This window comes from Bidens hawaiensis, unplaced genomic scaffold, assembly GCF_021521415.1.
Source record: "Bidens hawaiensis isolate Kalapana, Puna unplaced genomic scaffold, B.hawaiensis_p1.1 tig00002617_1, whole genome shotgun sequence".
Taxonomy (NCBI): Eukaryota; Viridiplantae; Streptophyta; class Magnoliopsida; order Asterales; family Asteraceae; genus Bidens; species Bidens hawaiensis.
In genome coordinates, this window is record NW_027491142.1 from 344,905 (window position 1) to 416,993 (window position 72,089).

Below are 72,089 nucleotides of genomic sequence, written 5' to 3' on the forward strand. Positions count from 1 at the left end.
TTATTAATTCAAACTAAAGAAATATTGTTTGTTTTTAATACTATTACTACTTAGACGTACAGGCCGGTTTGTTGAATTCATTTCATCTTCTGGCTATGTTGGTCAATTGGTGTCAACTTCAAACATACATCATGTTACATCGATAAAGTCACAATTGACTTGTAATGTACCATAGTAAGATCAATAAAGTCATTACACTCATAACTGACTCGTGCTATATCAAAGATATATTAATACAAAGAAAGCCCAAAAATGCATCATGTTGTCTAGGGTGTTCGGTAACAGACATCATTTCTTGTCTGATGGTTTTGTTTATTGCACAACCTCTATTTGGTTATGTTTCAACATACTTTTCAACAGCTGGTTTCCTGTAAAACATTAACAACTCATTTTATAAAAAAAAGACCATTATGCCCTTCTTTTCATAAACCTGCATACCAAAATTGTACCCTCCAGACTTTGAAGAAGCCTTTGAACAAATAAAATTCAGTTTTGAAAAACCGCTTCCAAACTCAATGCCATCACCAAATGGCATTGAGTTTTGGAAAGGATTTTATCAAAATCTAAGATCTTTGGGAAGTTTAAGATCTGTGGAATCCTTAGATTTTTTTGCTTGGCCAAGTTTGGAATTCACATAACATATATAGAAGTATAATAAATTTCAATCACCAGTTTTATTGCAGTCATTAAAGTCTCTGTTGTTATATAGTTGGTTGTTGAGTGTATAACACACTATAACTGCATACTACCTGTCAAAATGGTTTCCACACGCTTTGGAAACGCACAGAAGCTAATTATTTTTGGAAATTAATTACATTTATACCTACTACCTATCCAAAATCTTGGAAAAATATTTATGTAATTATAGCCTAAATTCAAGTTAATTAAAATAAAAAAAACTAGTAAATCACACGCTTTGTACGCTTTTAATACCTGTCAAAAATCTTGAAAATATATTTATGTAATAATAGCCTACATTCAAGTTAATTAAAATAAAAAAACTAGTATATCTTACTAGATACGCTACAAATCAACTGAACTACAATAAATTACTGTCTCAACTACCAAAAATTAAATTTTAGGTCTATTTTGTTATTCAATCACACTAACATCTATTTTAAAGTTAACTAAAAAAAACTACATCCAATACGCTATACATACGCATAAACCAAAATATAATAATAACATTTACAGTTAGTAATTAATAACATTTACAATAATAACTCCTAGTTAATAATATCACGTTTTGAAAACGCTCAACGCTCTACAGTTAATAATAACATTTACAATAATAACATTCACATAATATAAGTGATTAGGTATTAAAAAAAACCAGTCATTAAATGTCAGCCACAAGTTATATATATTACGCTTTGGAAACGCTCCACGCTTTACAGTTAATAATAACACTTACAATAATAACATTCACATAATATAAGTGATTATGTATTAAAAAAAATTAATATGATTAATCAATTCACATAACATATTACAATAATTAGATATACATTAATATAGAAAACCAAAAATTACATAAAACTAACTAGCTCCTAGCATCCGACTCTGTCTCAGAATCTACATCGACATCCATCGTAGACCTCCCTGTAGATTCCGTATCCGAAAATCTACATCCGGATTCTCTTCTGGAGTATGAGAGGGCATGATCCTCTCGTACATGCCATCCGAGGTATAGGTGGAGTCCCTAAGCCTTTGGAGGCGAAGGTTCACCTGACTACGGAATGCCCCATAAACGGACACCGCCTTGAAGTGCTCCAAGTCGTTCAACTCGATGTAGGCCACCTCGATTCCCGGCACCACCATAACAATGCTGAAATAATCAGCATTTGTGTACCCAAGCCACCTAACCATTTGGTTAAGTTGTTGGTACGTGAAGGTGTGAGGGTGGACATAGTCCATATACCTCACCCTTCGATTCCTCCGGACAGCGCCGGAAGAAAAGTGGAATCGTATGGTGAAAAATGTGGGGTCGTAGTAGATGGGGGCATGAACACCCGGTGCACGTTCGACCCATGATGAAGCCATTATCCGAAATTATAATTGAAAGATAGGTGGATTGTGATTGTGATTGTGATTGTGGATTTTAATTATGGATTGTGATTGTGATTTGTGGATTGTGATTGTGATTGTGACTGGTATTTAAACACCATCGGAACCCGGCGGTACATCTCCCTGACAATTTGAAATTGGCGGCACAAGAAACTGTAAAGGCAATGATGACGTCGCCACTCGTCAGATCAACGTGTGGCCATTAATTACATTTTTGACACGCTTAAACATATTTTAGTGTGACCATTTATCAATTATAGCCACACATAATAAGTGTATATGTGACAATAAAAAACTTAGAAAAAATAAAACTAACATACTCTTTGGTCACACAACCTCTTATAAGTGGCCATTAATTACATTTGGACACACTTAAAAATATTTAAGTGTGACCATTTCTCATTTATAGCCACACATAATAAGTGTATATGTGACAATAAAAAACTTATAAAAAATAAAACTAAGATACTCTTTGGTCACACAACTAAGTGGCCATTAGTTACATTTGGACACACTTAAAAATATTTAAGTGTGACAACTTATCACTTATAGCCACACATAGTAAGTGTATCCGTGACAATAAAAAACTTAGGAAAAATAAAAGTGAACTACTCTTTGATCACACAACCTTCTATAAGTGGTCATTAATTACATTTAGACACACTTAAAAATATTTAAGTGTGTTATCACCTAAAGCCATACATAATAAGTGTATCCGTGACAATAAAAAACTTAGGAAAAATAAAAGTAAATTACTCTTTGGTCACACAATCTCGTATAAGTGGCCATATATTTTTGAAGCGTTTTAGCCACATTACTAATAAATACAATGGTTGTTCGTCATATTTCGCCACTTTATTAAAAATGTGGCTAGAAAATGTGACATTAGGTCACACAACGTAATTAAGTGGCTATATACTTTACCTTTTAGACACATCTCTTATCAATACAGTAGCCGTTTGTCACATTTGGCCACACTATTAAAACATGTGGCTAGTTAAATGTCATAGTTTGTGGCTAATGCATGTGTTTTTGGTCACATGTATCAAAGATCAAACAAACTATGACTGTAGGTCACATTTCGCCACACGTTTTTATAATGTGGCTAGTTTTTGTCACAGTTTTTTTCATAGTGTGGCGAAAAGTACCTGAGTAGGTATAGAATGGTCACATGAAGAATAATATATGTGGCCAAAACATTCTGGAAGGTTTTCAAATATGGTCAAAGACCTTTTAGCCACACATTTAAGCCGAAGTGTGGCAAATCGCCCAGACCACATGTGTGGCCGAAGGTCGATATTCACGTAGTGTTTGGAAGTTATACTATTAAGACAATGCAAATCTATTAACTTTTTGTTTATATGGTTAAGTGTTTGTTGACAATTTATAGTTATTTCACCCGCGTGTGACGCGGGTCTATACCCTAGTGTGACATTATTATTTTTGTAGTATCCTGTAAATAAATAAAATTTTACCGCTCATGGTCTCGATAACACTTATAGAACACGAATAACCCCTCCCCAAATCATGAATCGATAAAGTATACAAAATCAAGGTTACAATACTCGTCCAAACATGGGATATTAACTTATTTAGATATGTTGTTAGGACATAATTACATATCAATGAATTAACCTAATCTCCTCCTATATTGTCCTACACCCCTTAGCAATTGAGGCCAATATCAACTAAATTAGATATGCTTTTAATCCATATGAACAAATTAACCTTAATCTCCTCCCACTGTGATATAGTCTTTTGTTGTGTACTCAAATTAATATAACAAAGAGATAATCAACTGAGAAGTAATTAATGTGATCTGTTCATTCAATAGAGAGATTACAATGAGAAGTCAAATGATAACAAAGAAAGAGATGAGAAACAGATCGAGAAGGATAGATAAGAAAACCACAAATCCGTCATAATTTGTTGGGCCTTGCTAACAATATTCATTCATGCCCTAAACTTGATTAGCCTATTCTTTTTAATCTGTGATGGAACCTGAAATCCGTCATAACTTTTTAGGCCTTGCTAACTCTTGAACCCGTGGGCTGCTTACTTTGGTCCATTATGGTGTAATATATGTTAATTGGGCTTGGACCCATAACGTTCACAACATCTTTGCAACTGAGGATGATTTGCTATTAAATATTTTCTCATTAAGAGCTAGCCATGGAAACCATACCGTGGATAGAAAGATTGCATACACCAACCTCTCTTATGAGTTGAGTTGGAACATTTTTTTTTAATGTTTTGGTACTCGTTTAGTAAACTTTGCATGGCTTTGGGTTTATTATGAAACTTGTTTTGTCAATAGCTGATCCCGACTAGAAGATGTGTTGGTAACGTGGAGATCATTCAAAGTGGCTGTGTTGGTGTGGCAAACAAGGATGGTATCCACCAATATAGTAAGACTAGCTAGCATATCATGCGTTGATGACATGGCCATTGTTCCATCTAGCAATGGTGAGGTGACAAAAAGCGGTGAGAAGTGTTGCTTGGACTCACGGTTATCACAAGTTGCTTTTGCTTGTTTGGGACGTAAGCCAACAAACAAATCAAGTCCGTCCAAAGTAATTTTACGACTGATGGAGTTAATGAAATCACATCCACGGTTATCACAAATCGTCTAAGCGATATGCCGCTTGATATTCTAATCGTGTCTATATGTCTTTTCATTATAGACCGAGTCTCAAGAACAAATCATACATATAGAAATATTGTTTTAGTGTTTATGAACATGAATATTCCGAAAGCAAGTATTTTGCTTTATTAAAGACAAAGAATGTTAAAATTCTGTCATTTTTTTGCACGGTTCTACCAAAAAAAAAAACTATATGTCTATATGTGTTTTAAGTTTTAACATCTATATATCATAACTTTTTCTTTTTAAAATCAATTGACGATAGAAACAACCATGATATAACGACATATGTTAATGCGTGGCAAATAGAATTTATGAAAGCAAAATAATGACAACTGTCTTAAAACGAGAACCGAAATTAAAAAAAAAAATTACTAGTTTAAACCACTTAAGAATACAGAGATTTTGTAGCGCCGTTGGTAATCACCAAATTATTTTTCTACCACAATTATTAATTTATTTTTATCTTATATTATATTTTTGCGGGATATGTGAGAAATATGTTGGGGATCACGGATGGATTATTCTACTTTCAGTATGTCTGTAATCATTAAATTATACAAAAAGTGGCATGTAACTGGACTTTTGAGTATACCTATATGAGTATTTACAAAAAAATAAAAATTTGTTATGAGTCAAGAAAGTGAGATTTTTTTTATCCTAAGTGTATATATGTATCGTATCGTTCTCTTTTAACCACTCTTATTTTGTCATTGCATATGTAATTAAGGAGCTTACATTGTAAGAGAGGTGATTCACTAACAATAAAATAACCCATTTAGATAATTAACAATTGATAATTTCCTTCCTCATTTATCTAAAAAACAATAAGAAAAGTAAAAATGATGTATAATTTTACAAATTAAACCATAGCTTGAACCCAAAAGTCTTACTAAATTACGTACATAACAAACAGAACAACATTAAATAATTGATCAGAATATATTTAATTAAGACGTGATTCCAAAAATTGCCAAACACATAAACAAAGTGATAACGAGTAGAAATGAGATAATGAGTAATAATTAAATGAGCTCTGTAAACTTTTAAGACTAGAGAAATAAGAAACTTTAATAAGTTAGTTGATTAACTGTATGATCGAGTGCGACACAATCGATAACGTGGCTTTACAATTTTTATTTTAAATAAGTTGTCATCAAGTAAGATAATTTATCCCTATAAATACCCCAACATTTCTCTTCAAGAATGCATCCATATATCATTATTTTCAAATAATTTCAATGGCACAAAAGTGTGAAATGAAGCTTCTTGGGACTCATGGAAGTGTATTCGTGACGCGTGTTAGATTTGCACTTAAACTCAAGTGCACCGAGTATGAGTACATTCAGGAAGATTTGTGTAACAAAAGTGAGCTCCTGCTTACTTCGAACCCGGTTTTTAAGCAAGTCCCTGTGCTTTTTCATGCAAATGAACATTCCATAATCGAGTCTCTTGTCATACTTGAGTATCTTGATGAGATCCGACCTGACGTCCACCCTCTCCTCCCTTCCAACGCTTCGGATCGAGCTCAATGCCGGATCTTGGCTTACACATATGACACCCTGGTAATTTATAATCCATGTAATTTGAATTTTGTTAGTTTTTTGCATAATAAAAAATAATGACAAACACACATTTAGTTATAGAACTTTTTTCCTAGTTTTGGTGATTAGTTTAGGTTAAAATAACCAAAATAAGCATGCTAATTAAGGATGCAAATGAACGAAGCATGAGCTCAGCTAGAGCTCAACTTGTTTTAACTTATGAGAACTCGATTTTGGTCGGGTTTGACTCGTTTATCAGTTTTTAATTAATTAATTTGTATACAATATATATATATATGTATATATAAAAAAATGGTTAAAATAAAAATAAAAAGTTTCATAATAATTGTAAGAATGACAAAAAATTTAAAGTTAGGAAACTACTTGAGCCTATCTAGGAAACTATGTGACCTAAATTCTATATCTTATGAAACTCTATGGTATTTTGGAAACTACAAATCTCAACAATTAGATCATATATCCAATGGTCTACATCTATTTTTACTATTCTTAGAAAACTATCTGTTTTTATTTTAACCCACGCACACACACACACACACGACTGATGCTCGCACGATGTGGCGGGTGTTTGAACGCAAAACATGCTAATCACGTAACAATTATGAGTGTTCATGGTTCAGTTTAAAACTTTGAAGCTGTTTAAACCGGTCATCGGTTTGGTTTCACGGTTGATTTTTTTAATTTCGGTCGTTTCATATTTTTCAAAGCGTAGAGAACGGTTTGGCTCGTGGGTTATACCGGAAGTCGGCCGTATGAAACTTGACCATACTGTAAATGCTGAATGCATTTAATCATTACTGTTATTTAGTATTAGATATGTTTATATATATATATATATATATATATATATATACATATATTAGATATAGTTAAGATATAATTGAACAAAGTCTTAATGATACAAGCAAACTTGGCTATTACAACTTTAATTTAATCTAATCCAGTATGACTTTTTATAATCTTTTTTTTGTTATTGTTTCAATGTTATGTCTTTCATTAATGTTTACTACTAGGTTATTAATATGTGTATTACAAAGGCTGAAAAATATTATAATGTCAATAAAAAAATGTTAATGTATTCGATTCAAGTTATATGTAAAATCAAACATGAAGTATATGGCATAACATATTAAACTGTTATAATTATTTAAAAAAAATCCATAATTCCAAACAATTTAGTAAGGTCTAACAATTTCTCATAAATGATATTATACATTACACTAAATATAATAGTGACAAAGGATTAGAGCATAAATTGTATATAAAGGAAATAATTCAAAGGAAAAAGTTTCCATCGGGTTTGAAAGTACTAGTTGTTTCAATAAACTGGTTTTGAACCAAATATGAATAATGAATTTACTTTTAAGTTAGAAAATGTTATCCTTTAAATTAGCCCTTTTGACTCAAACTTATTCTGGTCATAACTCTTTTTTACCCGCCCATTTTGACAGGAACTAATTTGATACCGAAATTTATTTTACTCAAAAAACACACTGATCTAAACTTGTTATGAACCTAACACGAACCCGAACCGCCTGTTTAAATTAATATAAAACTAAAAATACATGAATGATGAATTTTATTTTTAAGTTGGAAAATACTATAATTTAAAACAACACGATTCGACCCGAAATTATTTGAATCATAACCCTTTTTGGCACACATTTTTTGACCGAACCAATTTGATATTATTTTAAAAAAAATCGTTTTGACCCATACACTTTCCGTTCATAACATGTTTCGAGCCGAACTAATTTTGCTAAAAAAAACCATTGACTTGAACTAAATATGAGTTTGACCCACCCGTTTAAATTAACATAAAACTAAAAAGACATGAATAATAAATTTATCTTTATGTTAATAATATGTAAGGCCCCGTTACCGGTAGCCATACTTTAAAGTTGGATTTACTCATAAACGCGGTTCTAAATATCAGAGTTAATAAAAACTTTCGCGGAATAATATAAAAGTCAACCATTCATTACAACATCCATAACGTGTCTTTCAAAAACATAACATAAAACATAGCATTTTAAACATCACGACAATCTCCAGATGCCAGCCTCTTCGGATCCTGCCATGTGTCTCCCTCAAGCCAACTGCCTTAGTCGATTAGCCTGCGTGCATACTAAAAGTCAGCTACGCTGAGTGAGTTCTAGTTAATTATACAACATACAATACATTCACATACTAGTATATGCACCCGGAGGTACATACATTCATATCTACACACTTACTTACATACATACTTTCATTCTTTCTTTCGTACTTACTTACACACTTTCATTCATACATATACGTTTTAAAGAGCATTCTGCCCTATAACCTTCGCCGTTATTATTAGGGTCGGTTCCCTACGTTCGCCGACATTATTAGGGTCGGTTCCCTACATTCGCCGATACTATTTGGGTCGGTTCCCTTCATTTTCCGACATTATTAGGGTCGGTTCCCTACATTCGCGCTACTATAACATACCTGTCATTTACATACTTTCCTTGACGATATGTGCAATCTCCGAAGAGCGTTCACATACCACCAATATTTCATACATATATTGTTCATATATCATACATATTCATACATACGTCATTCATACATCATACATATCAATCATACCTTTAACAAACACTTGACGGCACATGCAATATCTGAAGATCGTTCACGCACCGTCAAGCAATCGTCATACATAAATCATACAAGGCATACACTTACCACCTAAGGTAAGCGTATTGACTATCACATCGAGTATGCACACAGCACCGAAAACAAGGAAGTGGGGCTAGAAACTCACCTCAATGCGGTTGCGTTCACCGTTTATGGTTATTCCCTTCTTGAGCTGTGCACGACTAACTGTATAATAATTATACGTATCAATAAACTATCACTACACATATCATCTTTCTAGTTTAATTATTACTCTCAACGAATGGGGGTCCGGAGGCAGCGCCCCTGGCAGCGGGGTTCTAGGGGCGGCAGCTCCTAGCGGGGTCCAAGGGGCAGAGCCCCTGGCTGGGTTAAGCTGCCAGGTCATCTTGGAAAAATTTTATTTTCATTAACTGTCTTAACACATTTTCCATTAGGATTTTGAATCATTAAATAATTTTCTACTTAAAGTCCAAGGGCTTCTTTGTAATTAAATCATTCTTTTCTAAGTCCAGGGACTGTTATTGTCATTCTGATAAACTTCTAATTCGTTACATTTCTCTTAACGAACTGGTCATTAAGCGAACTGGATCTTATAACGAATCAGTCCATAACGAACCAGTCCTAGTAACGAATTGGTCCATCCAATTCGTTATCTTTTCTAACGAATGACTATAACGAATCCGTTATCTTTTCCTTAACGAATCTAGACGCGAACTAAGGCCAGTTCGTTATTCTTTCCTCAGCGAATCAACTTAACGAATTGAACACGAACTGTAGCTAGTTCGTTATGTTCCCATAGACGAACCAGCTAGCGAATCACCTTTAATTCGTTAAATTCCCGTAGCGAACTAGGGTTAGGTCAGGGAATGTCAGAACATTCCCTGACATCCTCGTATTAACTTTTCTGGCGCCGCCGCCGGAGGGCTACTGGAAAACCACGGATTGGCCGGAAAAACGAGTTTTAACTCGTTTTTCACCGTTTTTCGTCCCGTTCGATCCAGATCTGAGCTAGGGTGACCCCTAAGCTCATCTTAGGTTCGGTTTATACCCGATTCCACCCGGATCTCGTGACTTAAACGGTTTAACGATGTCGGCTCGTCGTTTCGTGACCATATCTAACGGATTTAAGCTCATACAACATAATACAATCATACCTTGGGTCGGGATCGGTTTTCTCTTCTATTTTTCGGCTAGAGAGAGGATTAGAGAGAGAGAGAGGGAGAGCTTAAGTGTGTGTTTTGGTGGTGTATGGAATATGTGTAAAATGAGGGAATTAATGATGATTATGGTTTATATATTTAGGGATCATGGGCTTAAGCCCATGGTCTTTCCTTCTTTCTTTCATACCCAAGTCTATAACCCATGTCCATTTAACCCAACACTAGCCCAACTCATTTTCTAGTTATCTAAACCGATAACGACCCAATATAAAATAGACGAATTTTATTTTATTATTATAACCAAAAGTAGGATGTTCCATAATATAATTTTAAGAAAGTCATAATTTGTTTAATGTAGGTAATTTATTATTATATAAATATTAATATAATTGTTATAACATTTAACATCAAAATTATTAAATTGAAGGAATGATAGCGAAAAATAGTTAATTAGGTGGAATACATATAAATGGAAATTAATTAGTTGACATCCTATGTGGATGGTATATTTGAAGGCCTTGTGGAAAATATGTGTTACTTTAATAGATTAGTTAGACTTTTGTGACTAAAATGATCATTTTTCATGTTATGATCCTCTCAAGTATCATATTTTATTGATAATTAGCTAAAACTGACTGCACTGTTAAATTAAAAATCATTAATTTTTTTTATCAAAGCTTAAACTGTGAAACCAAATCGTAATCAGACTATTAGTAACGATTCACTTTCAGTTTTAAATTGCTCGTTTTTGGTTTTGGACGACAAAAAATCGGAACTAACAGTTGGTCTCACAAGTTTAACTTAAAAACCATCAAAACCGGCATTGAACATTCCTACGTAACATATTAAGTTTTTTAAATTAAAAAAAAAAAGTATATGACAATATCATACTCAAATTAAAGAGAATAAAATGATCGTTTTTATGGTGTTAATTTTTTATAAAAGTATTCACTTATGAAAAAATTATGGTTATTAAAAAAACATGGGAGAGAAGTTGGTTTAAAATTGAAAATAAAAGCATAATATGGTTAAAATTGAGAGAACAAACTTGTAAGTTGAGTTAATTATGTTTAAAATACAATTTTATCCCTTTTTACACTTGTATTTTATACATTAATATTTGTAATATTCTCGTTTAGCTTTTCAAACCAGCTCGAGCTTTATAAGTGAAGCTCGAGCTTGTTTATTTAAAATTTATTTTAAAGCTCAAGTTTTGGCTCGAGCTCATTCGTAGCTCACTAGTCGACTCGTCTCGTTTATTTAACAATTTATCTTGTAGCTCACGATCCGACTTGACTCATTTTCTTCTCGATCTAATGTTAACCAAAAAAATTTAGTAGAGTAAGCTATACAACTATAGAAGAGCCGGCCATCCCACTAATGCTTTTTGCAGGGCTGACCCAAGCGTAGGGTGAGCCGGACAACAAGCCGAAGCCCTTAATTTCGGGGGCAAAAAAGTTTTTGCATATATTTTTAATTTATATATATATATAGGTATAAATTTAATTTATCTAACTATTTATTGGGTCCAATACTTTTCTTTTTTAATCCACAATTACGATCCTTGAATTAAAAATTTTCAGGCCCAATATTTCGTTAGTGAAGATCGACGATCGACCATAGGTGCAGTCACAGACACCTAACGACCTAGCCATCACCGTTGATGTTATTACTATAGTTTTTCTCTATTTAGTTAAAACGTTAATGCTGTTTAAAAAATTAGCTTATATATTTCATTACTCGTTAGGCTGTACAAGCCTTTTTATTTCGGCTTGGCCGATGTATTTAAATTATTGAAGATGAACTTGACTACATGAGAGCCGGTGAGTGGTGGCACACATACTCCGAAAATCTGGCTCCTTCACAACCCGCTTAAACAAATACAAACGCGAGCCACAAATATAAAAGCCCACAAAATTTTGTGAAAATTTTATGATCAACATGCCTATTTTGTGATTTTCTTTTAGTTATGACTTCTAAGTTCCGTACCAGTATAGGTGACTTGAACATCCTTTTGGAAACAATTTTACTTTTAACTCAGTTTTAACGTTTGGTCCAACTATCTAAGCTTAAATAATTCTTTTCTTTGTAGGTTAAACTATACATTAAAGTTTATAGTATTCTGTTTTTAAAGATGGAATCCCCCCCCCCCCCCCCCCCAATTTTTCACTGAGTATTACTGTATTTTAAAAATGAAATTAATTCTCTTATTGTTTATCGTTTTTGAGCTTTATATATTATCTTCATGAATTATATCGCCCTCAAAATTTAAGAAACCATAGATGTAATATTCATTTATTGTAATAACAAGAAAGTATCATCCGTGGACGAAAGAGTTTATGATAACACAAGACAAGAAGAGAAGAGAAGAATTAAAAACACTGCTCATCGAAGGATCGGTGATGTTAGAAGAGGCATTCGTGAAGTTGAGCAAGGGAAAGGCCTTTTTCGGTGGAGATGATATTGGTTATCTAGATGTTGCTCTTGGAAGTTTTCTGGGGTGGTTCAAGTTTAATGGATCAGTTTTCGGTTTGAATGTGATTGATGAAGCAAGAACCCCGAGACTTACAGAATGGGTAAAGTGTATGTGGTCACATGAAGTGGCTAGGAGTATGATTCCAAGTCACGAAATTCATATGGATTTCCTTAACATGCTCCAAAGCCAGTTGCCACCCATGCATGTTCCGGTTTCCACATAGTAAATCGTTGTTTTTATATGTATATGCTAAATAAATGCCATATACCAACACTATATATGGTTAGATTGGAAGTTTGTACCTAGGTGTTGATGTTAATGAAGATCACATAGTAGTGATCCTTTGTGTTTTACAAACTTAATTATGAAGTGAATGTTTTCGTTAGACTTCTATCTACTTATGCGAACTTATTATTTATATATCAATTATAAATATTTAAATCTTTTTCAGCCATGACATTAGTACAAAATAAAGTTTATTTTAAAACGCTTAAATGGGGTTTACATAACGGTTTCAAAACCGTTTTATACGCCGCGTTGCAAAATGCATTAAAACGATTTAGAAACCTGTGTAAAATGATGTGTAAAAACAATGCCTAAAAAACTGGTGTAAAATGGTACGCAAAAACAACACTTCAAATACCTTTGTAAATGGTATTAAGAAACAACACTTCAAACCCAAAAAAACCACGCTTCTTTGTAGTAAAAAATATTGAAAATACCGTTGCAAATTATTAAAAAAACAACGTTTTTACACATTTGGCTTTTTGTTAAAATTAAATTTTGTTTGCAGTAACAAAAACATTGTAGTAACCAAAACCAAAAGTTTCAATTTATATACATAAATAATCTTACATTTATACAAAACTAGTCTAACCTATAAATAAAGATGTAAACAATACAGACACACACACACACACACACACAATGTTATTTCTACTTCTCCGCATCTTTATAATCTTCAAAATCGCATATACATATTCTTCAACGGTTTTGAGCAAGAAACCCTATTTCATTCCCTTCTTCTAGTAACACTATGTTCATTTATGGTTCAGCTAAAGATAAAAACAACACATATCAATTCCACCAAACTTAAAAAAGATTAGAATATCCATTAAAATAAGGAAGTCAACTCTATAATATATATATGTTAAAATGGATCACTTAGTCGTTTACATGAGACTACAACTTTATTAAAGTAGGTTTTGGTTCAAGTATTATATCAAACAATTAGTGTGCATTATATGTTATATTTGAAACAAACATTAAACGAGTTTTAAGGTACATTATGAAGGAACATAATATATGAAAGTTACGATACATAATAAATTCAACTTTTCTATAACACAAATTAGTTTGTGTGAAAGATACTTTGTGTGGCTCAATAAATCATATTGTATTGGATTAGAAAAAAGAAACAGTTTTAACGTTGTGCAAAACAGACAATGTTGATCACTAGCATCTCCTTTACATGGTGTAACATTATATAACCTTATTTAAGCAATTTATCAAACACTTGGTGTGCATTATGTTTTTCTTTAGTTTTATGTTTATTTCATTATTAAATAACTCCAAAAACACTATATCACTCTTTTTTTTAAATATTAGTTATCCAAACAAAGAAAACTTCAAAAAGCGAAATAACGAGATACATACCTATAGTGAATAATTGCTGTAAAAGCTTCTTCCTCTAATCAACAAATTTATGTCTTGCGAATGAAGGCAATCACGTAATGGATATGTGACTACGTAACTAAATCAAAGAAATCAAACAATCAACAAGCTTACCATAACGATGACCCTAGACAGATGCAATATTCCGATCGGTTAACATAAGCACAAAATAAACAAATCCTAAAATGAAATTACAAAAAGTAAACTAAAATCTACGGCTTTAACATAATGAAATTAAGCCTCATGAACCTAACTAAAATTATAAACACAATCCACAAAGTATACCTTATTTTAAACAATACTTCAAAAAGATTCACAGGGGACAATATCATACCACTCGGGTAGATTCGTCTCTGAATCTCACCCCCAAATCATGAATTAATAAAGTATACAAAATCAAAGTTACACTACTCATCAAGGGTAATAAATTAGATCTGTTGTTAATCCATATGAACGAATTAACCTTGATCTCCTCCAACAACCTTGCAACTTAGGACGATTTGCTATTGAATATTTTCTCATTACGAGCTCGCTAAAGAAACCATTCCATAGATAGAAAGATTGCATAAACCAGCCTCTTATGAGTTGGAACATTTTTTTTGTTGGATCCAGTTAACTTGTTTATGAAATTTGTTTTGAAAATAGTTATGGAATAAAGAGGGAATGGTAGAAGTTTTGGTTAGGTTTGAAATTAAGATGCCACCTCTGTCAGATAACATCATATTTAATAATTTTTAACGCTCGCTAAAAAATATTTTAGGTTAAAGTTACTTTAGACTTCAGAGATTGGGTATATTGAACTCTGGACAACGTACTTTATCAGTGATTTGTGAACTAACTGTTCTATTTTTGTCAGACTAAAAGTCAGAAAAAAAGAGAAAAAAACCCTCCAAAGCTAATTGTTTGGATGTATATAAGTATATATAGGTAACACTTTATTGTATAGACGTAAGATGTTAGAGCCGTATGTATTGGGCGGCATTATTGGGCGAATTGTGGCGATAAAGGGCGCAAACACGTCCCCCCGGGCGATTTTAAGGGCGGGGGGGGGGGGGGGGGGGGGGCTATTGTTGCCGATGAATATTATTATTATTATATTAAAATTTGACCGTTGGGGTTTAAACAATCATTTATAAAAAAATAATTAAAACAATATATATACATACATATATATATATATATATATATATATATATATACACACACACACACCTTCTTCTCCAAACTCATATCTATTTCATACACTACACATAACCAAATTCTTCAAAAAAAAAACAAGAAAAATGAATCCTAGAAACAACCCGAACCACCGAACCAACCGAACCACCCATTCCCTCCTTTCGGTCAATTCCATGGTTCACAAAACCAACTGAACGTAAACATGCCATGAAACACGAGCACCCGAAACCAACCGAACCAAAACTATCAGTTTGATTTTGCCTACCTGAACCTAAACATGTATGCCAAGTGCCTCATGCCCCAAAACCTTATGCCGGCGTTCGCGTCTACCCAACCGGAGCCGGAGCCGGTGACGGTGTCGGAGACTCAAACGACACGACCTCCTGTTCAAGCCAAAAGCCAGCCCGTAAACAAAACAAAAAAAACTCGGGGAGCCGATGGTGCAATGTGATCCATACAAGCAATGCATCGATGAGGAGGAAGTAGCCCTCGCAAGGGCTTGGAGTGTCGCTTCGGAGGATCCCGACGTTGGTAAGCTTTTTAATATTAACCAATGCATCCAACTGGAACACTTTCATCTCTTTGTGTGCAGCAAATGCTAGAAACAGTTGAATTGCCTCCAGTCTGGCTACAGGAGCAAACACTTCGTTGTAATCAATCCCTTCCTGTTGATTGAACCCTTTAACTACCAATCTTGCCTTGTTGCGAATGATTATCCCTTTCTCATCTCTCTTACATTTGAAAACCCACTTTGTATCGATAGCGTTCACTTCTTGCGGTTTTTCAACTAACTGCCATACTTCCATCTTCTCAAACTGTGCCAGTTCTTCCTGCATGGCCTCAACCCACGAGCTATCCTTCAGTGCCATTTGATAATTCTTTGGTTCAATCTAGCTGATGAAGCAGGTGTACAAGCACTCGTTTATAATACCCGTGTCTTTGATGCTTGCATACACACATGTGTGTTCATCCAAACTTCTTCTAGTACGTACACCATCAGAAGGATTACCGATCACATTTTCCAAAGGATGGTTCTTGTGAATATTGGTGGTCTGTACCAGACCGACTTCTAGGTCATTCTCAAGATTTGAAGAAAGTTCATCACTGTGAGACTGAGGTTGAGTGTGAAATGGATTGTAGAATTCGTCTTCATTCGAGACAACAGGAGTTTCAACCGCACTTGACGAGGTTGGTTGATTTTCATCATATTGTGGACGTTGCACAATGGTCTCCTCTTCGTCATACAGTATCCGTGAGGCCATTTTCTCATCAATGTCTGCAAAATTCAAGTAGGGCATATTAAAAGATTTGAATAGCTTATCATAGTCGAAAGCCTCTGCCGGTCCCATGCTAGGCCTTGGTGATTTGTAACTAGTAATGTCAGTGTTACAGACCACCTCAACCTAGCTGTTTGATAGATTAAAGACTCTTCTGTTGGGTGTCCCAACAACATAGCCAACTAAGATACCTTCGTCAGCTTTCTTACCAAATTTAGAGTTAGTCTTTAATATCGAACAAGGGGACCCGAAAGGTTCAAGACCCTTCAAGTTTGGCTTTCTACCATGCATAAGTTCATAACATGTTTTATTTAATCTTTTAACAGTTAAAACACGATTAAGGATATAACAGGCTGTAGCAACAGCCTCAGCCCAGAACACCACGGGAAGTTTAGCATCTGCCAGCATGGTCTTGGCGCCTTCGATTAGAGTTCTATTCTTCCTTTCAGCTACTCCATTTTGCTGTGGAGTATATGGGGCACTGTACTGATGTTCTATCCCTTTCTGTAAACAAAACATCTCCATCTGATAGTTCTTGAATTCTGTACCATTATCACTCCTGATGTACTTAACTTTCCTCCCAACAATATTTTCCACCTTGGTAATCAAGTTGATTACCAACTGAACTGTCTCATCTTTTGCCTTCAGAAAAAATACCCAAGAGTATCGAGAGTAATTATCGGTTACAACCAAACAGTATGAAGTTCCTCCTAGACTCTTTACATTCACAGGACCAAAGAGATCCATGTGAAGTAGGTCTAAGGTGCTGACAATTGAGTTAACCTTCTTGGAGTGATGAGACTTTTTGTGTTGCTTTCCTTTCTTGCACGACATGCATTGATCTTCAAAGTTAAAATTCTTCAAGGGAACCCCAAGTACCAGCCCGTTCTTGACAATATAATTTATCTTGAGAAGATGAATATGACTCATTCTTCGATGCCACAACTCTGACTTAGACTCTGTTGCCTTTGATAGAAGACACGACTCTTCTGTTGTCATCTCAGTTGATCTCATATCCATTACATATGTGTTCTTTTCTCTTGGAGCTTTCATCACAACCCAGGCCTCTGGTATCTTGAAACCAGGATAAAGTACGAGTGCTTCATCTTTAGTAAAATGCACCGTGTATTCTTTGTCACAAATCTGAGATACACTCAACAAGTTATGCTTCAACTCTTCCACAAAATTCACCTTTTCCAACTTTATTCTTCCATTCGTCACAGTCCCAATACCACTAATTCTTCCTCCACTCTCTCCAGCGAAACTAACCCTTCCTCCTTGAACAGATTTCCAATCACGTAACAATTTCTTGTTACAAGTTGTAGGCTCCTGGACGGATCGTACACGGGATGTCGCTATCTGCGCAGGTGCGGAATCCCTGCGTAGGTAGATACGAGTGCAGAATATGTATAAATCAAACACACGAGCAATGAACGAACACGTTATATTGATAACCGAACCCGTGACTCGAGGTCACTATTACAGACTCTAAAACACGTAACTCACTGATACACGAAATGAACTAGCTCTCAAAACGCTCAACTGATCAATCCTAAACTGTTACGGCTGAACAGTTTAAATAAGCACGACAACTTCGCCTCAGGCGAAGTTGTCCATAACTTCGCTTGTTCAACAAGTTCGCCTGAGCGAACTTGTTGACAACTTCGCACATACAAAAACATAAACATAATCATAAACATAATTACATTACAGACTCGATTACAAATGGTAGACTATGAACTACTGACACACATGTACCAACAGACTCCCCCTTGGCAGTAGCTTCATATCTTGATCTTTAAATCTTGAGTCTTGTAATCTTGCATCTCTACGCGTGCGCTCCCTCTCTAACACACACCGACACCACCCGTTGATATTTCCTAGCTTGATCCTTCCAAGCAGGAATGTAGAAGATCTTCTTCTCGTTGAGCACCTTCAGATCAGCCTGCGATAGATTAACAAGATGCATCGGGTCGTAAACCCTAAGCACTTCTTGTTCATCCTCATCTTCCATTACCGCCTCCGCTGTCTCACAGTCCACGAACCACCATTTTAGATCTTTGAGCACGTCCTTGGGCATGAGCTTCATCGGTACTTCTTTAAGGCACCGGATCGGTTTATACTTCATAATCATCCAAGGTTTTCCATCAACTCTCAGACCCCTATCCTTGTCTTCGACAAGTTTCCCCTTTTGTGGTCTCATCAGCTCAAACTTCTTCTCCTTAATACACTCCTTCCACACGATCTTCCCGATGATTCTAGCCATGTTGTCTTCACTTCGGTTTATTAATCCCAATCTGGCTAAATCTTTTACCTCACATTCAGGCAGTGTGTTTAAAGATCTCAACGTTCTCCTGAAGTACTGAATTCCATCGTATCTTTTGATCACGAAGAGCCGCAGCTGCTCATCATATATCCAGCAGATAATACCTTTCTTTGCTTCTGCGTATCCCTTAATATTGTAACTCTTTTTGAGCATTTTAGGGATCGCCGGCTTCTTCGTCTTTATGAACCAGTGAGCACAACCTTCCTTCCAATTCGGTTGTTCCTCCCATTCAGTATCTTCCTCAACAGTCTTATCACCCATCTCTGGCATCTCAACCTCCGGAATCTCGTGTTCCACGGAGTCATCTACAATTTCCCCTTCCTCTATCACATTCTCAACAGTAATTTGCTCACCGATCTTCTCAATCTCATCAACCGGCAGCACATCTTCTTTCAGCATAAAATCATCATCATCCTCATCCAGCTCTTTTAATGCGTCGATTACTTCTTCGACATCATCATCATCATCAACCGCTACCACCTCGTCACCAGCTGCACTTGTAGACTCCCCCTCAGCTGTGGAAGCCCCAAGAGCCTGAGAGGTTCTTGGCAGCTCACCACCTGCACCTTCCGGTGCATTGGGATCATCGTCTTGATCTTCTCTCCGTTTTGTCCGCAACTCATCTCCCCTACAAGTCTTCTCCCCCTGAGATGCCAAGAATGCCTTGAAGGCATCTATTACTTTCCCGTGTTCGACCAGGAGGGAGGCTCAAGTTCAAGTTCAAGTTCAAGGCGAAGTTAAGCTCAAGTTCGCCTGATTCAACAACTTCGCCTATATTTTCAGAATCAACCCTTTAAGTTTGAACATTTTTCAATTAACATCTGAAACTTCCAAAAAGAGTTAAACAAAAATGATCAAGTCTAAGTAACCAGATATAAAATAATACAAAAAATAGAAAAACTTATAAAAATTTAACGAAATAAGGGATCAAATTTCAGTCTTGGTAGGGACAGCTATGTTTTAGAAAAGATCCTAACAGGAATCATACTAACTACGTGACTGTCACATAGATCCGTGTTTAGCTGTATTATGACATATAGAGACAGGTTGTAAGCAGGTAATATACTTAAGATGGTTTTCATCGTTTCTGTGATACGAGTTATGTTCAATTAATCCTTAAAATTTAAGTGGGCAACCACTCAGAAATATTGATGCCTCCTATCTATCCTCAAAGCGTATTTGGCTTTCCCCAAGTCACCCCGAATTGACTTCGACCCATAGTGTCTGATTAACTTGTATGTATTCTTCTTCTGTTTCCCGTTCTTCATCTTGCTCTAAGATAGAGAAGTCTTGAATTTATGATCACTAATATGTTACAATAACTCAATTTTTTTTTTTTTTTTTTTTTTTTTTTTAACATAGACTTCAAAGTAGAATTTTACTGCAAGTCCCGAATCTGGATCACTGCAGTGTCTTGAAACGCTTTCTTCACGGGAATCAGAACACACATGGGCTCGTGTATGACTGGGTAATCGCTTTTCTGCCTATCATTCGAAAAGATATATATGAAGACACGCAAAACTCTTAAGGAGTTTCCACGTAAAATCAAGTAAAATTAGTTTGTATCACATCTACTTTTACGCACCATAAAAAGTTACCATGACATACAATGATTGTCCTAAAGCCTTTTAAGCCTAATAACTTCACCAGTTAAGCACACACAATCAGTATATATATCATTTTCCAAGGTTAGATCAATTTTCTGTTAAACATAGCACATTTACTTCATACGAAGTAATAGACTTGAAAAGTAATTTCATTTCCCATTAACAAAACTTTTGACTTCAGTCACCCCGATCAAGTCAAAGTCTTCAGGTAAACGGCAATCCTGAAGATCCAATGGATCAACTGGACCGACCACATACAAGTATGTGTCCTTCTAACTATGTATGACCGACTAATTTTCAGCGACAGAAAGAAAACACCTCATAACTGCCCCGGTCACTTTCAGTCATCTGGTTAATGGCGACCCTCATTTTCTAAGTAGAAACGAGGACCAAAACATATCCGTGGATATGTCCATCAAACGGAGGTAACCGACTAATTTTAAGCAATAGTGACGTTTTTTTATTTTTTTATTATTTTTTTTTTAAATAAACACAAAAATATGGTTACTCGGGATTGATCATCCCGTTCAGCTCAATTAGGTTTTGAAATCTGGATTTATCAAACGCTTTTGTAAATAAATCAGCGAAATTTTCGAGCGTATCAACTTTTTCGATCTTAATCAGTTTCTTCTCAGCACAATCCCGTATGAAGTGATGACGAATGTCAATATGCTTAGTTTTACTATGCTTCACGGGATTGTTAATTACTGAGATGGCGGCAGTGTTATCAATTAAAATAGGAGTGAGTAAGAAATTCAGACCATAGTCGCGTAATTGTTGCTGAATCCACAAAACCTGTGAGCAGCAGTTGGATGCTGCCATATATTTAGCTTCGCATGTTGAAATTGCAACTGATGTCTGTTTCTTGCACTGCCAGGAAACTAATCTTCCTCCAAGAAACTGACAGCCTCCTGTTGTCGACTTCCGACTCTGATTGCATCCTCCATAATCAGAATCTGTATATGCAACCAGTTCCACGTCTCCTCCCTTCGGGTACCACAACCCCAGCTTCGGCTTGCCCTTGAGATACCATAGTATCCTCTTTGCACCTTTCAAATGAGATTCTTTCGGATTTGCCTGAAAACGTGCACAAAGACAAACAGCAAACATTATATCAGGCCTAGAAGCAGTTAAATACATTAATGAACCTATTATCGCCCGATACAGAGTTGGGTCCACATCTGCGTCACCATCTGGTTCAGCGCCCAATTTGTGATTGACGCAGATTGGAGTGTCATATGGAGAACTGTCCTCCATCTTGAATCTCTTGAGCACATCATGAACGTACTTCGTCTGATGAATGAACATCCCGTCCTTCGTCTGATGAATGAACATCCCGTTCACCCATAGCACTCATCTCGAACCTCTTTTTCATGACAGCCTCAAAATCCTGACACATGGATATTCTTGATGCAGCAAATATGATGTCATCCACGTAGACTTGAACTAGCAGGAAGTCACTTCCTTCTCTCTTCACAAACAAAGTACTGTCGATCAATCCTCTTTCAAAACCATTTTCGAGCAAGTAGTCCGATAACGTTGAATACCAGGCACGAGGTGCTTGATGTAAACCATACAGCGCCTTGCTCAACTTGTATACGTGATCAGGATAGTCTGGGTCAGGAAAACCCGGAGGTTGCTCAACATACACAACCTCATGAACTTTCCCATTTAGGAACGCGCTCTTCACATCCAACTGAAATACCTTCATCTTTTTAAAAGAAGCAAATGCCAGAAACAATCTAATCGCCTCCAACCGGGCTACAGGAGCGAACACCTCATTGTAATCAATACCCTCTTGCTGATTAAAACCTTTAACAACCAGCCTCGCCTTATTTCTTATGATAATCCCCTTATCATCTCTCTTGCACTTGAACACCCATTTTGTGCCTATAGGATGCACATTCTTTGGTTTTTCAACCAACGTCCAAACTTCCATTTTCTCGAACTGAGCCAACTCTTCTTGCATGGCTTCGACCCACGAGCTGTCCTTTAAAGCCATTTGATAATTCTTTGGTTCAATCTGGCTTATAAAGCAGGAGTACAAACATTCGTTCAGTATACCCGTTTCTTTAATGCTTGTATAAACACAGGTGTGCTCATTCAAGCTTCTTCTGGTTTGTACACCGGTGGACACATCACCTAGAACATTTTCCAAAGGGTGATCTTTGTGTATTCTCGTGGTCGGAACAGAACCGACATGCAAATTATCTTCCAAATTTGAAGAGATCTCATCAATGGTTGTTTCTGGCTGAGAGTGAAAAGGATTAATAAATTCATCTTTAGTTGAGGCCGCAGGGGTACCGATAGTGTTTGATGTGGAAGGTTGAGATTTCTCAATCAGCTGTCGTTGTAATAGATTCTCTTCCTCATCAAGTATCATCTTCGTCACAGCTCTTTCGTCTTCTTCAGAAATTTCCAAATCAGGTACGTTAAACGACTTAAAAAGCTTAACATAGTCGAAAAGCTCAGCAGGTCCATTGCTTGGTTTTGGCGATTGGTAACTAGTAATGTCGGTGTTACAAACCACCTCCACCTTGCAAGTCGAAGTATTGAAGACCCGTCTGTTGGGAGTCCCAACTACATAACCGACTAAGATTCCTTCATCGGCTACTTCACCAAATTTCGAATTAGTCTTCAAAATCGAACAAGGAGACCCAAATGGTTCAAGACCACACAAGTTGGGCTTCCTTCCATGCATAAGCTCGTAACAAGTTTTTCCAAGTCTCTTAACGGTTAACACCCTATTCAGAACATAGTAGGCTGTAGCAACTGCTTCAGCCCAGAACATCACAGGAAGCTTCGAGTCTGCCAGCATAGTTCTGGCTCCTTCAATTAACGTTCGGTTCTTCCTTTCAGCCACTCCATTCTGTTGCGGAGTATATGGAGCGCTGTATTGATGTTCAATTCCTTTCTGAAGACAGAAGATTTCCATTTCAAAGTTCTTGAACTCTGTCCCATTGTCACTTCTGATGTATTTAACTGATTTACTCATGACGTTCTCAACTTTTGTAATTAGATTCTTCACCATTTGAGCCGTCTCATCTTTCGTTTTCAGAAAATATACCCACGAATATCGCGAGTAGTCATCAGTGATCACCAAGCAGTAAGAGGTACCTCCTAGACTTTTTACATTCACGGGACCGAAGAGATCCATATGAAGTAGTTCTAGAGTACCGGCAATAGAGTTAATCTTCTTGGTGAGATGGGATTTCTTGTGTTGCTTTCCCTTCTTGCATGCTATACATTTGTCTTCAAAGTTAAAACTTTTTAAGGGAACGCCCATCACAAGCCCATTCTTGACAATGAAGTTCATCTTCCGAATATGAATATGTCCCATTCTCCTGTGCCACAATTCTGATTCTGATTCGCTTGCTTTTTTCATTAAACAAGATTCTCCGGTGGCCATTTCAGTAGACCTCATGTCCATCACATATGTATTCGTTTCACGTGGAGCTTTCATAACTATCCATTCGTCTGGTATCTGAAAACCAGGCTTTAATACGATCGCTTCGTTCTTCGTGAAATGGACAGTGTAATCTTTATCACAAATCTGCGACACACTCAGCAGATTGTGCTTTAATTCCTCCACAAAATTCACATTCTCAAGTGTCATCCTTCCATTTGACACTGTTCCTCTACCAGTAATCCTTCCTCCGCTCTCACCAGCAAAACTAACTCTTGCACCCTGAACAGGTTTTAAGTCTTGCAACAAGTGTTTGTTGCCCGTCATGTGCCGGGAACAGCCGCTATCTACAATCCAAAGACTGTTGGCAGCCCTGTTCAACTGTTCCTGCACAATAAAACAAGGAGTTAGAATCTTGGGACCCAAGACCAATTGGTCTTGGATCGATACGTCCCGTACCCTGGCTTTCTCAAGTTAGCATCAGGATAATTTCTGTAAGTCCTGTTAGGAAATCTCCTTGCAGATTGAGTGTAATGCCTCCCAAACCTATATGAATTGAAAGTGTTATATCTTGTGGTTTGGTTGAAAAACTGAGGTTTGTTTTTATAAAAACTTGAATTAGTTACATTTTGGCACTTTGAAAAGTTTTCATTTTTAGCAGTAACAAAATGACGCTTATTCTCAGTTTTATTTGGCCTCACACCTCTGAATCTCGGCTTCAGAGGGCAATCTGCAACTAGATGTCCTAATTTGTTACATCTAAAGCAACACCGACTCTCCTTTTTCTTGTCAAATGTTGGTTTGGATGTAGAGGCAGTGTTACCAGCTGTTCGTCTCACATAAGGTGGGATGTACGGATTAAGTGGAGAACTCTTTTTAGAAATTTTATTTTTATCTCCACCGGTGGGTAACCCTACCTTCTCTTTTGTCTGACCAGATTCAGACAACTTATCCGATTCCGATGAGACTGGACTCGAGACAGAAACTTTCACATTTGAAACAGGCGAACTCGTTTCGCCACAGCTAACACTTGGTTCTATATTTGTAACCTTGATGGGAGTTGTCTGAGTAACCTCGAAATCAACAGATTTCTGAACACTCGGATTATAAGTATAGTTGTGGTTAAAGGGTGGTGGAACCTCGTGATAACCGATTCCTCCCCTCTTTGCAGAGGTACCTTGATCACTCACGAGGTGATCAAGGATGGCCGAGGAATTCCTGAACTGCTCAAGTTTGCGGTTCAGTTCCACCACCTTCACCTGGTGGTCAGCAATCTGTTTATCCCGATCAGCAATCAATTTAGTTTTTTCTTCTAAAACTTCATAACTAAGATCAATTATTTCAATTTTCTCAGCAAGTTTAGTTTTTAAGCTTTGAATGTCTTTTTCACATGCTTTTATTTTAATTTTATAACTGTTTTCTCTTGCTTTCGTAAAATGGTGATCTTCTTTAATAGTTTTAAAATCAGCATCTAAACGGACGTACTGATCAGTTATTGTTGTTAGTTGCTCAGAAAAATTCTCACAATTAGTACAAATATTCTTATTACTTACCTCGGAGCGATTGTCCTTGTCATCTGCCATGAAAGCTGTTTCTTCTTCAGTAGCTTTCTCATTTCCATCAACCTTCTCACATTCTTCAACTTCAGCCTCAGCCATGTTCGCTTGCTCACCAGATTCATTTGAATGCAGGTTCCAGTTATACTCACCTGCTTCTCTGGTCAACATGGCATTAATCTCTCTGTTAACTCCAGAGTGTTGTGTAGGCCGACCTTGTCCTCGTTCAACCCTCTCATTTCTACATTCTTTGGCAAAGTGCCCGTATTGTTGACAATTATAGCACCTTACCTTAGATTTGTCGAATCCAGGCCTACCACCAACAAACTTTCTCCCAGTTTTCTTCATAAACCGTTTAACTCGCCTCACAATCATTGCCATTTGCCATTGCAAATCCATCTCCTCCAGATCATCAGCATCGATCTGGTCGTAATCCTCATCCAGAACAGCAGGGTCCACAATCTTCCCCTGGATGTAGTTTTCGTAGGAAGCAATAAATGATGCATAGACTGCAAACTGCTCTTCAGCAGATTTTACACTCATAGGCATCTTGGAATAATTATTGCTTGAGGCATTTGCAGAGAAACCACTTGTGGATGCTTGAGGCTTTGAAGTATTTGATCCTCCAGCAACGAAACAGACATCACCGTTCAAGTTCACAGAAACGTTTCCTTCATGAGAAGAGTCAGGACCTGACTCCCCTTTTGAGTAAAAAGCAGCAGATTCAGTCCTCGAACTTGAGCCTGAGTTAACTTTTGCACCATACATACCAGGGTCTTGTATCTGATCTGTTGGTGTTTCTTTTCGAACCATATTAAGCTCATAAGTTCTGAGCTTGTTTACTGCCGTTTCCAAATCATAATTAGGAAAGTCTCTGTCTTCCCTCATAAGAACGGTGTACATTTCCCACTTCGGTGGGAGAGCATCGAGAAGCTTTTCAACGATCTCTTCTTCTCGGTAAGCAATCGAATAATTGTTAAGCTCTGTCATTAGATGATAGTATCTGGTGATAATATCATCCAGTGATTCGTTTTTCAAATATTTGAAGACGGAGAACTGGGTCTTCAAAAGTTTAATCTTTGATGCACGGATACCCACGTTCCCCTCGAATCTATTTTCAAGAGCATCCCAAAGCTCTCTCGCAGAAGTGTACTTTCTGAAAGTGTGGAGAACCTCTTGAGGAAGTGCCATAGTTATAGCTGCATGGGCCTTGCTCTCGGCCTCATACATTTTCTTTTCTTCGTCCTCCATTTTGCTGTACTTCTTAACCACATCACGACCTTCGTATTGCATAGTTGGAGGGATATATCCATCCTGGATGCACACCCACATTTTTGCATCCTGATATTTAATGTATTGGATGAATCTGTCCTTCCATGCCACGAAGTCAGTTCCTTTCATCAACCTCGGGGCCTTAGTGGCTGACCCCGCTTCTACTTCCATCTTGACTAAATCGGAGATGTTAATTGACGACATCTTTGCGAAAACCCGAAAACCCGAAAATTAAAAAAATCTACCAAACAGTACAGTAGGCGAAGTTAAGAATAACTTCGCTTGAAAGTTAACTTCGCTGAAAAGTGTAACTTCGCTGGGCCTTAAATTCGCTTGACTGGGCGAAGTTAAGAATAACTTCGCTTAGGATGAGCGAACTTAGGAGGTAAGCGAACTTGGGAGGTAAGCGAAGTTGAGGATAACTTCGCTTAGGCGAACTTAGGAGGTAGGCGAAGTTGTGGTTAACTTCGCTTAATCCTTATATCTTCGCCGAAACCCTACTTCCAGTGACGGCAACTTCGCCTGAAGAACGGTAACTTCGCCCGATGAACAAGGAAACTGTTCAGTTCTGATTTCGTCAATCTAGCAGTTTCCGATCGATGTAATGGCTTGAAAATGACTGTCAAACACGAGTATAACACAATCCCAATAAAAACACGTCCCGCGAATAGGTCAAACGAGACGTTTTCTACACCCGCGTGAAATCCCGAACCTCACAATCGAGCCGATGGCTCTGATACCAATTGTAGGCTCCTGGACGGATCGTACACGGGATGTCGCTATCTGCGCAGGTGCGGAATCCCTGCGTAGGTAGATACGAGTGCAGAATATGTATAAATCAAACACACGAGCAATGAACGAACACGTTATATTGATAACCGAACCCGTGACTCGAGGTCACTATTACAGACGCTAAAACACGTAACTCACTGATACACGAAATGAACTAGCTCTCAAAACGCTCAACTGATCAATCCTAAACTGTTACGGCTGAACAGTTTAAATAAGCACGACAACTTCGCCTCAGGCGAAGTTGTCCATAACTTCGCTTGTTCAACAAGTTCGCCTGAGCGAACTTGTTGACAACTTCGCACATACAAAAACATAAACATAATCATAAACATAATTACATTACAGACTCGATTACAAATGGTAGACTATGAACTACTGACACACATGTACCAACACAAGTCATGTGCCGGGAACAGCCACTGTTAACAACCCACATATTGTTTACAGCCCTGTTTGACTGTTCCTGCACAATTAAAGAGATAGATTAAAATCTGGGGACCCAAGACCTTCTGGTCTTGGGTTGAGTAAACCTGTTATCCGCCATCCAGTACCTTGGTTGCCCAAAGTCAGTTTGAGGATAGTTTCTATAAGTTCTGAACGGAAAAATTCTAGAGGACTGGCTATGAGGCCATCCAAACCTTCGTGAATTAACTGAAGTATAATTGTTGGTTTGGTAGTTCACTGGGAAAAAACGAGACTGATTTCTTTGAAATATTGGATTAGTCCAATGATTGAAATTTGGTGTGTTCACATTCTTACCAGCATCAAAATTAGTATTCGTTTGATTCTCAGTTTTAGGAGGCCTCATATTTCTAGATTTTCTCTGTTTCAGAGGACAATCAGTGACAAGGTGTCATACTCTGTTGCATTTGAAACAACTTCTGTTCGAACTATTTTGGTTGTTTTGAACTTTCGTCTCAAAAGTTGTTGCAGATGTCGAGGTTGCGTTACTACCCGTTTGTCTAACATATGGTGGGACGAACGGATTTAAGGAGGATTTCTTTTCATTAGGCTTGTAGTCCTCCCCTCGTTTTAGTAACACAACCTTTTCTTCTATCTCATCTGATTCGGACGACTTGTCTGAAGTTGACGAGACGGAACTAGAGACAAAGCTAGTGACATTAGAAGTTGTCTTACTTGTTTCACTCTCATTAACTTCAGTTTCTTTAGCAAACACTTTTATTGGAACTGTCTGACTAATTTCAACAATCGCAGATTGCTGATTACTAGGATTATAAGTATAGTTATTGTTGTATGGCGGCGGAACTTCAGAGAATCCAATTCCCCCTTTGTTAACCGGGGAACGTTGAACACTTATGATGTGATCTAACATATTGGAAGAATTTCTAAATTGTTCAATTTTTCTATTCAGTTCCACCACTTTTACCAGGTAATCAGCTATCTGTTTATCTTTTTCAGCAATTAGTTTGGTCTTTTCTTCTAACACTTCATAACTAAGATCAATTACTTGTAGTTTTTCAGCTAGAGTGGCTTTAAGACTTCTGATGTCCTTTTCACTAGCTTTTATTTTTACCGAGTCACTATTTTCTTTAGTTTTAGAATAGTGATGATCTTCTTTCAAGTTTTTAAATTGAGTGTCCAAACTAAAAAACTGATCAGTTAAAGTTTTCAATTGATCAGACAGGTTTTCACATTGTTCACAATGAAGTTCAGAACTTAACTCCGAGAGCTGATCGTTCACTTCTGCCATGTACGCTTGATCTTCTCCCATTTGTTTGTCACTTCCTCCAGTTTCGATGTTTACCAGATTTTCCTGTTCGAACACCTCCTTAACTTGTATATTCCAATTGTATCCACCGTTCTGTTGAGATACCATAGCCTTATTTTCACTACCACCCCCATTCTGTTGAGCAGTCCTGTTCTGGCTTCGTTCGACTCTCTCATTTGTACATTCTTTAGCAAAGTGACCATTCTGTTGACAGTTATAACAACGAACTTTTGACTTATCAAACCCCGGTCTTTCTCCAACGAACTTTCTACCAGTTTTCTTCATAAATCTCTTTACCCTTCTTACAATCATTGCCATCTGCCACTGCAGATCCATTTCTTCCAGATCATCAGCGTCGATCTAATCATAGTCTACATCCAAAGTTGCAGGGTCGACTATTTTACCTTTGATGTAATTCTCACAAGATGCAATGAATGATGCAAAGAGAGAAAACTGCTGTTCAGCTGATTTCACACTCATAGGCATCTGTGAGTAGTTCTTGCTTGGAGCATTGGATGAGAAATTACCAGTTGTTGTTTGAGGTTTTGAGGAACTACTACCTCCTGCTACAAAACATACGTCACCATCCATATTGAGAATCATATGACCATTTGGAGTGGAGTTTGGTTCCCCTTTTGAGTAGTAGGCAGTGGATTCTGATTTTGAACTTGAGGATTCGATTCCACCTTACTTTACTGGAATAGTATACCAATGAAAGAAACTATTCTTATTTGATTGAAGTTACAGCTTAGAATAACCTCAGTTGATTGAATTATGATACAAAGAAGAAAAAGAATTATTGTATGATGAAAATAGAATAGCCGCCCATTTTTTGTGTTATATATTTACGTGTATACACTATACAATCAACTATAAAAAAACAATCAACTATAAAAAAATTCTTTATCTATTTGTATCTTTAATAGAATAGATAGATAGGATAAGGGTTTTTTTTATAACTCTAAAACTGGCCTACAAGGCAATTTGAGAATTCTTCTGATAAGTCTCGTTTGTTTTATGGTTTGTATTTTTATTATGTATAGAATAAAAAAAATACAATAAAAAATAAAATTAGGGATTAATTGGGATTCTCAAATTTGGAAAATACTTAATGAATATGTATTCATATCAATTAATTGGTAGAGTAGAGACTCATACAAATTAATCATGTGTCAGGAACCAGATTTGAACTGGTGACACGAGGATTTTCAGTCCTCTGCTCTACCAACTGAGCTATCCCGACTATTCCTGACGTCTCAACAAGACGATTGAATTGGAAATATCGACAAATTCTTGCGGAGTCCAAAGAAATGAAAATGAAAAGAAAAAAAGGGTCAACTTGTTCCAATTTCATCTCTATTGAATTTGAATATCAGAATAGCGGATATGGTCATAATTCAATGGGTCAGGTCCACTTATTTTTCCTTTATTGGTTTCTAATCTTTACAATGGATTTCATTAGCCTAATTGAAAATAGGAATTTTTGGTGATTAAACAGATGACTTATCATGATTCGTGATAACTAATATACTATAACTCATTAGATGACGAGAATAGCCGGGACATTGAGGAATATCCAGAAAGGCATTTCGGGAATCGGTTTGATTCTATCTTTGTTCCTTCCGTTTGAAGAAATGAAGGATCTCAAAGAAGCGATCTTTCTTTTAGTTGTTGATTCTCAATTTGATTGAGCAATGTGTGATATTCCGAATCCTCATTACTAATGGAATCAAAATGATCTCTGAACTGATCAGAAGATCCTTTCAACTGGCAAGAATCCCTTACTTGAACGAAACTAGATCTTGTGGAATCTTGGAGTGACTTTATCACCATACATTCCCGGATCCTGAACCTGATCAGTCGGTGTCTCCTTTCGAACCATGTTTAGTTCAAAATTCCGTAACTTATTTACCACTGTTTCCAAATCAATCTTGTCAAAGTCCTTATCTTCTCTCATCAGAACAGTGTACATCTCCCATTTTGGTGGGAGAGCATCAAGAAGCTTTTCTACTATCTCTTCTTCCTTGTATTCAATGGAGTAGTTATTTAGCTCGGTCATCAGATGATAATATCGTGTGATGATGTCATCATGTGATTCGTTTTTCAGATACTTGAATACAGAGAATTGGGTTTTTAGCAGCTTTGTCTTGGAGGTACGTATCCCAACAATTCCTTCATATCTATTCTCTTGTGCTTCCCATAGCTCTCTAGCAGTTTTGTATTTTTTGAAGGTATGAAGAATTTTTTGTGGAAGTGCCATTGTTATAGCTGCATGCGCTTTACTTTCTGCCTCATACATTTTCTTTTCATCATCTTCCATCTTACTGTACTTCTTAATCTGTTCTCGACCTTCAAACATGGACGTTGGTGGAATGTACCCGTCTTGAATGCAAACCCACATCTTTGCGTCTTGATACTTCACATACTGTTCAAATCTATCTTTCCATGCAACGAAATCGGTACCCTTAAGCAGTTTTGGAGCTTTAGTTACTGAACCGGCTTCAACCTCCATCTTTACCAGTTCTGTGATGTTTATCGAAGTCATAGTTGAAAGAGTTGTGATTCAAGAATCAAAAATAGTTTTCTATGTACAGCTACAACGAAGTTAGTACAACTTCACTCTAGCTTGTAACTTCGCTAGAACTTAACTTCGCAGAACCTAAACTTCGCTACTCACAACTTCGCTACTTCTCAACTTCGTTGAAACCCTATATGTTCTCTGAAAACCCTAGTATTGGTGACGGCAACTTCGCCTGACGAACAATGGAGTTTTGCAGGTTTAGTTAGGTCGATTGCGAGGGACGCGAGGGTGATTTGTAGGTATATTTGATGAGGGAAGAGGAGCAAATGACAAAAACGAGGTATTTCAACGTAAACTCATTCCGCGAATGGTCTAACGGAACGATCTTGACACCCGTGTGGTAATCCCGAACCACACAATCACGAGCAAAATGCTCTGATACCAATTGTAGGTTCCTATCGGATCTACACAGGAGTATCTCGTAACACGAGGGTGCGGAATCGCCACGTATACGATACGAGTGTCGAAACAAATAACACTTTGGATATTTATATAAAAAACACGAAGGTATACTGTAAAACTTGATATATTGCCAGAGCAACACGTGATACAAAAGATCACTAAAACCAATCGTTCTTAGGAAAAACTTAAACAAAATAGCCGAAGTTAAGGAATTTATAAACCTCGACAACTTCGCCTAACATACTAGGCGAAGTTGTCATAACTTCGATAATCCCCAAGTTCGCCTAAACACTAGCGAACATAAATTAAACAGTATTCAACACGAACGAACAAATAAACGATTACAGACACAGACAAACACAAGATACTGAACTACTGACATCATACACCAACAATAACCTGTATATGTTCAAAACATCAAAATAAATTTCAATCACTTCTATTCTAATACACAGCCTACAAGACCTAACAATAGACATTATGCAGTAACAGTCCCCCCTAGATGCTGCTTGGTGATGTATAAGAATTTGTACATCTTTTCAGCACTAAAATATCTCCGAATAAGCGTAACTTCGGTAACTATATTAGAATAAATAACCACCAATGTTATAATTTCTATGTATAGGTAAATATAACTCTAAGGAATAAAAAAAGTTGATTTATGAAGAAAACCGGAGATAAACGGTGAAAACAGACTCAGCACACCCCATGGTGAATCAAGACATGGCGTGCCTAGACATACAAAGTAAAGACTAAAATCAGGAAATCAAGAATGACCATGTTAACAAAGACAAACCCCATGTTATCAAGAACAAGAGGAAAAAACAAAATAGAAGATTTTGAAGCAAAACATGGCCATGTCTTCCCAAAACATGGCAATGCCTTCAATATAATAGAAAAGAACAATCAATTAATCAATCAATCAAACCCAGTGAAGTTCCACCAACAGCAAAGCTATAAGTAGGGTCTGGGGAGGGTGGGATGCAGGCACACCGTACCTCTATCGAAAGGGATAAAGAGGTAGCTTCCAAAGAGACCCTCAGCTCTAGAATACATATGTATGGGGCAATATAAGGAAATCAAAGTTCAAGTGCGAAAGATGGAGGTAGCAGAGATGAGAATGCTATGATGGATGTGTGGACACACGAGGTTAGACCGAATAAGAAACGATGTGTTTCGGGAGAGAATATGGGTAATTAACGTATCCGAAAAGATTAGAGAGTGGAGATTGACATGGTTTGGACATGTGAAGAGAAGACAGACGACGAATCCTGTTAGAACAGTAGAAAACATTACTATAGAGGGAAGGAGGGGTAGAGGCCGACCTATATTGACTTGGGACGAGAGGATTAGGCATGATTTGCTAGAACTAAACCTCCCCGAGGACATGGTTGAGGATACGAATTCTTGGAGACGTAGAATTAAAGTTAAGGATTTCTAGGGAGAAAGGAATACCTGAAGGACTGTTTTTTGCCTTTTTCTAGTCACACACCATTATGTTATTTTCTTGTCATATAATATATATTTTATGTATTAGTAATATTAATTATACTACGTGCTATTATTAATTATATTACCGTGAACTTTGATCTTCTCTTATACTCCCGTACACGTATGTTCTTAGAGCTGAGGGTCTCTCTGGAAGCCACCTCTTTATCCCTTTGGATAGAGGTACGGTGTGCCTACATCCCACCCTCCCCAGACCCTACTTATAGCATTGCTATTGGCGGGATTCTACTGGGTATGATTGATTGATTGAAAGTTCAATAGTAAATAATAATAATAATAATAATAATAATAATAATAATAATAATAATAATAATAATAATAATAATAATAATAATAATAATAATAATAATAATAATAATAATAATAATAATAATATATGGGAAGAAAATACCATATAGAGAAGAACAAAACTGGTAAAATTTGGAATGTTTTGGAACTCAATACAATAGAAAAGAACAAAATTGGTAAAATTTGGAATGTTTTGGAGGGGTAGAGGCCGACCTAGATTGACTTGGGACGAGAGGATTAGGCATGATTTGCTAGAACTAAACCTCTCCGAGGACATGGTTGAGGATATGAATTCTTGGAGACGTAGAATTAAAGTTAAGGATTTCTAGGGAGAAAGGAATACCTGAAGGACTGTTTTTTGCCTTATTCTAGTCACACACCATTCATTATATTATTTTCGTGTCATATAATATATATTTTATGTATTAGTAATATTAATTATACTACGTGCTATTATTAATTATATTACCGTGAACTTTGATCTTCTCTTATACTCCCGTACACATATGTTCTTAGAGCTGAGGGTCTCTCTGGAAGCCACCTCTTTATCCCTTTGGATAGAGGTACGGTATGCCTACATCTCACCCTCCCCAGACCCTACTTATAGCTTTGCTATTGGCGGGATTCTACTGGGTATGATTGATTGATTGATTGATTGATTGAAAGTTCAACAGTAAATAATAATAATAATAATAATAATAATAATAATAATAATAATAATAATAATAATAATAATAATAATAATAATAATAATAATAATAATAATAATAATACGGGAAGAAAATACCATATAGAGAAGAACAAAACTGGTAAAATTTGGAATGTTTTGGAACTCAATACAATAGAAAAGAACAAACTGGTAAAATTTGGAATGTTTTGGAACTCAACACGACTGTGCCTTGCTTAACACGGTCGTGCTAACTCGAGATGCACGATCTGAAATAAAACAATTAATGCATCAGGACAAAATGACGACATGGCTATGTTTTGAAGCCCATATCATCCTATAAATTAAAGGCTCATCTTCTTCATTTAATACACATCAATACACTATTTACTCCACTTCAACCACCTTGTTTCACCTCCATTAATAAAAGAAATTTTTCACATCCATCCAACCCTTGAATATTAAGGAGATTAAGCTTTTGGGAGAAGTCATTAGTATCAAGGATTAATCATCCAAAGTGGTTAGATTGTTTCAGTTTGAACATGTTTGTATCTACTACTTTGATAATTATCATTATACTTATTAGTGGCTAAACTTCCATAGTATCATCGTAGTTTATAATGAATTTTCATTGAAGTTTAATAGTGATAGTAAAACATGTGATTGGTTTTCAATAATTAATGGTTATGTTGCAAATATCACTTGATGAGAAATATATTCTTAAAAGATACCCCAAGTGCTAAGCTTGACGATAAGTGGAGAAATATCTAGTCTTGTGAAGCCTTGTCGAACCTTAAAAATAGACACCAAGATTCCAAGCTTGATGATAAGTCGAGAAATCGTCATTCTTGTGAGTACTTGGTTGATAAATTAAGAATCCTTAAAACAAAACCGCAAATACCTAGCTTGATGATAAGTCGGGGAAATGCCACTCTTGTGAGGTTTCTTTAAAAGAGCCGCCAAGATTCTGAGCTTGATGATAAGTCGAGAAATCCCTATTCTTGTAAGGGTTTGGTTGAATAAAAAACATGAATTCTAATATTAACATGGACCAAATGGAATGTTAGTAGTGACTGAACTTTTAAAATGAGAACTATCAACAATGTTGTGAAAACAGATTGTTGATGTTCATCCACTAAAATCGGTTAATTACTCGTTAAGTGAGTGTGCAACATAACCTGTTTTAAAAAACTCTTGAGTGGTTATTACATGAGTTCTATAACTGTTCAAGAGTTGTGTGAGTTAATACTTGGTAATTCAAGGTTGATCCTTTACAAGTCAACTGATCCTAATTGATGTTATATGTATAATACAAAGGCTATTTACTAAAATATCAAAGACAATTCACTTAGTAATAGAAGATATTGTCTCATCTTTAAAGTGAGTTAACTTATCTTTATCAAAAACCATTTCTTACATCAAATGATGTTCAAGTAATAAGATCATGAGTTATTTCTTTCTTTAATTATCATGGAAAAACATAACTTAAGATTTTATTCCCACATTTAATCACCATAGCAACCTCATGTCACATATTTACTAATTAATTATTAAACCAAATTAAACGAAGTTTGAACCAAGATGATATACTTCTATCTTTGATCTTCTTTCTATCTAAAAATATAAAAACCCACAAATATTGCCTTTTGAATTAGGTCTTAAATTTCTTTTAACAAAACCAAAACCAAAACCAAAACCAAAACCAAAATGATATTCACTTCCGGTTGAAATAAATTCAACGATTTAGTATAAATCAACAAGTGTGTCCGTGGATCGATACTCGATTCTTAACTATACTTTACTACATATACGATAGGTACACTTGCCTATTTGTGTGTGGTTTATTTAAGATAATAATCATTTTTATAAATTTAAAACTAGACATTGTGTGAATAAAACCTATGAAAACTAACAACTTTTGCTATACCATCTCACGCACACCAAGTTTTTGGCGCCGTTGCCTGGGACACACGGTGAATTTTTACAAAAAAATTCAAGTATTTATTAAACCTTGTTTATAATGTATATATTAAAAACCAGACCAAAAATATTTTTCTATCTTCTTTATTTTTCAGTTTTAATTTTAGTTTTATTTTCTTTTATCTTCCTAATTGATAAGTTGTTTACTTTAGCTTAACTTTAGTTGTGCCTTTAGATATTTCACTCTCTTAGGTAGTGCATGACCTCTACATCTACTCCAGACTTTCACCACTTTCCAAACCTGAACGCCATTTTCACCAAAGAAAACGCACTTAGACGCGTAGAGAAATCAAAGGAGTTAAGGACGAACTGGAGGAAAGTACATCAACCGAGGAGAACCAATAATAGCCAATGATGGCGAAACTACACAACGTGCTAAACATGATCCAATATGGCAAGCCGACACTAGACGGACATGGCAATAGCGTTGCACCACCTGAAATACTTCTCAACTTCGAAATCAAATCTAGTATCATTCATATGATCGAATATTCTGTCCAATTTCATGGTTTTCTTGATGAAGATCTCTTATCTCATATTTTCGATTCCTTTGAGTATGTGGAACTTTCAAAGTTCAACATTGCTCAGAAGATCAAGTTAAGCTTAAACTTTTTCCGTTTTCGTTCTGAGGCAATGCCTTGGAATGGCTTGAATATTCACCATCTGGTACCATCACCAATTGGGATCAGATGGTGGAGCAATTCCTTCTAAAATACTTGACGCCAAAAAAACTTGTAAATATCGTGCCAACATCACCGGATTTTGAACGGATGAAGACGAGTCACAACACACAGCATGGGAGAGATACAGGAGCCTTCTTCGACGATGTTCGAACCATGGATTGAAAAAATGGCTTCAAGTCCAAACCTTCTTTGATGCTCAAATCAGTCAAAACAAACAAGCAATCGATCAGGTCGCTGGTGGAGATCTTGGAACCAAATCTCCAAATGAGTCATTCGAGATTTTAGAAAAAGATGCCAAGAAAAGCTTTTCCTAAAATCCACTATGATCAACCCCATCACACAAAGGCATATATCATGCCAACAACAGTACTTGTACCTCTGAAAAATTAGAGGCCCCCTCGAAGAAATTTGAACATATTTAGTCTGATCAAGTCAAAGCAAATGGGAAGTGTGACAAGTGAGGGGAGACCACAAGGTAAAATAATGCCAAGGTATGACCATCGAAGAATGTGATTCCGTAAGACGGAAAAATAACATGTATGGCAACACTTACAACCCTAGTTGGAGAAACCATCCGAACATTAGTTGGAGGGATGTAGCCAACAATCAAGCTCCACCTGGCTTTGATAAAAGACCCTTCAATCAAAACCAACCCCTTCAATCTACACCTCCATCTACGTTCTAAGAAAACACCCGGAGGACTCCCTAGTAACAGTGTTACCAACCCCAACGCTCAAGCCAATGCCATATGTAACACTCAGATAAAATTATCACTAATGTAATCATGATTAACATTATAATATCATTTTAATAAAATATTCCTTTATTAAGATTCTATATCTTTAAAAGTCGACAAAAAGTCCAAATTTCGGCTTATAAATATCATGACGTGTAAAAGCCTCGGGCAACGAGCCAGAAAGTAAATAAGTCATTAGAATGATTAAATTGTCCCAAAAATTTAAAATATATGTTAAAACATTGGATACAATGTATAAACATAATTTAGGAAGGCTCGAATCGCGAAAACTGGCAAAATATGTAAGCAAAAGCCAGTACAGAACCTGGAAAGGACCCGACACAAACTATTTTCAGAAAAAGAGTTTTTATAGCATATACCGTCAGGAATTTGATTTCGTTCAAAGGGTGACAAAAATTATTAAAAACGGGATAAAATTAAATATCTAAAACTCGCAATACGTTAAAAGATTAATCAAGATTAACATCAAATTAACCAACTCTTCATCTTCAACCCCCCCCCCCCTGGCCGGCCCCCATGCCACTTCACCACCTCCACCTCCCTTTTTCTCCAATGCCCACCCTCCAAATCACCTAGCTAATCATTGGATCTTCTAAAAAAGATGGTTTGTTGTAATACATTTGAGCCATCCACCATTCACCCTACTCACCCATTCACCACTCTACTCTCCCCTCTTTCTCTCTATTTACGCGGCACACACACACACATACAAATTCAAATTATCATAAACACACACACACACAATATTAATCAAGAATCATGAAGAATTGATCAAGAACAAGCATCTAGGAAGAATGTTAGGAGGAAGAACCATCACAATCACTCCCACTACACTTTAATATATTCAAATCTTCAAGAACACAAGTAAGTGTTGTTATAGGTTGATTTTTGGGATTAAATACATTAGATTAGATGTTATTGAGTTAGATTTGAGCTTGAAAGATTGAATTATGGATGATGATATATGTGTGTGTGAACCGTATGTATGTATGTGTGTGTAGGAGGAAGGATTAAACCTACTTACACATGCATACATTCATCTTGAAGATCATACATTGAAAGATAGAATTAGATAGAATTACCAGAAATTTAAAGTACTATAATAGGAAACTTTGTTATATTATCACTTACGAAATTCATAAGAATACATGATCTAATGATTTGGATGATTTGATGATGATGTGAATGATTTGAATTGATGAATTGATAATGATAAGAATAAACACAAAAGTTGAGGTACTTTATTTTTGAAAAAGACTTGTATGATCACACATGTTAGAATCTTCCAAATTAGAATAAAAGAATATAGTTGTAAAGTGTTACTTTGGCTTGTTATAGAAACCATAATAAAATATTGAAATCTGGATTTTTTAGGTTATATTATAAAATTTATTTATATAATAAATGATAAGCTTAAGAAGTAACATTATTAATAAACTTAGGATATGAACTAGAAACTTGAAAATTGGTTTAAATGTGTTATGTGAAACTATGTGATTAAATCTGGAATTTAGGATGAAATATGTGTAATTAGTTCATAGGATAATTGGTGTAGACTTATTTGACTTTTCTGTAACTTTAACGGTCGAAAAACCGGCTTTTAAAGGTGAGCCGACACAACAATTAGGGACTGTTTTAGAACAGCCCCTAAATTTATGAAATAAGTTTATTAGAAAAGGAACTTACTTGCTTATGTGCTTGCATGGACATTAGATTAGAATTAATAAACTTAAAAGACTTTTATAAACGAAAACCAAGTTTTATTAACAAAAAGTGTACTAATATAGGACAACAGATTTTTGAAACGAAAAGCTTTTACCGTGAGTTTCTCTATCGACCCCTCTTTTTCGAAATGTTTTTATTATGTTTTGAGGGAAAAGCATATTCTTAATCGATTTTTATTATTGACGTTTTTATAAAACATTTTATTTTACAAACCGTTTAAAAAGTGGGATGAGTCAACAAATGGTTAAATAACTGTTAACCAAATTAATAAGGGCACAGGAATATTGATAAATCTATCGGGGTGACGCCCCCATTTCCAATCGTGTTGGGTTAAAAATGGGAATATTTTGAGTATGATAGGTATCGATTTATCAATTTTGATAGTCATACATTTGTTGTATTCCTTGCTAGTCTACAACAATACGATTTGTTTAAAAGATAAAATGCTTCGTTTTTATGGTAAGTTCGATCATTGAGATTTTTGAAAGATATAATTACCATGTTAAAATCATGGTACGAAAAGCCACCACCATTTCTTATGGTAATGTATTATGATAAAAGAATGGTTGTTGAACCATCGTATGAAAAGAATTGATATAAATTCGTTTACGTTATTTTGTTAGTCTATATTGGTATAATGTTGATTATTATGATTTTTATGATGAAGTTATATGGAAATTTCGATTGCCTTATTTTCATTATTTCATATATATATATATATATATATTATTTCATATATATATATATATATATGTAAATATATATGTAAGTAGAGCAATGTTAAAATAAGAAGTATATTTTTTCTAAAAAGTGTAGAAAGTGTGTTTTCACCATTAGATATAATAAAACACACCGCACAATAAACACACTTTCCATATACACCATCAGATCAACATATCTAATGCACCAGATTACTTCTTACACTTCTTAGACATACTCCACTTCTTATTTTAACCCCACTCTATGTAAGTATATATATATATATATTTATATATATATATATATATATATATATATATATGTAATAAAGAGAACTCACCAACATTCGTGTTGACGTTTATTTTAATATGCTTTTCAGATAAGTGATGGTTTCGAGGAGACAAGGAGAAGAGAGTGGTTTGTGTGTTTGAATAATGTAGAAACCGAGATTTTAATAAACTGTGCGGTAGCACGTGTATAACGCTGATATTGTAATGAATATTTATTAATAAGAGTTCATATTTTATTATTAAATATTTTTGTTCTATTATTATTGGCTATTGGCATCTGTCACGACCCGAACGACTTTAGTTAAAGTCTTCCGCTGTCTTAATTAAGATTTTTGGGGTGTGACACCATAACCCTAAGAAGTGGTAGAACTACTACAAATAATTTACAAGTTACAACTATCCAAACAGAAGGTGAGATTGAGGTTCTTAACCCACCCAACAGTCAACCAATTCCAAACATTCCTAAACTTGTCAAAGAACCTGTGAAACCATATGTTACACCCATTCCTTATCCAACTCGCCTGAAACAGGAAAATATGGAGGCACAATAAAGAAAATTCCTAGAACTCTTTAATCAATCGCATATTAACCTTCCATTCATACAAGCCCTTTCCCAAACGCCAAAATATGAAAAGTTCTTAAAGGAAGTTATATCTAACAGAAGGAAGCTATAAGAGTTATCCTATTTGATACTCAATGAAGAATGCTCCGGCATTCTTCAAAACAAGCTTCCAAAGAATATGACTGACACTGGAAGTTTCACTATCCGCTGTCTAATAGAAAACTTGTTTATCAGCAATGCTTTAGCCGACCTAGGAGCTAGTATCAACCTCATGCCATATACGGTTTTCTATAAGATAGGAGTGGGAGAACCTACTCCAACCCATATGAGCATTCTGCTAGCCGATAGATAAGTGAAATACCCAAGAGGAATAATTGAGAACATGTTAGTCAAAATCGACAAGTTTGTCTTTCCAGTTGACTTCGTTATTATGGACATGGATGAAGACACTTATGTACCCATTATCTTAGGAAGACAACTCTTAGCTACCGCTAGAGAACTTATAGATGTTTGCATCGGCAAAATCACTCTTAGGGTAGAGGATGAGTATGTAACTTTTGACATAGGAAAGTCAATGATACAACCATAATACACAGAAGATTCGGCATACTTCTTGAATATATGTGAATCAATAATGAGTTGTCATTTAAGAAAAACAATTAGGAAAGAAGCATGTGATACACAACTGATTGTGGAGAAAGCACATTCCATCAATTCAGAAGATCAAGATGTGGAGGAAGAAGAAGAAAGCAACTTTGAGGAGACATTTGAAGAAGTATATAGAGATCTAGAACCAAAAGGCAAACCTTCTATTGAAGATCCACCTACATTAGAGCTTAATGAATCACCCAAACATTTGAAGTATGCCTTTCTCGAAGACAAATATCAATTGCCTGTCATCATGTCTTCCGACCTTTCAAACGATGAGAAAGAGAGGCTCATTGGAGTCCTTAGATCTTCCAAGAAAGCAATCTCTTGGAAAATCATGGATATCAAAGGCATCAACCCGTCATTTTGTACTCACAAGATTCTAATGGAAGAAAACTTCAAACCCATAGTGCAACACCATAGACGACTAAATTCAAATATGCAAGAAATGGTGAAAAAGAAAGTACTCAAACTGCTTGACGTGGATTAATTTACCCTAAATCCGATTCTCCTTGGGTGAGTCGTGTTCAAGTAGTCTAAAAAAGGAGGAATGATGGTGGTCAACAATGACAAGAATGAGTTGATTCCCATGGAGACCGTCACGGGGTGGTGAGTTTGCATCGTCTATCGAAAACTCAACAATGCCACTATGAAGGATCACTTTCCTCTCCCATTCATTTATCAAATGCTCGAGCATCTATCAGGAAATATGTTCTATTGCTTTCTACTCTGGCTATTTTCAAACTCCAGTTTCCCTTGAAGACCATGAGAAAACAACATTTACACATCCCTATGGCATATTCGCGTTCTGACGAATGACCTTTGGACTATATATTGCTACAACTACTTTTCAGTGTTGTATGGTAGCTATTATCACGACATGATTCAGGATTCAATGGAAGTTTTCATTGACTACTTCTCCGTCTTTGTCGATTCCTTCAATATATATCTTGAAAATTTGAAAAGTATGCTAGCAAGATGTAATGAAGCAAACCTTGTGATAAACTACAAGAAATGCCACTTTATGGTTAAAAAAGGCATCATTCTCAGGCACAAAATACATCAAGCTAGATTAGAGGTGGATAGAGCCAAAGTAGAAAGAATTTCCAAACTTCCATCACCCATATCTGTTAAAGCTATTCAAAGTTTCCTTGGTCATGCGGGTTTATCGTCGTTTCATCAAAGACTTTTCAAAGATAGCCCGACCAATGACGCAACGTTTTGAAAAGGATGCTCCATTCATCTTCTCCGAAGAATGTTTGAATGCATTCCGAATTCTAAAGAACAAACTTGTAGATGCTCCAATTATGGTAGCTCCAGACTGGACACTACCATTCGCAGTTGAAGCAGCCTTAGGATAAAGGAAAGATAAAAATTTTCATCTGATCTACCACACCAGCAAGACTCTCAATGATGATCCAAAGAATTACACAACCACCAAGAAGAAGCTTTTTTTTTGCTTAGTCTTCACTTTCGACAAATTCCGTTCTTATATAGTCCTTTCGAAAACCATCGTCTACAATGATAATGCGGCGATTAATTGTATGTTCACAAAACAAGATTCTAAACCCCTTTTGATCTGATGGATGTTACTTTTATAAGAATTTGACATCGAAATCAAGGACAAGAAGGGCGTTGAAAATCTTGCAGCTGACCATCTTTATCATCTGAAATGCCCAGCTTCACAAGATATAATGGGGACAAAGATAAATTCAACTTGCTGCATCAAAAATCAAATCACATGCTTCTGATAAAAAACGAGCAGTTCTAGTAAGATTTGTAATATGAATACCTTTACGTTTTGCAGAGATATAAGGTGCCATTTTAGGATTCCATTTCCTAGTACCATGGTCAAAATGAACGCCTGTTTCCATCATCTCTTCTAAATTGATGTTTCAATATCTTCTTGTCATTTCTCCCCACACTGCCTCCCCATTTTGAAAAAAAAGCGAAGAGGTACACTGAAATAAAAAACTGTTCCGATGGAACCTTCTCTTCTACCGCAGATTGGCGTCCATACACAGCCCAAGCCATTATTCTTTTCTATTTGTTATTTTTTTTATTATTATTACCAAACCAAATGACTGCACCTCATCTTTCCCCATGAATTTCTTATGCGTATCCAGACTCGTGAAGGAAAACATCCTTGGTTCGCTGACATCGCAAACTACAAAGCTAGTGGAATCATTCTCTAAGGAATGAGCTATCAACAAAGAAACAAATTTTTTCGGATATTAATTATTAATTTTGGGAAGATCCCTACTTATTCTGCATAGGAGTTGATAATATCATTCGAAGATGCGTATATGGGGATGAAGCACATAAAATCCTGAAACAATGCCATGAAGGGCCATTATGAGGTCATCAGGGAGCATTGGCAACTACAAAGAAAGTATTCGACGCTGGCTTCTATTAGCCTTCAATCTACCAAAAAGAAAATGAAATGGTTCGCTCTTGCGATGCATTCCAACGTGCAAGAAACATTTCATCCCGAGATGAAATGCTACAAAGACCAATCCATGTTTGTGAAATATTCGATGTTCGGGGAATCGACTTTATGGGACCATTTTCAACATCGTTTGGACATCACTACAACCTAGTTATAGTAGATAACATGTCAAAATGGAATCCTAAGCGTTACCCAGAAGCGATACTAGGATGGTAGTAAAGTTTATATAGAAATTATTCTCTCGTTTAGGTATTCGCAAAGCACTTATAAGCGATCGAGGAACACACTTATGTAATGCGTATATGTAGAAAGTATTGGCCAGATACGAAGTTCATCATCAACTCGCTACACCTTATCACCCACAAACGAGTGGTCAGGTGGAAGTCATAATCGGGGTATCTAACAATTCTTGGAGAAAAATGTCAGTCATAATCGCAGAGACTGGTCGGAGAAATTGGATGACGCTTTTTGGGCTTTCCGTACTGCTTACAAAACTCCTATAGTCACAACACCATTCAAATTAGTGTACGAAATGATGTGTCGTATTCCAGTTGAGATTGAACATAATGCATATTGGGCACTTAAAACAGCAAACCTTGATATGCTATTCGTTGGGAAAAACAGATTAATACAGTTACATGAGCTAGACGAACTAAGGATGCAAGCTTACAAAATGTCATGGATTTCCAAGGAAAGGATGAAAAGACTTCATGACGCACGACTATATGGTGAAAAACATTTTAAAGCAGGCAACCAGGTACTCCTTTATAACACTCGCCCATCGTGTATTCCCTGGAAAGATGAAGTCTAGATGGTCTGATCCTTTTACGGTTAAGGAAGTATTTGATTATGGGGCTATTGAACTAGTCCAAAAGGAAGGACATCGTTTTGAGGTAAACGGTCACATGCTTAAAATTGACTTAAGAGAACCCGTAGAAACCATGATGGAGTAGGGCTATCAATTTATGACACAGATCTGTTAACACAACACGACACGGTTTTAAGAAGTTTAGGTTTGAGCTTAACAGGTTTCGTGTCTTAAACCAGTCGACTTGTTTATGACATCTTTAAAATTGTGTCCTAACATGTTAAAGACATGCTAACCTATTAGTAACCTGTGTAGAATTTTATATTAAAAAAATAAATATATATACACTCCTCTAGTCTTAAACCTAAAGTCATACTTACAAAAGACATTTCACTAATGCCCGTCAGAACCCGATATTATAGTTTTTATGTATGTTATGATTGGTTTCTATGGTTTTTTGTTTCAAGTATGCTATATAGTTGTCGTCTTTTGTTTCTAGTATGTTATGAATTTGTGGCTTTTGGTTTCAAAAATGTTATGGATTATCTACTAATTAAGACTTTTATTCTCATTTTGAAAATTTTGGTTACGTTACACATGTATTATTCATTGTGTCTTTAAACATGTCCCTTTACTGGTTAACTTGTTACTAAACAGGTTCGTGTTCGTGTATGAAACAAATGACATGATTGGTTATCGTGTCGTGTTCGTATTTAGCACAATAGGTCATCGTGTCTTATCGTTTTGTGTCTTATTGTCTCGTGTCCGACATTATGAAATCCCTACGATGGAGGTGTTTCACCTCCGTCCCATAAACTAAAATGGCAAAACCGTGAGTCAAGCTATCGACTCCGACAAAAATTTAGCATGTTTAGGTTAGATTTTACTACCTTCTAGGAATAAGTTAAAATAATGTAAGGCCCCGTTCCCGGTAGCCCTACTTTAGCGTCGGATTTACTCATAAACACAGTTCTACAAATCAGAGTTAATTAAACTTTCGCGGAAACGTTAACTTAAAGCATTCGTTACAAAACATTATGTCTTTTCTTCGATACTATAACACAAAACATTATTTAAAACATCATTTCATCCTTCTTCAGATGCCAGCCGTTTAATCCATGCCATGTGCCATCCTCATGTTAGTTCTTTAGTATGATCACCTACGTGCATACTAAAAGTCAGCTACACTGAGTGAGTTCTAGTTAATCAGGCAACTTGTCATATAACCAATACATACAATATATATGTATCCAAAGACACATAACCCACTGTCTAACCTGCTACTACTTAGCCAGTTAACTACCCCTACAGCTTAGCCACTTATGCCACTTTGTGCCACTTTAATAACGAAAAACGTTATGCCACTTTGCCACTTTAATAACGAAGTCACGTATAGGCTTACCCTACCACGTACTATCGTCATGCCACTAACACTCTTACTAGACCCTTGCCACTTCTATCACACCCTACTTCTACTTGTCTACGACACACTTTATATCATCACGTCATTTATATAATTATCAAGTTACATCACAACATTTATATACACACTAATAACCACTTGGGGATCATTCCCGAATGACGGTACGCGCAATATCCGAAGATCGTTCGTACACCGACTAACCTTCCCTGTCTACATTTGCAATATCCGAAGATCGTTCACGCAACAACAAACAGCCAATCATAACATATATAAATATATCACATCAAACATTATAGCATACACTTACCACTTAAGGTAAGTGTATTCACACTCCACATCGAGTATGAACACAGCCCCGAAAACATAACAAGGAATGAGGCTAGAAACTCACCTGAACTCGGTTAACAGTTACTCCTTCTTTAGCTGAGCGTGACTAATTGTATAACAATTACACATATCAATTAACTATTACTATCCATATCACATTTCTAATCTATTTACAACCCTCAATAAACGGGGGTCCGGGGGCAGCGCTCCTGGCAGCGGGGTCTAAGGGCGGTAGCTCCTAGCAGGGTCCAAGGGGCAGAGCCCCTGGCTCGGGCCGAGCTGCCAGGTCAGCTTGGAAAAATTTTATTTCTATTAACTGTCTTATCACGTTTTTCACTAGGATTTGAAATTATTATTTTATTCACCATCTCATTCTCTATAACGAATTAAGCCTAATTCGTTATCAGATCAAGGTCTAATTCGTTATCTGATTCATGGCCTAATTCGTTATCCTAACATAGCGAATGGTGAGTAACGAATCACCTGATTCGTTATCTTATCATGACGAATTAGACCTTGTAACAAACCAGTCCTCATAACGAATTGGGCCTTAATGAACTGGTCATCTTAACGAATTGGAGTTCATTATTCGTTAACAAATTACTTGACGAACTGATTCTAATTCGCCACCTCTTCTTTAACGAATGGACATGACGAATCAGCTTAACGAATTCGTTACACACGCGCCTAGGGTTAGGTCAGAATGTCAGAGAATGTTCTCTGTCATCCTTACCTCATACGCCGCCTTTCCGGCGCCAGTTCGTGTTACAGACCAGTTCGTTATTTAGTCCAATTCTTGAAGGACTGGATAACGAGCTAGAACTTTGGTTGAATGACAGAACAGTCTCTGGACTTAGAAAAGAATGAGATAATTACATAATAGTCCTTGGACTTTGTTAATTTGTGGAAGATAGCTTAAAAGGTTAACGAGTAACGATTAACTAACCGGGTAATGATTCAATGAAGTAAAACCGGCTTAGTCGCGTAAGACTAATTAAGTAGCAATGAGAATGGCTAGAGTAGTATTTGATATTCAGTTATTAAAGAGTTAGACACGCACAGCTCGAGAAGGAATAACCATTAGCGGAAGAAGTAACCAAGTTCAGGTGAGTTTCTAGCCCCATTTCCTTTTTATGTTTTTGGGGCTGTGTGCATACTCGATGTGAAGTGTGAATACACTTACCTTAAGTGGTAAGTGTATGCCATAGATGATATACGAGGTAGCTAATATATAATGCTTGTCGGCGCGTGAACGGTATTTGGATATTGCACGTATCGCCAAGGGTAGTGGTTGCGTAGTGGTTATTAGTGTGTATGATTGCTATGATATGACTTGCTTATTATGTAAATAATGTATTGATAGGAAGTGGGTTATAGACAAGTAGAGGTAGAGTGAGATAGAAGTGGATAGGGGTCTAGTAAGAGTGTTAAAGTGGCAAAGTGGCATAACATTATTCGTTATTAAAGTGGCAAAGTGGCATAACGTTTTTCGTTATTAATGTGGCATAACATGATTCGTTATTAAAGTGGCATAACATTATTCGTTATTAAGTGGCTAAGCTGTGGGGGTAATTAAGTGGCTAAGCTGTATGGGTAATTAAGTGGTTAAGCAGTAACAGGTTAGACAGTGGACTATGTGCCTTCGGACATGTATAAATGCCTGTAGTGGTTGTATGACAAGTTGCTTGATTAACTAGAACTCACTCAGTGTAGCTGACTTTTAGTATGCACGTAGGTGATTAGACTAAAGGGGCTAGCATGAGGATGGCACATGGCATGGATTGAACGGCTGATATATGAAAATGGAAGAAATGATGTTTTAAATATAAGGTTTTGTGTTTTGGTATCAAAGAAAAGATTAAATGTTTTGTAACGAATAATCGAAGTTAACTCTTCCGCGAAAGTTTTAATGAACTCTGATTTTCAGAACTACTTTTATGAGTAAATCCGACGCTAAAGTAGGGCTACCGGGTTCAGGTCCTTACAAGTTGGTATCAGAGCAAAGTTCGAGAGATTTAAGCATCCTACATGCTTAGACTCGAACAGAGAATGGGATTTTAGTAAGAAAAGAAAGGAGATGCCAGTTAAAGATAGCCATGTGTCTCTCAAGCAAGCTCAGTAACGGTAAAGTATGTTAAATAATGTATAAAGATGTTCGCTTAATTATTAAAGGAAGGATATATGCAGGTTAGGGATAAGAATTCGTGATTGTTGATTATTTAACTATTTAAAAGTAGAAACTAGCACTAGTGAAATCATAAAGGGAAGTGTGTAGAACTTGAGGAGTGATGCAAATAGTTAATTACACTTGATCAATGTCATTAACTACTTACCTTAGGAATCATGTGCTAAATAATTCCTCGAGTGATGACATTTGTGTTTTCCTCTTCCAGAATACCAATGGCTGAAGTAGGAGAGAATGTTGGCACTGGAGGTCGCACTGGGCGTCGAGGCAGGCCTTGTATGGTCCGACAACCCTCAGTAGAAACAGCTTCCAACACCGGAGACGAAGGAAGCGCAGCTGGAGGAAATCTGGGTAACAACGAAGGACATCAACTTGACCCTGCTGTTCAAGCTGCCATTGTTCAAGCTGTAGCAGCTACCATGAAGAATTGGAATCCTGAGAAGTCTGTTGGAAGTCATGAAAGAACTGCTGGAAAATCAAGGGAGAATGATAAGAAAGATGATGAGGGGGAGATGGTGACTCGGACGAAGGCCAATCTGTGAAGCTTGATGGTAGGAAGAGAGGCCGAGGTGGGTGCAACTACAAGTCCTTCAAAGGATGTGAACCGCCAAAGCTGACTGGTCTAGGTGACGCAATCGCTACTCTCCAATGGATAACCACTATGGACAAGATTATCTGAATTAGCGAGTGCCATCCAAGCAGTGGGTTATGCAACTCAGTCAATTAGAGATGAGGCTATGTTCTGGTGGGAAACTGTGGAACAAAGGAAGACCCGAGAAGAGATTAAGGCAATGAGGTGGAATGACCTGAAGGAGTTAGTGATGAAAAGGTTTTGTGCTGATGCTGAGGTTGAGAGGGCCGAGATGAAGTTTCTGAATCTGAAAGCAGGCAAGATGACACACCGTGAGTACACCACTGAATTCAACCATATGTCTAGGCCGGTGCCTGACATGGTGAACACTAAGGTGAAACGGATCAAGTGCTATTTCAGTGGGCTTCCCGAGAAGGTCCGTGCGTTAGTTAGCGCTAACATACCTATTACCTTTGAGTCTACAGTGGAGTTAGCAGAGGTGGTTTATGATGATCTGGCGGCGAATGATGTGTAAGTGTAAGATATTGAAGAAGGGATAGGAACCAAGCGGACCGAAGATGCCGTGGAGTATGCAGTGAAAAGACACAGAAGATTGCAGGCAAGGAAACATGCAAAGTGTGCGGGAAAATGCACTTGGGGGAGTGCAAGGATGGTCCAAACCAGTGTTACCGATGTGGGAAAAGGGGCACATCTCACGTGAATGTACCGAGGATCAGAAATGTTATAAGTGTGGTAAGTCAGGTCACATAGCTAGGGAGTGTGGAGAATCCGTGACAGTGGGGGAAGGAAGAGGGGCGCGTGAAAGGATGGTCTAATGGCTACTGAGAAGGTTGCAAGAGAATAAGTGGCTCGTCACAATTGTCTTATGTTTAGTACTGTTAAGGAGTGTTTTATGTTACTACTGAACCTATGTTTATCTAGCAAGCTTGAATGATTTCCTTTTTTTGAACTACTTGTGACTTTTGTGATTTTGTATGGATTACTTATGAATTATCTTGCATGCATGTCGGTTATGATAAGTAGTTGTGTGGTGATAAAGCGTCACTTTAGGCGTTAGCATTAGTATATAAATCAAGGTTCCTTGAGAAGACGAGGCGAGACTTGGCACATCGAGGGCCTCATGGACAAGCTACCTTAATAGCTGAAACACATGACCACCCCTCGATGACTGCAATTCAGGAGTAAGAGGGATAACCCATAAAGCAAAGGCGATTCAATAAAGTGTGCGAGTATAAAAAGTGTTCCTTTTACAAGGAATAAGTTAGGTTTCGGGGACGAAACCTCTTTAAGGAGGGAAGACTTGTAACATCCCAAAATTCTAAACTAATATTAATTTATTAGGTAATATGGATGGGAAAGTTTACTCGGGTAAGCGGAGAAATAATAAAACAGAGTAGGAGTTAGTATGGGTCAGGCTAGTGTTGGTTAATGGATATGGGTTATGGACTTGGGTCATGAAGGATAGAAGGATGAGACCATGGGCTTAAGCCCATGTCCATAATTATATAAGCCTTAAATACCTATTTATCATTCATTTACACATATTCCATACACCACCAAAACACACACTTAGCTCTCTCTCATCCTACTTTCTCTCTCTAGCCGAAATAGAAGAAGAAATCGAGCATCAAGCCGAGGTAATATTAGTATGAGGTTGTATGAACCCAAACACGTTAGATTTCGTCACGAAACGACGAGTTGACACCGTTAAAGCATTGCAGGTCACGAGATCCGGGTGGAATCGGGTATAAACCGAGAATAAGATGAGCTTAGCGATCACCCTAGCTCAGATCTGGATCGAACGGGACGAAAAACGGTGAAAACGGTGGTGAAACAAACGAGAGCTCGCTTTTCCGGCGAGATCCCCTTATTCCGTCAATGGCGGCGCCCGAAAGGTGGCGCCGGAGATGTGGGTACGAGGATGTCAGAGAATGTTCTTACATTCTGACCTAACCCTGATTCGCTAGGTGGAACTAACGAATTAAAGGTTATTCGTTAATGAAGGTTTGACGAACTAGCCTTAATTCGTGAACTGGTTCGCTAGCTGATGAAGGAATGACGAACTAGCTCTGATTCGTTAAGGAATGAACAACGAATTAAACCCAATTCGTTAAGTAGTTCGTTAAGGAAGAACTGATGAATGAACCCCCAGTTCGTTAAGGTTCAATTCATTATAGGATTCAGTTCTCTATAAAGGTCGATTTGTTATGATATCCAGTTCGTGTTACGGACCAGTTCGTTATATAGTCCCATTCGTAAAGGACCGGATAACGAACTAGAAGTTTGGAAGAATGACAGAACAGTCCCTGGACTTAGAAAAGAATGAGATAATTACATAATAGTCCTTGGACTTTGTTAATTTATGGAAGATAGCTTTAAAGGTTAACGAGTAACGATTAACTAACCGGGTAATGATTCAATGAAGTAAAATCGTCTTAGATGCGTAAGACTAATTAAGTAGCAATGAGAATGGCTAGCGTAGTATTTGATATTCAATAATTAAACAGTTAGACGCGCACAGCTCGAGAAGGAATAACCACTAGTGGAAGAAGTAACCAAGTTCAAGCGAGTTTTTAGCCCCATTTCCTTATTATGTTTTCGGGGCTGTGTGCATACTCGATGTGAAGTGTGAATACACTTACCGTAAGTGGTAAGTATATGCTATAGATGATATACGAGGTAGCTAATATATAATGCTTGTCAGCGCGTGAACGATCTTCGGATATTGCACGTATTGCCAAGGGTAGTGGTTGCGTAGTGGTTATTAGTGTGTATGATTGCTATGATGTGACTTGCTTATTATGTAAATAATGTACTTATAGGAAGTGGGTTATAGACAAGTAGAGGTAGAGTGAGATAGAAGTAGATAGGGGTCTAGTAAGAGTGTTAAAGTTGCAAAGTGGCATAACGTTATTCGTTATTAAAGTGGCAAAGTGGCATAACGTTATTCGTTATTAAAGTGGCAAAGTGGCATAATGTTATTCGTTATTAAAGTGGCATAACGTGATTCGTTATTAAAGTGGCATAACGTGATTCGTTATTAAAGTGGCATAACGTTATTAGTTATTAAGTGGCTAAGCTGTAGGGGTAATTAAGTGGCTAAGATGTAGGGGTAATTAAGTGGTTAAGCAGTAACAGGTTAGACAATGGACTATGTGCCTTCGGACACGTATAAATGCCTGTAGTGGTTGTATGACAAGTTGCTTGATTAACTAGAACTCACTCAGCGTAGCTGACTTTTAGTATGCACGCAGGTGATCAGATTAAAGAGGCTAGCATGAGGATGGTACATGACATGGATTGAACGGCTGGCATCTGAAGATGGAATAAATGATGTTTTAAATATAAGGTTTTGTGTTTTGGTATCAAAGAAAAGATCAAATGTTTTGTAACGAATAATCGAAGTTAACGCTTCCGCGAAAGTTTTAATGAACTCTGATTTGTAGAACTGCTTTTATGAGTAAATTCGACGCTAAAGTAGGGCTACCGGGTTCGGGGCCTTACATCAAATCCAGTGGGCCACTAATTGTGTCGAATATGAACTAAAGGTTTTCATAAAGTGTTCTAGAGTCAGCATGTACACTAGCATGAGTTGCTACCGTATTTTATAATATTATTTTATAAGTAATCAAGAATAGATGATGGAAGATGATGATTAGCCATTAGACGATCTGATGGCTCAAATGAAGTTTTTATTATTAAATTGATGTAAATTATGGTTTTATAAGTTAAAACACTTTTGTACTAATTATCGGGTGTCTAATTCCTGACAATTGGATTATATTAATATTTTAGTCAAATACTTCCGCTTTACAGCCTTAAACTCTGATATATTTACAAAAAATTTACCAACTATTGGTCATACTTCTAGCCCCTAAGTTGGAGCATGACAATTTGGTATCAGAGCCATCGATCTTAGCGAACTAGGTATTTTAAACGTACCTAAGCTTTGACTAGGGATAACTTTCAATATTATATTATATTCAGTTATAGGAATAAGATAGATATGTACTCTTTCCTATCCCTTACCATTCTAATCTTGATAGATGTCGTTCATCAATATCTCGACGCCATTAGCCAAGAGCATGGAATGACGAGTCGCTTGAAACCAACTATTCTCGAAGTTACCCGAGAGAGTAGCGTTAGTTATTATACCAGCTTATTTAGTCAAGATTGGCGAGTGGTGCCAGTAATACCTTAAAGAATCCAACCAGTTCACTTCCCCGACATGGAGCAAATACCAATCATTCTACCAAGTGATTCACCAACTCCCGAATATCATCCTTCATAGATTCCAGATTATCATCCCTACTGTATCTAACGAGAACCGGAAACATCCAGCTGGTTGCAATTCCATTCAGATTAAAGTCGGTGGAGTTTTGGAACACCAAAATACAACCCAACTGTATCTAACACATACCTAGTAGCAATTCCATCCATGAGACCAAAGATGAGGGTAATGCAGCCTCAAAAAAGTTTTACTTTCTATATGGAAGTAAATAAAAATGACATAGAAACCACTTCGAATGAGGAACCAGAAGAAGAATCATAAGAAGGAATTGCAGTAAATCCACTTGGATATTCCCACGAGGAAACACATAAGGAAGAAAGTGATGATGACAAATGTCCATATGTGAAAAATAATATGGAATGTGAATGTTCAGGGGATTTCAGCCCACAAGGACCATCATTTCATACCCCCCCCCCCTCCACACACACCCTCCACACACACACATAATGATGTTCATACACCTATCAATTTTCCACATTATGTTGTTGTTGTTCCCACCATATCTAAGAAAGATGATAAGATAATGCAACATGAGGAAGTTGCCGAAGCCTTTTATAATCAACCTTTTGAAGCAAGTCCACCACCACCATACCCAAGGAATAATTACGATTTTGTTATGATGAGTTACCCCGATCCGCCACCACTGTATAGATATCCCAACTACATACCACAATTTCAAGAGGACATCCTAAATGGGCCTCGCATGAAATCGATAATCAAAGAAGAAGGTATCCACTCACGGTAGCAAAATAAAGATTATCTAGGACTTCATGAAGGATTAAAAATCATGTTCTCTTATGTTTGTAATCGTTTGTTTTGTCACTGTATTATACTCTATCCTTATTACTTGTACCATGTTTTTAGGATGTTTGTAAGATACTCTAGTTGTTGGTAATATATCCAATCCAACTGTATATAAATATAAAATTATGTTTCTAAATCAGTTCTACCTTAATTGTAGAATTTCGGAACAAAACAACCTTTCTCAAAACAGGGAAGCTTATAATCAAAGAAGCAATTAAATCAGAAACAAAACTGTACCTACTCAAGAAATTCCTGAGCAATTGATAACAAAAATGCAAGAATGATAACTCATGCAATGCACCCGCTGGTTCGGGCAATGAAATAAGTATTAGAACATAAGAGTGGAACTCGACAATATAATAAAGTTTTCAAATCCAGATCCCGTCCCAATCCTTTAGTACATCAAGATGAAAGTGTATATAGTTCGAATGATGATGACAATTTCAACCGAAATTTCAAAAAGAAATTAAAAACTGAAGGTTGTCTTTTCAAGTATTTCAAGACTTATGGACGGAGAGAATTCTATGGCGACAAAGGCACCATATTTGTACTCTGTTGGTTGGAAGACATTGAGTTAATTGCGATTATTAGTAAATGAACCGAGAAAGAATAGATCTACTTAACTTCGCAAAAATTTAAAGGAGAGGCGTTAGAGTGGAGGAACACTCTAATAATGTCAAGAGGCAAATAACCCATGTATCAGTTAACATGAGAAAATTTTTAAGAAAATGGTTTTGCAAAAATTATATTCAATGCATGAGAAAGATATGATTCAAAAAAACGTTCCTAAACCACAAAATCATTAGAACAACTTGACATAGTACAATACAAAGTTTCAAGAGTATTGTAGACTTGTTCCTCAATAGGTAAAACATGAATCAAGTAAGATAAACTGTTACATCTAGGATTTACCAAGGGAGATACGAGACATGGTGAGGTCTCATCTACCACAAACCATTTATTTTGGTCTGATTCGGTGGGAGTTTTACCAAAATGGGGGAGGGGAAAATACTATTTACAAAAATGGGTTATTTGAAACCTATTTACCAAAATAGGTTTTCCTTAATAAATGCATCTTGACCAAAACAGTTTTCCTTAATAGGCCACGTGGCAGGTCTAGGGTGACAATGCAACCCTGGTAGATGGTTTCGCGATACACAAAGGCCCACAATCTCATCCGTCGTGATATACGATGGATTAAAATATTCAGAGCCGACTGATGATCTCATCGCGCTACGCGATGGAGCTACTCAAACTCCATCGCAATACACGACCAAACCCAAAATTCTCATACAATTAGGGAGGTCATGCTGTTTATTCAACATCCCAAATCACAGCCTCATAATCACATAGTTAGTCTTGAGCTACGTGCAAGGTTTGATGTTGATCTATCTCAATACCCGACGACTAGTTGGAGTGCTGCTCATTCTAAGAGTAAACCTTATATCAATGGTACCCACATAAGGTAAGATATGGAGGCATTACATGTACGGTACCAAGTTTACCATTTACACCGACCACAAGAGTCTCCAACATATCTACGATCAGAAGGAGCTGAACATGCGACAGCGTCGTTGGGTCGAGCTGCTTAAGGATTATGATTGTGCCATCAAGTACCACCCTGGCAAGGCCAATGTAGTGGCCGATGCTCTCAGCAGGAAAGAAACCGATAAACCTAGGCGAGTGCGAGCATTACAACTCACGATTCACGCCAACTTACCCGATCAGATTCGCGATGCGCAACTCGAAGCCTTGAAAGATGATAATCTCCCATCAGAACTCATGCGGGGCATGAACAAGCAACTTGAAACCAAATCGGACGGGGTCCGATATTTCGAAAACCGTATTTGGTTTCCACGATACGGAGAGTTGAGAACTCTAGTGATGGACGAAGCACACAAGTCCCGATATTCCATCCACCCTGGCTCAGATAAAATATACCATGACCTGAAGGCACTTTACTGGTGGCCAAACATGAAAGCCGACATTGCCACCTACGTGAACAAATGCTTGACTTGTGCAAGAGTCAAAATAGAATATCAGAAACCGTCTGGTCTGCTACAGCAACCGGAACTTCCAACGTGGAAATGGGAACACATTTCAATGGATTTCATCATGGGATTACCCAAAACACCGACGGGATGCGATACCATCTGGGTGATCGTTGACCGGTTGACTAAGTCTGCACACTTCTTAGCAATCAAAGAATCGGACAAAATGAAAAGACTGACTCGCATCTACATGAAATAAGTAGTGTCTAGACACGGAGTGCCTGTCTCAATCATATCTGATCGAGATTCCCGTTTCACTTCGCACTTCTGGAAGTCACTACAGAGTGCACTAGTCACCCGCCTTGATATGAACACCGCATACCATCCTCAGACGGATGGGCAAAGTGAGCGCACTATTCAGACCTTGGAGGACATGTTGCGTGCATGCGTGTTGGATTTCGGAAAAAGTTAGGAACCTCACTTACCTTTGGTAGAGTTTTCGTATAATAACAGCTACCACGCAAGCATTAAAGCAGCGCCGTTTGAAGCGTTGTACGGACGGAAGTGTCGATCACCTCTCTGCTGGGCGGAGGTGGGTGATAGCCAAATCACTGGTCCAGAATTAGTACTTGAAACCTCTGAAAAGATTGTTCAAATTCGCAACCGTATGGCGGCGGCACGAGATCGCCAAAAGAGTTACGCCGACAAGCGCCGAAAGCCTCTTGAATTTCAAGTGAACGACCAAGTATTACTCTAAGTCTCACCTTGGAAAGGTGTGGTTCGCTTCGGAAAGCGAAACAAACTCAATCCACGATACGTTGGCCCCTACCGGATAACTGAGCGCATTGGTCCGGTGGCGTACCGACTGGATTTACCAACGGAACTCAGTAGTGTACACAATGTATTCCATGTATCCAATTTGAAGAAATGCCTATCCGATGAAACCCAATCAGTTCCTTTGGAAGAATTGCAAGTTGATGAACAGCTACGCTTCATTGAAGAACCAGTCGAAGTTTTGGATTGGGGAACCAAAACACTCAAGCACAGCAAAATTCCAATCGTTAAAGTTCGTTGGAACTCGAGATGGGCAAAGTGAGCGCACCATTCAGACCTTGGAGGACATGTTGCGTGCATGCGTGTTGGATTTCAGAAAAATTTGGGAACCTCACTTACCTTTGGTAGAGTTTTCGTATAATAACTGCTACCACGCAAGCATTAAAGCAGCGCCGTTTGAAGCGTTGTACGGACAGAAGTGTCTATCACCTCACTGCTGGGCGGAGGTGGGTGATAGCAAAATCACTGGTCCAGAATTAGTACTTGAAACCTCTGAAAAGATTGTTCAAATTCGCAACCGTATGGCGGCGGCACGAGATCGCCAAAAGAGTTACGCCGACAAGCGCCGAAAGCCTCTTGAATTTCAAGTGAACGACCAAGTATTACTCTAAGTCTCACCTTGGAAAGGTGTGGTTCGCTTCGGAAAGCGAAACAAACTCAATCCACGATATGTTGGTCCCTACCGGATAACTGAGCGCATTGGTCCGGTGGCGTACCGACTGGATTAACCAACGGAACTCAGTAGTGTACACAATGTATTCCATGTATCCAATTTGAAGAAATGCCTATCCGATGAAACCCAAGCAGTTCCTTTGGAAGAATTGCAAGTTGATGAACAGCTACGCTTCATTGAAGAACCAGTCGAAGTTTTGGATTGGGGAACCAAAACACTCAAGCACAGCAAAATTCCAATCGTTAAAGTTCGTTGGAACTCGAGACGTGGACCGGAGTTCACGTGGGAACGCGAGGACCAAATGATGAAAAAGTATCCTCACCTTTTTGAAGGGTTGACTAAACACCGAAAACCGCGAAAGTCGCAAACCGTCAGAAATCACCGGAGGTATGAATTAAATTTCGGGACGAAATTTCTTTCTACTAGGGGATGATATGACAAACTGAAAATTTTTCTTGCTTTTTCAGACACCCATCGCGACTTAACTCAAATTTTCGGGACGAAAATTCTTTCAACATGGGAATGATGTGACACTCGTCATTTTCAGGTTAACTCCGTTAATCCAAACTCCGTTAATTCAAACTTAAGATCACTTGATGTATAACGCACATCTCATTACATTTAAACTAGGGTTTTAAATGACGCTTGACAATCACTACATATGTAGTCTTTGGGGATTGTACCGAAACGCAAACGAGTTAACGCAAACCATTGGTGAATAAACGAAAAACATCCAAACAATAATTATTTGATAATTATGTGTTAGGTTTATGTGCTATTTGATAATATTATATAGAACACTAACTCAAGATGCAAACAAGTTACTTTAAGCTAGAAAAATAACAATATGAAGTTGATGGGCCTTGGTGTAACATATTATTAATAATAATAATACAAAATCCTAACCTCTTCCCTCTCCCTCACAACTGATCGCCCCCCCCTTCCCCTTGCCCCCTTGGCTACCGTCAACATACACACACATACACACAAGGATTTTTAAAGTTTGTTGAAGAATTAAGGTGCTAGGAAGATATAAACAACTATTCTATGCGTTCTTTATGTTTAATTTTGATTTTGAATGGGTTAATCTAAAACCCTAAGTCACGAAATTGATGAGTATGATGAACTAGGGTTGATTTATGCTAGATGATGATTGATTATGCTTTGGTTATTGATTTAGATGATCATATGTGATTTTGAACGGTGAAAGATTGTTAAATCATTGATTAATTGTAAACCCTAGAGGGTTACTACTGATTTCTATGGATAATTATGTTTATTGCGTGTTTGGAGATATGTCGTATGCTTAGGATGCATGTTAGACGATTGTTTGTGCTTGCTGAGTTTTGACAGCAGAGATAGTTAAACTTGAACGACTTGTAACTTGTTAAATATAAAACCAAACTGAGCTATTTATGAGTCTAAAAGGTAGTACTCTGAGTCTAGCTTCCAGAAAACCCAACCACGCCTAATTTGGAGGTGTTTTGGTTACTCAAACGATTTAAATGTGATTAAAGGTCAAAACTGGTACTGGACAGATTGTAAGTTATGTTTAGACAACTGTAACTAAATGTTAATGTGGAAATTGGTCGAGTTTGTTAACACTACAGGGTACTATGTTAAGTCTAGTTTCTATAAAGTCCAAGTTTGTAATTTTTGGACGAGTAAAAGTTAACTTTTATTATTTTACAAAACTGAAGTGCAAATCTGAATTGTGAGACCAAATGGGTTGGTTCCACTTCTGGAAGTTAACATGTTGAGTTAAGAACCTAACCCAATTGGTCTTGCATTAATTGGATTTTTCATTTAACGGGAATAACATATAACATTTTGTTGCGCATGATTTTGACTGCTGTGAGTTTACTGTAATGTTTTGATCATTGTGAGTAAACTATGTGGAATAAAAATACAATAAAAATAGTTCTGGAAATCTAACTCATACAAGCTTTTGTGACGATTTTTGGTGAATTAATTGATATGCTATGATCTGTTGAATATTGTAATATTTCAAGTAGAATTCTGTCTTGATAAAACTAGCTGCTGAACTATGTGAAAATACATGATACATGCTTGTTGTTAAATAATTGCTACGTTTATGACCAAATTGCCCTTGTGCGGATAATTGCTAGTAATGTACAATATTAATACATGATATGTAAATAGTTGTTCACACATGTAACGTATCACCAATGTGTTTGTTGAGACACACACAATTCACCACCGAAACACGAAACGTATCTTGTGCATAGGTGTTATGTGCCGAGTCTAGAGACTCGATAGTAGTTCCGACACTTAGAAAATCTCATTTGTTGTTTTAGAACGCTAGTGAGGATTTTCTGTGACGTGCATCACTTGGGTGACTTGTTTTATTGAATTCTTCGCAAACAGTGAGTTTCACGTTCCCCTTTTAACTCTTTTAAACGCTTTTTCACCTGGGGGAGAATACATACTCCGAAACGCTTTTAGATTTTTTTATTTAGTTATATATCACTTGTAAAGGCTAAATGGAAAACGAAACAACAAAAGTCCTTCATACACATCGAACCGTTTAGTATTGGATAATAGCGAGTCACTGTTGAGTAGTACTACTGGGTTTGACAAACCCCACCCAACGCTAAACTCGACTGGAGGTCGAGTGGGTGTAATCTTGGCTAACACATTAACATGGTCGGGATAGACCTGGTGGCAAGGCAAATAATAAACAGTCAGCTTCGGTGTCGAACACTTAGTAATACTTGCTTTATAGTCTAGCTACCTATAGATATATAATTGATTTAACACTATCTGGTAACGCAAAACGCAAAACGCAAAACACAAAACATAAACGTAAACGCTTTATTTTATATAAACTTGTGAACTCACCAACCCCGTGTTGACACTTTTAGTATGTTATTCTCAGGTAGCCGAGGCGGGCGCGCGGTATAGGATCATGCATTACTTTGAACGCTATTGTTTATGTAAACTTGTTTTTAAACTGTTATTAATTGGGTTTTCAAGTCGTCCTGCGTGATGCAACACTTGGTTTATGGTTTTACGCTTCCGCACTTATTTACACTTAAATTGTTTTCGTGGTTTGAAAACTTTATTTATGGTTTGATTATAACTAATGATTCCGATCCTGTTAGTTCACACCCTCTGACGGTAAAACTCCGTTAGTGGATTTTGAGGGTGTGACATTCTTGATCATTGAATAAGTTTTAATATGTTTATGTTGATGTTTATGATGTTTAATTTGACATATTTCTGCTGTCCAAAATCAATGAGTGGCTAAAGTAGTTAGTTCTACCTAGGTTAGATGATTATTGTTAGGTTTTAGTAAGTAGTTTGGATTGTTGATGATCATGGCTTAAATTGTTAATGTAAAGTTTGGTTTAACATTGAATTAGGTTGTGTTTAGTGGCTGTGAATTTGTTAATTACACTTATAAACCTCTTGCTTTAATTAATTTAATGAGTTTTGATTGATTGTTGCTTGTTAGGACTCTTTACTTAGTGTTTAGGGTTTGTTTGCGGGTTGATAAACCGTAAGGTTTAAGTGAGTGTTTTAATTAAATATAATCAGCGGATAGACACCTTCTTAGAGACCGAGAGGTGATAGGAAGTAAGGTCGTCTCATAGCTTTTACTTGTTAGGATTAGGATCGCGCGAGAGCGGGTTCGGTTCTTGTCGGGTTTGGGTTTGTGAGCGATTAGTTGACCTAGTTTAAGTTAAACTGAATTGTTCCTCTATTCTTGGTTACGTAGTATTCGTCTCCATTAGGGTAGTGTGTCGGTGAGACCGAGAGGAGAGTCGGCATTAGAGCACGTTAACAATTCGTCACCCGGTTTGTTCTTAAAATCAACTAAGTGTAGGTTAGGGTTTGTAGTGAGACCGAGAGGTAATCTAGCTTCCTGAGTGAACCTTAGTTGTGTCATTCTTTAGGAATCGGTGCCGTGAGATTCTACAATCCAATATCTTACTATACCTTCAATAGGATTCTTACCTAGGTAGACGTTTTTCCCATTGAAAAATCGTATTTTCACAGTTTCGTCTAGTTTTCTTAATTTAAGTCTTTTAAGTTAATTTAAGTTAGGTTAAGTATTTAATAATATAAAAATCAATTTAAAAATATATTATTCTTATGTGAGTCTTATTTAGGGTTAAGTATTAGATACGTTTTCACGTGTCCTTGTGTTCGACACTCGGACTTCCTTAGTGCTATACTATTAGTGATCGGTACACTTTCCGGTTTTGTGTGGCTTCTTTAGGAATTTCGTTTAATAAATTTAAAGCTTAGTTGTAAGAGCATCGTTATACACACATCAAAGATAGATGACAGGGCCTTAGCTATGATTAAGCTAGGACTGTCTTGGGATATTTTAACCAAGGTGGCACATCATACAACTGCCAAGGAAATGTATGATGCCATTCTTGAGATGTATGAGGGGAATACTGAGCTGAAGAATATAAAGAAGCAAAGATTGAAGCAACAATTGGAAATGTTGAAGTATAAGGAGGGAGAAAGACTGAAAACAATTCTAGAATTATTTCTAGTTATTGTGAATGAGTTGAGGACAACTGATTATGTCATGACTGAATTTGATGTGAATACCAAGTTGCTCAATTCAATGCCCAAAGAATGGTACACTGCCTGCAAATTCATCCTTCAAAAGCCCAATTTCAATGAGTTGAAGGTGGATGATGTAGTATGCTTCCTTCAAGCTGTAGAAATAGAAATGATTGAGAATGAAATGATCAAAGAAGAGAAGCCATGTTTTCAAGTAACCAATGCTCTCATTACACCTTTGGGGAACTTTTCAACCAAAAACCAGCAACAGATTCCCATCATTGAAGAACCAATTGAGCATTGTGTTGATACACCTAAGGCTTTTGTTGGTGGTAGTTTAAGCAACTCACAAAATCAGCAGAGGTTTAATGTCAAACTCTTGGAAGAACATGATTCAGCCTCAATGGCTAGTGGACATACACCCTTTGTTGGTGGCAATGGAAGTCATGGATCAGATTATCATGGTTTGTTCTCAATGTTCACTGAATCTTATAATGCTTTTGTTGCGAAGAACATGGTTCATACAAGCATTGTTCAAGATGATTTGGAGCAAATTGATGCGGATGATTTGGAAGACATGGATTTGAAATGGCAAGCAGCCATGTTGGCTCTAAGAAGCAAAAGGCTATATAACAGGACTGGTAGATCTCTTATATCAGGACCTAACAAAAGAATTGGTTTTGATAAGTCAAAAGCCATTTGCTATAACTGCCAATAACCTGGTCACTTTGCCAGAGAATGCAATATGCCAAGAAACTTTCAGATGAACCAATACCATAATCAACCAAGAAATTAGCAGCATCAATATCAACAGTTTCAACAGACTTCAAGGAACAACAATTTCAGTAACAACAACTCCCACAATTATAATCCTAACCCCAACTTCAACAACTTCCAACAGCCTCCAATGAACAATAATCAACAAGTTGTGCCACAAAATCAAGGATTTCAAAGGAACAACCATCAGAATCTTTAAAATGTTCCAAACAATTCAGTTCCAACCAACCAATATCAACCCAGAAATCAAGGAAATGTGGCTGTAACTTCACAACATGAGGGTAATTTTGATTGGAGTAATCATGAAGAAGACATTGCAGATGACATCAAGAGAGAAAATGTGGCTTTCATGGCCTTGATTGAAAAAGAAGTTGGTTCATCATCTCAGGTACACTCTGCTCCTACTGTTGATTTAAATGAAATTATCAATGAATTGAAAACAAAAGTAGGCAAGCTGGAAAGTGAGTGTTTTAGGAAACAAAGTATCATCAATGGGTATGAGTCTAGTGAACTGATAAGTGAAGAAAGGATTAAAAGTCTGGAAGATGATTGCATGATCTGTTACAGAACTCAAACCAGATACATCACTGAGATAGATGGACTAAATAAGATGTTAGTTGAAGAAAAGGTGCAGAACACAAAACTGCAAGTTGAAATTGAATTCCTGAAGAACTTGGTCTCTACAGGATACATCTGTGGTATTCTAAACCAAGTAAGTGAAAAAGACAGATATAAAGCTATTCCACCACCCTTCAACAACAACTTTATGCCAAAAGTTGATAAAGAGAAAAGAGATGCGTACCTGCAACAGTTCAGAGATGTCTTTCAAGATAAAAAAAAATTTGTTGAATTATACAGGAATGTTGAAGTGAATGAAGAAGGTGAATTTGTTGTGAAAGAAGAAATAAAAGAAGATAAGCCAATTGGAGTTCAAGTCTCTGAGGATGACTTTGATTCTAATAATCTCAATCAAGATGATTTGAGTGATCAGATCACAGATGAACAGATCAAAGAAGCTGAAAAAGGAAGAAGATACACGAAACCAGAATCTATTGACAAACTTCCTAAGTATCCACCTGTAACACCTAGAATGAAGAAACAGAATGAGAAAATAAGAAGAGAGCATGTTTCATATGACAGTTATGAAAAGAAAAAGGTGAGCTACAATGCAGTCAAGCCACCAAGCAAGGCTGTGTTGGAAAGGATAAAACAAAACAGAAAGAAGAGAGTAACTGAAGAAGTTGATTCAAAAAACTTTATCCCTGTTTATCCAATCTTTTCTAGTCATGAAGTGCTTGATGTTGGAGAAGTGGAAACCATGGAAGAATATGAGAAAAGACGGTAAAGGCATAGAGAAAGCAGTGATGAGGAACCTATGATTATGGAGAAAATTGTCTTTGTTAAAAGCAAAGTTGAAAGACAAGACATCAAAATTGAAGAGTTTGTACCTTTCTCAATTGATTTTGATGGTCTGAAGACTCAGAAGACTCTTGGAGTCAAGTCACCTAAACCAAGTGAAAGGTTCAAGAAACCAAAAGAACATGAGATATTCAAAGGAAAGTTTAGTGCAAAAAGTGTGATGAATATGGTCACCACACAGATTCATGTAATGAAAGATTCAAATTCAAACCCTTTCATGTCCCAGATGAAAAAAAGTATGGCCAAGACTTTGTTCAGTACAAGGAAAAGTATGATGCTTACCTGGGAAAAGGAAAGGTGTGTGGAAATGAAACCATGAACAAAGATGAATTAACATCAGCTAAGGAGACAAGAAATGAAAAGAAAACTGATATCAAAACAAAGAAACAAGTGACTAAATCAGCAAGAAGAAGTATGTCTCCTAAGAAGCATGAGAAAGCTGTCAAGAAGAATTATCAGCCTTTGAGAATCAAACAAGACACTCAATCAGTCAAGTCTGATGAATCTCAAGGTTCACCTAGTAATGAAAAGACCAGAAACAAAGGTGTCTCTTCAAGAAAGAAATCATCTGAATTGACAGGTGATGAGAAGTTCTTATTAAAGCATGGATATGAACAACAAGGTTTTCTTTGGAAACCCAAGATGGAAACCAAAGTTGAAAAAACTGCTGGTGTGAGAGACTACTCTGAAGAGAAGGAGTATGTTATGCAAGAAGCTACAAAAACAGATGATGAAAGCAAGAACACCACATCATTTGTGAAAACTCCAAGAGAGTGTGGATATGAAACAGATAACTCAGACAACCTTGAGTTAACTCATGAAGATCCTGAACCAACAACACTCACTTCTAGTGCAGCCACTGATAATGAAAATGTTGAGTTGCAAGTTGAAATGACTTGCACTTCATCACCTAACTAATCAAACTTTTTCTTTTATGCAGGAGCAGTCCACTCCACTGAATGACATATGGTACATGGATAGTGATGTTCTAGGAACATGACTTGTGACAAGAGGTCACTGGTTAATTATGAAGAAAAGTTTGAAGGTCCTGTGGCATTTGGAAGTGATGAAAATGGTGGAAAGATAGTTGGGAAAGGAATTTTAACAAATGGAAAAGTTTCATTTGATAATGTGTTCCATGTTGAAGGCTTACAATACAATCTGCTAAGCATATTACAAATGTGTGATAAGGGATACAAAGTTGGTTTTGATGACTCACATTGTTTCGTCTTAAAACCTGAATTTGTTATCCCACCTGAAATGATTATGATGATGGCACCTAGAAATGGAAACCTATATGAGCTAAACATGAAGGAAGTTGTTTCAAGGGGTGGTACATGTTTTGTTTCCAAAGCCACTGAAAATGAGTCAAAATTGTGGAACAGGAAACTATGTCACGTGAATCTGAAGAAAATGAACAAACTTGTTAAGGGTGAGCATGTCATTGGCTTACCTACAAGAGAATTCAAACTGGAAGAACATTGCAGTTCATGTCAAAAGGGCAAATAGCACAAGTCAACTCATAAGTCAAAGCTCATCAATTCAATTGATCAAGTACTTGAATTACTTCACATGGATCTCTTTGGTCCTGTGAGTGTGCCAAGTATAGGAAAGAAAAGATATTGTCTTGTGATCATTGATGATAATTCAAGATATACTTGGGTTTATTTTCGGAGTACAAAGGATGAGACTGCAGAGTTAATTAAGGGATGTGTGACAATGATTGAGAACAAAGTGAATAAGAAAGTTAAAACAATGAGAAGTGACAATGGTACATAGTTCAAAAATGGAGTCATGGAAGAATTCTGCACACAAAAGGGAATATTTCAGCAATTTACAGCTCCTAGAACTCCTGAACAAAATGGTGTTGTAGAAAGAAGAAACAAAACACTTATTGAAGCTGTAAGAACCATGATAGCAGATGCAAGTTTACCAGTGACATTTTGGGTAGAAGCCATAAATACTGCATGCTATGTTCAGATCAGGGTACTTGTCAACAAGAGGCATAACAAGACTCCATATGAAATTTTCAACAATAGAAAGCCTTATATCAAGTTTTTCAAGCCCTTTGGATGCAAATGTTTTCTTCTGAACACCAGGGATTACTTGAACAAGTTTCAAACTAAATCCTTGGATTGTTTCTTTGTTGGATATTCAACACACTCAAAAGCTTACAGAGTATATGTGAAAGACCATATGAGTGTTATTGAATCATCTGACATCATCTTTAATGAGAATCGGTTCAATACAGTTGATGGTGCAGCTTGGCTGTTTGATCATGAAAAATTGATAAGGTCTTTCAAGATTTATCCTGAAGACTTTGATGACTCATTCTACAAGACCAGTGTATTTGAAGAGAAAAAGAAGAAAGCATTGGACTTGGAAGGGTTATGGAAGAAGGTTGCTAGTAAAGAAAAGGAGTATACATTTATCAAGGGTATCTCAAATGACATTTTTGACCAAAAAAAAGATCATGCAGATCTCAATCAAGACAATCAAGAACTAGAGAATGATCAAGTTCAGACTGAGGAGAACCCAAGCAACCAAACAACTGAAAAAGATGTGACTACTACAAGATTTCAACATTTGTTTTAAAGCTTGAATATTGGAAACAATGGTGCATCTACATCAAGACAACACAATGAAGAAGCACCAGAGTTTCATGATGCTGAAACAGAATTGATCATTGAAGAACCAGATCTCAATTAATCAAATCTTGACACAAATATGTCTGCAGATATGATAGTTCAAACCCCTTATGTTGAAAAGAATCATCCATCTGAAAACATAATTGGAGATATAAATGAAAGAGTTACTAGAAGTCATTCTGAATCTGCAAACATCTGTTTATACTCCTGCTTTCTATCCCAAATAGAACCAAAGAACATTGTTCAAGCACTAAAGGACAGTAGTTGGGTGGAGGCAATGCAGGAGGAACTGGCACAGTTCAGAGATCTACATGTTTGGGATCTTGTTGACAAGCCAAGGAACAGATCTGCAATTGGAACAAAATGGGTTTTCAAAAACAAAATGGATGAGAGGGGTATTGTTATTAAGAACAAGGCTAGACTTGTGGCATTGGGATGCTTTCAAAAAGAAGGAATAGACTTTGAGGAAGTCTTTGCACCAGTTGCAAGACTTGAGGCAATCAGAATCTTTCTTGCATATGCTGCCACAAAGAACATTAAGGTGTTCCAGCTTGATGTAAAGTCTGCATTCCTAAATGGAAAGATTGATGAAGAGGTGTATGTTGCTCAACCACCAGGTTTTGAAGATCCAGTGTATCCAAACAGGGTGTATAAACTAAATAAAGCCCTTTATGGATTGCATCAGGCTCCTAGAGAATGGTATGATGAGCTGTCAAATCATCTTCTTGAAAATGGTTTCAAAGAGGAGCCATTGACAAGACACTCTTTTACAAGAGAAAGGGATCAGACTTGCTAATATTACAAGTCTATGTTGATGATATCATCTTTGGTTCAACAAATGAACAAATGTGCATGGAGTTTGAAGGGGTAATGAAATCCAAATACAGCATGAGTTCAATGGGGGAAATGAACTTTTTTCTTGGATTGCAAGTTCAGTAGAAAGCTGATGGGATTTTCATCTACCAGTCTAAGTATGTGCAGGACATCCTAGACAAATTCAAATGTAATGATTTGAAGACTGCTTCAACTCCTATGGATACCAAAGAAAAGATGGTAGCTGATGAAAAGGGGGAGCCAGTAGATGAACATGAATACAGAGCAAAGATTGGGTCTCTGATGTATCTTACTGCTTCAAGACCAGATATCATGTTTGATGTATGTGTTTGTGCAAGATTCCAAGCATGTCCAAAAGTCTCCCACATGAATGTTGTTAAGAGAATTTTTAGATATTTGAAGGGTAGACCAGACTTAGGGATTTGGTATCCAAAGAACCAATCTTTTGATCTTATTGCCTACACAGACAGTGATTATGATGGATGAAACATGAGCAGGAAGTCAACCTCAGGTGGATGTCAATTTTTGGGAGAAGCAAACAACTGTATCAATCTCAAGAAGCAAACAACTGTATCAATCTCAACTGTAGAAGCTGAATATGTTGCTGCATCTGCTTGTTGTGCCCAAGTTCTCTGGATTCAGAACCAAATGCTGGATTATGGTTTGAATTTTCTGAACACTCCTATTTTCATTGATAATACTGCTGCATATTTTACTGTTAAGAATCCTGTCCAACTCATCGTCCTCTATGAGGCATGTCCCATCATCCCGAACGGAACAAGAGTGGCTTTGATACCAACTGTAAAATCCGGCCCTCGCACCACCAATATTGTCCGCTCTGCCCATGAAGAGCTCAGGGATTTGTTTTTGGTTTCCCAAAACGCACTGGTGATTGAAGAGGCAGGACATTACTTATGAACCAGTGATCTCTCTTGTCCACGGCTGATGTGGGATAGCCTAAGAGTGGGACGATGTTGTGTTTGCCAAGGGTGTTACAGGACCCCTGTTGAAGGATAGATGATCCTTGAGAGAACTGAGCCATGGATTCTGGACTGGTGAAATCCAGCATCCTTGGCATCAGGGGGGTGAACTGCTGGCCTCTTGTTCTTCTTGAGATCCTCTATCTCACGTAAGATCCTCTTATTAGTCTTATTATGCTGTTCCATGTATGCTTTAACCTGCGAAAACATAGATGAAACATCACTGTTAGTATTAACCACCGGGGCAACAACATTTTTTGAGCTCTGGAAGACTGGTAGTTGCGTCTTACTTCCAGCAGCAGCAGGTCGTTGCGTTCCCGTGATTGGCGGAGGCATCGGTGGCAAAGTCCTTGTTGAGAGAGGAACCGTAGCCGGCATGGTTGATGAAGCAAAGGTTGATTGAGAGGCCATTGATAGTGATATGGGTATGAAAAAGTTGAGAATGATAAGAATAATATGGATTATAGCATCAATTTCCCCACGGTGGGCGCCAAATTGTTTTGGACAAAAATCAGTTCAGGATCAAGTATCCAAATTCGTTATGTGAGGTGAGGTGCTAACTCGATAATGACAAATGTATATGCGTAATGCTGGTGAACACAAAGGTTTGATTACGAGGGAAAAAACCCTTAACCAAGATAGTCTTACTTCGGTCAAAACTTATCAAGGTAATCTTTGGTAAAATAACTCCGATCAATGATTATTAAGATAATCTTTGGTTGGATTACTTTAGTCAATGATCAACGAGGTAACCTTTGGTCGATGAGTATATGATTATCGTGGTCTCCGGCACAAAAAACCCCCGGACGGTGAAAACTATCACCGTCGAGTTTATTGATTAACAAAAAGTGATTACAAGTGTTTGTGGAGTATACGATCGAGGTTACAAAGTAAGCTAGTGTGTAAAGAGTATTAATTTCTGCTCTAGTGTGTGTGTAAGTACATGTGTTTTCCTACCCGATCATACTCAAATATATAAGGAAAAAGTAATTAACAAACTTAACAACTTCATCCTATTAATCCGCTAGTCTTCCATTCTTCGCCAACGTGCTCTTTAACCATGTGCTGATAGTCACTCACTAGTGAATAAATCGGTAGACCAGGTCTAGATACCGTTGTTGTTATTTAAACGTCAATATTCTAGAGGGTTCGTCCATAATCAGCTATGTTGAATTAGGATCCTAGATCCATGTTCCAGCTATAGGATGTCCCATGAGGATAATTGATGCAAGTTCGTCTTAAAGTTGATATACTTGTCTAACACATCACCATACTAAACGCAATCATTAGTAAACAAACAATACGGAGGATCGTCGATCCTTTATATCCTGATGTATATTTCAAGGACAAACTATCCATAAGACAGTCAAGGATAAAGGATCCTCAGTATAAAAATCATGACCTAACAATTACAGTTGCCATTTTGAATTCAAATCGCCTGCAAAAAGTAGATTAGATGTTACATGTTAGATATAGTGATCATATATCTTTATATACTCCCTTCCGCCTATAAATGCGACCATCCTCATCCTTTTATAATCACACTTCAACAGAGACCAAGTATCCTTTCTACTTTCTCTCTTTCATAAAGATTTTTAATATATGTCTACTATTTCTTCTTATTCTTCTTCCTCTTCTTCTTCTTCTTCCGAGCAATCGGAATCGAACGATCTCATTCTCAGTACTTCCTTACCAATCCTTCGTCAGAAATATGTAAGTTTACGCATCCAGAAATTAATGACCTAACCCCTTTATTTCCAACTGGCGTTGTATTCTGACCTTTCGACTCTTTCGCCAGAAGCGACTCTTATTCAAAAACCTAGATGTGTTTTCCGGTGCACCCTTTTCTGATCGGCTACTCGTACCCTTTTCCGGAGTTTACCCAGAGTTTCTTTACTCTAACCGGCATGAGTTACATCCAAGCAATGCCGATGCTTTGGAGGGTGTTGCATATTGTGGAAAGAAATATCGAAGAAGAAAACGTTGAGTTCGGACTGTTGGAACTGGCATACCTTTATACCTTAGTTACCCATGGATCCACTCGCTTAATCATGAAATCAAAACCTCATCAGTCACTCCCTATCCATAAGGCCACCCAAAATGGCTCATCCCGGAAAAACCAGTTCTTTTTGTTAAAAGGGACCCCATTCCTGGTGGGGCTAATTTACCCCTAAGATGGATTAGGAAGGGTAGGATCCTGGATCATCTGACAAGTTGGTGAGGATAACTTATCCTTCTTTTAACGAATTTCTTTTGTTTTTCTTTTTCAGTGGATAACTTCACTCTGCTTGCTGATCTCCTCGGAGTAGAAGAGAGGGTGAAAAAGTTTCTTGCATTGGATC

At 37.0% G+C, this 72,089-nt stretch overlaps 1 non-coding gene and 1 pseudogene across 1 annotated transcript; one reads left to right on the forward strand and one right to left on the reverse strand.

Moving 5' to 3' along the window:
- Positions 1 to 5,952: 5,952 nt before the first annotated feature.
- LOC143620605 (glutathione S-transferase U17 pseudogene) lies at positions 5,953 to 12,781 on the forward strand (annotated as a pseudogene).
- Positions 12,782 to 30,546: 17,765 nt separating this feature from the next.
- TRNAF-GAA (transfer RNA phenylalanine (anticodon GAA)) lies at positions 30,547 to 30,619 on the reverse strand. Its single transcript has one exon. It is a non-coding gene; the product is annotated as a tRNA-Phe (tRNA).
- Positions 30,620 to 72,089: the final 41,470 nt, after the last annotated feature.